This window comes from Cetorhinus maximus, chromosome 21 (assembly GCF_964194155.1).
Source record: "Cetorhinus maximus chromosome 21, sCetMax3.hap1.1, whole genome shotgun sequence".
Taxonomy (NCBI): domain Eukaryota; kingdom Metazoa; phylum Chordata; class Chondrichthyes; order Lamniformes; family Cetorhinidae; genus Cetorhinus; species Cetorhinus maximus.
This window is the reverse complement of record NC_135899.1, coordinates 16474463-16546551: the sequence shown is the minus strand read 5'-3', so window position 1 is coordinate 16546551 and position 72089 is coordinate 16474463. Positions and strand designations below refer to the sequence as shown.

At 44.7% G+C, this 72089-nt stretch overlaps 1 protein-coding gene and 1 long non-coding RNA gene across 2 annotated transcripts in view; both read left to right on the top strand.

The window, feature by feature from the left end:
- LOC144695339 (uncharacterized) overlaps positions 1–1031 on the top strand; it is a 3296-nt gene extending 2265 nt beyond the window's left edge. The window contains exon 3 of the long non-coding RNA XR_013579938.1: positions 125–1031. This is a non-coding gene — a long non-coding RNA (uncharacterized LOC144695339). The remainder of the gene's footprint in view (positions 1–124) is intronic.
- A 35878-nt stretch (positions 1032–36909) lies between these two features.
- Positions 36910–63774, top strand: LOC144695707 (zinc-binding protein A33-like). Its single transcript, XM_078566664.1, has 6 exons — positions 36910–37359; positions 37450–37545; positions 37639–37872; positions 40546–40568; positions 44426–44544; positions 62416–63774. The coding sequence occupies exons 1-6, from the start codon at positions 36949–36951 to the stop codon at positions 62964–62966; spliced, it is 1434 nt and encodes a 477-aa protein (XP_078422790.1). The 5' UTR covers positions 36910–36948; the 3' UTR covers positions 62967–63774.
- The last annotated feature ends 8315 nt before the right edge of the window (positions 63775–72089 follow it).

The following is a 72089-nucleotide window of genomic DNA, read 5'->3' as shown; positions in this document are numbered from 1 at the left end:
GAAGAGAAAACTCAAAAAATATCACCTAGTGTTAAATTGTTTTTAATTATTGTCAAAAAAAATCAAATTTTTCTTCAGCTGTTTGCAAACATTTTGATTCCATTTTGTCTTTTTTTTTCTGCAGGAGCTGAATGTCCCATCCTTTAAATCCAGGAGCACTGTTCCATTGAATGCCTTAAATCTGGGAGTATGACTGCCATTGAGGAGCCATCTTATATTTGACTTTGAATACGGGTGAACAATGAGCTTCCAATACAATTTTCCCTCGTTCTCAATGAGTGCAGAACATGGATCAAAATCAGTTTTTAAGGCTATTTTTGATTTTCAGCAGCCACTTTTTCAACCTCACTAACCTGTTTACTATGTGATTGTGTCACTTAATGTTGTCTTCTGTATTTGTGTAGACTTTTTTTTAGCTTCCTTCTTTAGCTAAATAAGAGCAGAGATATTGCATTTATAGTGTATATTATATTTGTATATTAGGATATTTGTAAATTAAATATTTTAACCTCTTGGGAGTGTTGCGATAGGTCCCCGGGTCAGTGGCCAGGTTTCGGAGGAAGTTAGTTTCGGGGAGTCAGCCTACAAGGGTCAGAGACAGGACAGGAGCAGGTCCCAGTTAAGTTTATAAAAAAAAAGCATGAAAAGGGCTGCCAGTTAGCAGACTTTGAGAGAATCGCAGAAGATCCAAGAAGCAGCACGCAGCCACAGTACTGCTGTTTGCTCTGAGGAGCTGAGTCGGGAACGTGTGAAGCCCTGGGAGCTATTTGGCAGCCCGTGCAGTTGGGGCTAAGAGTAAGCCCTAATGTGGTGAAGGGGTGGTGGTGTTTGCTGGTTCTGTGCCGCTGAGGCAGAATTCGGGTTTGGAAGACAACTCTGCTACCAAGCACACTTACAGTTAAAGGTTAGATGAGGATAGAAGTAAAACGAATGTCTCTTTAAGACAGATTAATGAAGGAGTAGTTCCTTTATGGGTAACTAATAAAGATTTATGTAATCTTGCACGGCACAAGGATTACATATATAGAATGAACGTTTAATGTATAGTAAATATTATGCTAATAGGCATTGTCTTAGTGATACCTGTTATACCTATGTCAACACCCGGCAGGACATTACGTAGAGTAGAAAATATTGGGGTGATACAGGGGGATAATTATATGAGGTACCATGACATTCCACAATTTACAGTAGACATCGTTAGCACCACATTAGAAGAGTGTACGATAGCACACTCAATATATGAGACAGATGAAGCTAAGTGCCGATTTAAAGCAGCAACAACTTGTACAATGGAAACTATTGTATCACCATGTGGCAGCAAAAGATCCAGCATGGGAGCAACCGGATATGCCCCATCCACACACATTCCGTGTGCCTACACCCGCAGGTGCAGGCAAGGGTAGGAAAGGTGGAACTGACCGAAATATACAAGAGACGGAAAGTCTTCGGGAGAACCTGACGCAGTATTTGAACCAGTTCTCCTGTGAAATTCCTTTACTTCCAGAGCACTTGACTGCGAATCGGAGACAGACTCAACAAATGAAAAGGACTTACTATACACTGCAGCAACAGGTTAGAGCCTTAAAAGGTGTTGATTGAATAGATTTTTCCACATGGTGGCACGATCTGTGGAATTGGGGCATAAATGTACACACACCCATGGATTATCTCCCATGCTCTGGTTGTGATTCAGCTGATACTAATTATATATTTTTCTTTTATCTATATATTTAACATACTTGATTCAGCATACCCGAAGGTGGCAAAAGAAGTGGTGCTGGGGGAGTTTTAGAAGGAGGAGAAGAAATTTAGTTGGCTACCTTTGGCTAGGCCAAGGGCCAAAAGGGGGGACTGTTAGGGGGAAGAAAGTAATTACGAATTTATGGTAAGGGAGAATTTATTGAAAGGGAATGAATTACTTAAAATCTCCAGGTAGCCAGTGCTACCTAGCACATTAACAGTTAAAGGTTACCAGATGAACCTTGCACAGCCTTAGGGCCTGCAAACAACAAAGTCATTGGGAGCTGGACTGGAGTCAGAGGATGACGATAACAACTAAGGTTAAGTGTGCTCTTCAACAGATAGGGGAAGAGCAAATGGTCCTCGTTTAGGGAGGAGGGAAGGTCTCTGCCTGGGTGAAAAATAGGGACATACGATGCATGTGCCTGTTACTAGAGATGTCTGTTTAATGTAAACTTATATGTTGATGAGATCGGAAAATGGAAACTTTCTTCTACGTGACCAATAATGGACAAGTATGTTAGTTAGCAGAGTGCTATCTCAAGCTGCATTGAGATGGTTCTCTCCTTGCAATTGCTTGAATAAACGATCGTGACCTGTACCTGAGATTCCCATGGTCCGTTTGTCAAAGTGACCACAACATTTGGTGAGTCATCCTTCTGTCTGGTTAGCTTGCTTTCTGTGGAAGGAGCCAATTGGAAAATATAAAAGTATTGTCTTAGAGTTAGCTCATCAATCCTGTGCACATACAGTGCAGTGGCAGATCAGTGCTGCTTGTATCCTGCTGGATGTGGAGCAAAGGTGGGTAAATTAGAGTTGAGGTCCAGCCAGGAGTCTGATTGCCTCAGCATGCTGCCTTCCATGTAGCTGCAGTGGAGCAGAGACCATTGCCCACTTCCACCTTAATGTGCCTTTACGATGCATATCTGGGAAGAGATGCAGTGGTTTTAGGTTCATCTCAAGCAGCTCTGTAACGCAGGACTCAGTGTTCTAAAAGCAGTTCCTATGGACTCAGATTGAGATAAATATCAGCTGCTGCTGGAGGACCATCAACTTGAGGAAAGACAGACTTTGGTCTTCCCAAAACTGGCTGCGCTTCCAGTACAAAGAGCTACTTGTGACCGAGTGTTGCGACTGGCACATTACAAGATCCTGGACGACATCTTGAGGGATGCACTAAAGCTTGAGGCAGCTGCCACAAAGCCTCAATGGTGGAAAGGCACTGTCTAAGGCTTTCTACCACAGTCTGCTGAGGGTCTGGAACCAATGTAAACCCACTCAGATGTATGCAGAGAATGGCATGAAATGTGAATTTCAGTCAGGTGATGATCCCATTGCACAGAACTGTAGGACTCATCTCACTTAGTTTAACAGCCCCAGCTTCTTTAATCTATCCATGTAACTGAAGTTCCTCAGCCCTGGAACCATTCTCAAGAATCTTTTCTGAATCTTCTCTAACGCATTTGTCATCATTGGCATCCTTCCATCAGTGTAAGATGATGGGCATGCAGCAGATCAGTTGGAGATGGGATAGTGCACTTTTGCTGATGGCTGAACAGACCACTCCGTGAGAGGCAGATTCTGCCACAAGTGTTCCACATGAAGTGCTCATTGTGGGTTATTGTTTTTGGTGTTGGGACTTGTTACCAAGCCACTGTGGCCACTCATCATGGTAGCGCACACTGGTCCATAAATAATGTTGTATAACTAACCTGCAGTATGTAACATGTTAAATGTAGCAAAATGCTGGGAGTCTGGAATTAAAAACAGGAAAATCTTGGACACTTTCATCAGGTTAGCATCTGTGGGGAAACGAGCAGTTCAGGCCAATGACCATTGATGAGAACACAGATGTAACTTTGGTGAGGATAGAAATAAAATATATTTGAACGTGTAAATTGTGAGAGCTGTAAGTGGAGACTATAATTGCTATTACCTCATTGTAAACGAGAGCAGAGAGAAGACGAAAGAGAGTTAGAGCCAGGAAACAGCTAGAAGGGACATGAGTGTGTGCGGTTTCTAAATCAATAAATTTCTCTATCTTCATTAATCTTCCATCTTTTCAACTTCTATTTCTGACTCTTTCCTCATTCTGTTCACACCAGTTCTCAGAAACTCAGAATAATATTTGAGGATTGCTGTGCAGCACATTGTCCAGAGGTGGTGTGACATCTGTGCTGCATGCTTCCACCATACCTTCTGTTCTTGTTTCCCCCTTTCCATGTCGAGGTATGCTTTACATACCTGTGAAGTGGTTTGGTTAGTTATTTTCCTGGGGAAGTTATTCCAGTCTTTTATGGTATTTGAAATGAAGCTGTTCAGATATGATTGTGTGTAACATTGGAGAGGCTGGTGTTGGTGTTTTTACTCTTGCAGTGGATTACTTGTTTAACACATGGTGGAATATCAATAGCAACTTCATGGTGAGCTGCTTTGTTGAACAGTGTAAGCCTACTCAGCTGCCTTCATTGTCATGTAGGCCTCTGTAGAGAGTTCATCATAGACATAACACTGGATGTCCAAGCATAGTAATTGAAGACAAACCGTTCTGTCAAACTATTTCCAGTTTGTTTCCAAGGTGGGTTTGGTAGGAGTCCCAGACTGTTGCTGCATACTCCAATTTGATATTGTACCAAAAGCCTTGACTTATGTTACATTTGGTTAGATTTCTCCTTAAAGATCCTAGGATTTTGTTTGCATCATTTACAGCATGTTTTATGTGGTAACTTGAGGAACAGTACCTCATCTTTCAACTTGGCACTCTTCAGCATCTTGACTCAACATTGACTTCAGCACCTTTAGATCATCATGTTCTGTTTTGCTTTGCTGGGTTGGTCTTGTCTCTTTCTTTATCCCTTCATGTTGCACTCAGATAGTTGCTATGTAGCCATTCATGCCTTATTATATATCTGTTTCATTACTATAAAATTAGAAGTATTATATTTGTTTCTCAATGGTAACACTCTCTGGCTGTTGCTTCATGAAATCTTCTGATATTTAATCTCTCCTGCCCTCCACCCAATCACAGACCTTCCTTTTTGTTCTTCCTACCCCTTCTCAGTTTTCACTAGCTTAAAAATTCCTACATTTCTATCTTTCTAAAGTTCTGATGAAAACTCATCTCTGCCTGAAACATTAACTCAGCCTGACCTGAGTTTTTTCAGCATTTTTGTTTTTGTTTTTGTTTTTCACTTCAGACCTCCAGAATCTGCTGTATTTTGGCTTTTTTTTAATAGTTAACCATATGGTTAAAGAAATGGTTTATGTGGTGATGTCCATCCATTTGTCAGCAAAATACAAGCTCATTTTTCTGGCTGCAAGATCTCATTAGGTTATCTTTAATGTTGCCACCCCTCTTCCTTTTCAATCTTTTCTGAACATTTCGTATCCAGGAATATTTAATCCCCAGGCCTGCCTTTCTTTGAGCCAGGTCTCTGTTATAGTCACAATATCATATTTCCACATGGCAATCTGTGACTATAGCTCACCAATCTTATTTACCACAGGCCGTGCATTTACATACATGCACAGCAACCCTAATTTAGACTTTATTACTTTCTCCCATACTCTGAACCCACTTAATCTTCTACTATTTCCCCTTAGTCCACTCATAGCAAATATCGCCTAGTGTCTAACTTGACGCACCTCGTTCCTTTTTTTCCCCTTATGTGCTGGTGCCTATCCCCTGCGAATTTAGCTTAACCATCACCAGCCACACTAGGGAAGCGATTGTATTTGACATGAAGGATTGACTTGAAGAGTTCACCTGACATGCATCATAAACTCTCCTTTTTTTGTTTCATCATATTCTTTGTCTCCAACCACATCCACTAATTGGCCACTTACGGAGCTCAAAAAGCCTGAAGGTGCCTGGGCCATCCAACGCCTTCCTCACCCGCTCTGTAAAATATCAGACAGTTTGGGTGTGGGCGGGTAAGTGGAGCGAAGCCAGCCCCGCTGGATATTACCCCAGCCTTTAAAATAATTTATGGGGGAGAATAAAATCCAGCCAATGAGGTTCTACAAGAGGTATCCCACAAGAGGCAGCCAATCTGCAACAGTAATTTTACATCCGGGTGGCAAATTGAAAATCAACCCCATAGGCCGGGATTTTGCAGCGCCGTCGTGGTGGGACCGGCCGTGGGAGATTCAGCGGCCCAGCCAAAAACCCATTGACTTTCGGCAGGGATGGACTATCCCAGTGGTGGGTAGGGCCAATAAATCTCACCCATTGTCTTTCATATTTGGCCTAACAAAACTTTTAATCACCTTACAAAGACTCCAAGCTAAGCCAAATTCTGACCATCTACCATCTCGATAAGCTTCTTTTCATTTATTCATTGGATATGGACATCACTGGTTCGGGCAATGCTTATTGCCCGTTCCAAATTGCACTTCAGAAGGTGGTGGTGAGTCAACTTTTTGAACCACTGCAGTCCATGTGGTGTAGGTACACCCACAGTGCTCTTCGGGAGGGAGTTCCAGGAATTTGAACAATCAACGGTTAAGGAACAGCGATATCATTCCAAGACAGGTTGGTGCGTGAGTTGGAAGGGAATTTGCAGGTTCCCATGCATCTGCTGCCCTTGTCATTCTGGGTGGTAGAGGTCGTGGGTTTGGAAAGTGCTTTCGAAGGAGCCTTGGTGAGTTGCTGAAGTGCATCTTGTAGATGGTACACACTACTGCACTAGTGTGTCGGTGGTGGATGGGGTGCCAATCAAATGGGCCGCTTTGTCCTTGATGGTGTTGAGCTTAGTGAGTGTTGTTGGAGCTTATCCAGGCAAATGGAGCGTATTCCATCACACTACTGACTTGTGACTTGTAGATGGTAGACAGGCTTTGCGGAGTCAGGAAATGAGTTACTCGCTGCAGGATACCCAGCCTCTGTCCTGTTCTTGTAGCTGCTAGTCCAGTTCAGTTTCTGGCCAATGCTAATCCACAGGATGTTGACAGTGAGGGATTAAGTAATGGTAATGCCATTGAATGTCAAGAGGAGATGTTTAGATTGTGTCTCGTTGGAGATTGTCATTGTCTGATACTTGTGTGGCATGAGTATTACCTGCCACTTATCAGGCCAAGCCTGAATGTTGTCCAGTCTTGCTGAAAGTGGACATGACCTACTTCAGTATCAGAGAAATCACAAATGGTGCTGAACATTATACAATTATCAGTGAACAACCCCACTTCTGACCTTATGGTGGAAGGAAAGTCATTGATGAAATAGCTGAAGATGGTTGGGCTGAGGACACTACCCTGAATAAATTCTGCAGTGATGTCCTGGAGCTGAGGTGACTGACCACCAACAACCACGACCATCTTCCTTTGTCCTAGGTATGACTCCATTCAGCGGAGAGTTTTCCCCCGATTCTCAATTACCCCAGTTTTTCTCGGGCTCCTTGATGCCACAATCGGTCAAATGATGCCTTGATATCAAGGGCAGCCACTATCACCTCACCTCTTGAGTTCAGCTCTTTTGTCCATGTTTGAACCAAGGCTGTAACAAGGTCAGGATCTAAATGGTCCTGGCAGAACCCAAAGTTGGCATCAGTGAGCAGGCAATTGCTGGGTATGTGCTACTTGATATCATGTGGAATCAAATTGGCTGAAGACTGGCTCCTGAAGGCTGCCCGGCAAACCCTGTCATGTTTGTCAGTGGCCTAACAGGAGGGGGCCCCCGGTGACAGGCACGCGTTGCCTGATCAAGGGACCTGACATCAGGAGGTGAAGGGACACTGAAAGCTACTCCCCTGGCCTTGCTTTCAAACTCCCTGCTCCCCCTCGGTGACAAACCCTTCACCACACCTGACATCCTGCCCTACTCGCCTGTGTCAAGGGATCCAGCATCAGTCCAACTCGAGGGCAGGATTTTCACCCTCCGAGGTCCTTGATTCCATGGGAGGCCCTACGCTTATATTGTCTGAGTGTACTTGAACTGCTACTGTGTATAAACATGCAGATTAGAAGAAGGCCATTCGACCCCTTGAGCCTCCTCTTTCATTCGATAAGATCATGTGACCTCAGCTTCACATTCCAGCTACTCCTGATAACCTTAGATTCTTGAGTAACAAGGGAGTCAATCTACTTCTGCCTTAAAAATATTCAATGCCCCTGTCCCTACTGCTCTCTGGGGAAGGGAATTCCACAGACTCAGGAACCTCTTGAGAGAAAAAAACTTCTCATCTCCATCTTAAATGGGAAACCCCTTTAGTATTAAACTGTGTCCTCGAGTTCTAGTCTCTCTCAAAAGGGGAAAAATCCTCTCAGCATCCACTCTGTGAAGGCCTCTCAGGACCTTATATCAGGTGATCAACAAGATCACATCTCATTCTTCTAAATTCCAGTATAGACCCAACATGTCCAACCTTTCCTCATAAGATAACCCCTTGATCCCATAAATCAGTCGAGTGAACCTTCTCCGAACTGCTAATGCAATTATGCCCTTGCTTAAATAGAGACCAAAACTACACAGTACTCTAGGTGTGGTCTCACTGACACTCAGACAAATGTTTTGCTACAGTTGTACAATTTCCCTTGCAATAAATACCAACATTCCATTTGCCTTCCTATTCATTTGCTGTACCTCCACAACAACCTTTTGTGATTCAAGTACCAGATGCCCCACTTTCTTTGTACATCACAGCTCTGTAATCTCTCTCTATTTCATTAATTTGTTGCTTTTGTATTCTTCCTGCCAAAGTTGTCAAGTTCACATTTTCCCACACTATACTCTATCTGCCATTTTTTTTGCCCACTCACTTAACCTATCTATATCCCTTTTCAGAATCATTATGTTCTCTTCGCAACTTACTTTCCGATCTTTCTTTGTGTCATCAGCAAATTTAGCAACCGTACATTTGGTCCCTCCATTAAAGACATTGATGTAGATTGCAAATGGTTGAGGCCCCAGCACTGATCCCTGTGACATTCCACTAGTTACATCTTGCCAACCCAAAGATGACCAATTTATGCCTGCTCTCTGCATCCTGTAAACTAACCAGTCCTCTATCCATGCTAATGCATTACCCTGTACACCATGACCTCTTGTATAGTAAACTTTTGATGTGGTGTGAGGCTCCCATTGGTTCTCCAACCTGTGGTGGTGGATTCTGTGGCCCTTGAGCTTAATTCTGCCCATGATCTCCACATTCGCAAGCAACCCCAGTTTCCTTAGGGCCTGTTTTTTCAGGTATGGTCACTTTTATACTTTTGCTTTGAAGGATTTTTTAAAATGATCTAGTTTCAGATTTATTGGATGGATAATCCTGGTGCACTCCGGGCAAGGTGACCAACCATGCCACCTATTCCAGGGCTGTCCTGAAAGAGTTGTCTGCCCTGAGAGTTGGTGGGTTAAAGAGTTAAGGGTTAATTTCTAACTAAAGTCTAGTTATTTCATTAATTTAGCAATGAACTAAAAATTACTCTTTAAGTTAAGAGAAGTTAAACTTTATTCCATCCTTAAAACTGTGATATAGAAGCTCTCTGAGAGCAGTTGCAGCTAGTTAATTAGATAGCTGGCCTAAACTGGTTATCAGAAGCTTGAATCAGTAATCAGGGAGCATAAAAAGAGGCCTTCCTCAGTGCTGCCTTATCTGCACTTATTTTGCCCCCGATTTCTTCTTTTGCTGTTCCCGGCATGAACTTCCTTCACTTCCGTGTGTCTGCCCTGCATGTAAGTAGTTTTGATCCTGGAACGCACTCCGGCTGAATTGATGAACTGGAAGCGATAATCCCTCACTCCCCACTCTTTCGGGTCCGCACCCCCGCTCCCCTTTCGGGTCCGCATACGCCCCTCTCCTCTTTTGGGTCCGCATACGCCTCATCTCCTCTTTTGGGTCCGCATACGCCCCATCTCCTCTTTTGGGTCCGCATACGCCCCATCTCCTCTTTTGGGTCCGCATACGCCCCATCTCCTCTTTTGGGTCCGCATACGCCCCTCTCCTCTTTTCGGTCCGCATTCCCGCTCATCCCTCTTTCGGGTTCTCATCCCCCCCCCTCCCCCTCTTACCGTAAAGCTCCGTATCCCCGTGCCAAGGTGTCCTTAAATTTTTTTTCGGTACTTCATCACCGTGACTCTGGGTGGCCGAGATGGAGATTTATACGGGGCAGGTTGGGCGGTGGGAAAGTAATTCGAAGTCTTGACTTTGAGACAAAGGAAAATCGGGTGCGGCGATCAACCGGCAGCTAATTCAATATCGCTCGTTTACACTTAGCCAAAGTTAAAAGTTAAATCTTATTCCACCTCTCTCCTAACTATACTCAGTTCTGCCGAAGGGTCGTGAGGACTCGAAACGTCAACTGATTTCTTCTCCACCGATGCTGCCAGACCTGCTGAGTTTTTCCAGGTAATTCTGTTTTTGTTTTGGATTTCCAGCATCCGCAGTAGCTTTTAGCTTTTTGTTTTTAAAATTACACCTGCTCTGCAAGAAATACAGTTTTTGTTTGTTCTGTTTTAATGTATAAATGTAGTGCAATTGCAGTTGTTTTAATCATCACAAAATATGATATTTCAAAGCGTAAGAGTTAGTTTGTGATGCATGCTGTACCTGACAACTTGCCCTTAAATATGGTTACAATATTTCTTCAGCAACTGCCTCATGAGGAATAACAAGCTGATGTTTATCTCTGCTTGGCGGAGAGAGCCATCAATTTTCCCAAGAGGCGCTTCTGTTGCCTGGAACGCTCAGGGGGTGCATTCCAGTACCCCCCAGATCGGGTCTCTGTGAATGTGGTAGCATGCTGCGCTCTGCACAATCTTGCGCTGGAAAGGGGGGGATGCAATTGACGATGAAGACCTTGACGCAGTGGATGAGGCTGCACATGCTGAATCCAGCAGTGGCTCAGAGGATGAGGGAGCACGGGACAATGAGGGGCAGGACTCCAACACGCTACTACACCAAGGAGGCAGGGACACCCGGGACGCTTTAATCCAACGAACCTTCAGCTAGCGCCACACACGTGGGTCTGCAGGACCAGCATTGCCTGGCGCTTCCACATGTAGCACTTAGGTGCTACATCTACCTCATCAGCTGCAACTAAGGGCATAGTACAGAAACATCAGTGTCCACTCAAACACTCATGATATGTCTGTGAAACATACAAATGCAGCACAAAGGAAACACCCTCAGCCATGCTCAGAAAAGTGGACTTTATTGCCACCAAAATGAATTACAAACGTCGCTCTGATGCAGATAATGACATATTCCCTAATCTAGGGCCAACACAAAATCACCAGTGATAAACCTGTGGAGTGCCTAACATTCCTTATGCTTACATTTGTGGGTTGCCAGGTCTTGGTGCTGCCCCATTGCTCCGAGTGGCTTGTGAGACAGCCTGCTGACTCTGCTGTCCTGTTGGCCTCGATGACCTTGGCGGGCATCCTCTGGCCCATGGAGCTTGTGCTGGCCCTGCCTGGGAGGGAGTGGCCAGTTCCAGAACTCCCCAGTTGTCCCAGCCTCAACGGATGCAACGGTCACTGGCAGAGGGGCGGAGGAGCTGCTGCCCTCATCCGGAGCGCCCTGAGAGGAGCTCGCAGCAATGACAGGCAGCTGCTGCACTGACATGAGGCCACATTGGACCTCCCTGCTCACCCCAAATGAACGGGCACTGAGCTGCGACACTTGGCGCCCAGAACATCTCCCACATTGCCAATGGCCACCTGTGGCCATTAGCGATGTGAGGGCTTGTAGGTCAGAGCGTTACCCAATCAGATCATTCTCAATCTGCTGGAAGCCCCTCTCCATGATAGTCGCCAATCTCTCAATGGAGGAAGCCTGCAGCTCTGTCCTGAGGTTCATGCCATCGCTGACACTCTGCCTGGATTCCTCCACCACACAGACCAAGTGAAGCACACCCCTGTGCAACCCTGCCAGATGCTCCCACGCACCCTGCCGCTTCTCTTGCAGCTGCTGCATGGCTGACATCTCCAGAGGCAAATCATCACTGCCTGACTCAGCATGTGCCTTGTCCCGTGCAGTCCCCCAGCTGCTGGCGCCATAGGCACTCTCTGTCCATTCCATCTCCTCCAGCGATTGTGAAGTGCCCTCTCCACTGTGCCCCGGGACACTAGCCGATGTCATAATCCCCACCGATGTGTTTGTCGCTGCGCTGGTGCCTGGCTCGCTGAAATGATGTGACACAAGTTGCAAGTCTTGGCCCTCAGGTGTGGAGGGGGTGGGGGGTTCTGGACTTGTTGGTGATGATGCTGAAATTAACAACAAGGACAGTGCATCAATTAGCGTTCAGTCAGTAACACCTTTCATCCCTTTCCCCTCCAGCCTCATAATGCACTCAACCTTCAAGAACCTAAGGAGATGAACATTGGTGGGGTGGTAAATAGTCAAGAGGAGGCCCAAACATTACACGCACATACAGACAGGCTGGTCAGATGGCCTAAGGATTGCCACGTGGAACGTTATGTGGATACGTGTGCAGTTAAGCACTTGGGCAAGACAAACAAGGTACAGGAATACATGAGTAATGGTAGGACCGTGGGAAGTCACGACGATTACAGGGATCTTGTTGGGCAGAACCGTTCAGGTAGCAGAAGAAGAACATAAGGCGTTTAACAAGGTCAAAGCCAGACTTGCATTTGTTAGCCGAGGAATAGAATGTAGGAAATTAGAGGTCATGTTGCAGGTGCAGAAAATGCTGTCGAGGCCACATCTACACTTCTGCATTCACTTGTGATCTGCGCTTCATGGGAGGGATGGTAGTTGAGTGGGGAGAGTGCAGAGGTTCCTGACCTGGATGCATGCTGGCCTGGAGAGTTGGAGTTATGAGGAAACATTTCATACACTTGCGACATTTGCTGTGGAGCACAGGAGATTGACAGGTCACATTATTGACCTTCATACTGTTATGAGGGGCATAGACCAGGTGGACAGAAGGCAACATTTCACTTTGGCGCAGGGACGACTAATGTGGTGGCATTTATTTAAGTTGAGTGCCATGAGGTTGACAGGTGAGGTGCTGAGGACCTTTTGGACAGAGTAATGTGGGATGCACTGGCTGAAAGGGTGGTGGAGGTACAAAACCTCCTAAGATGCAATAAGTCTTTGGATGTGCAGCAGCGATGCGATAGTGGTCACAAGTGGGATAAGGCGACATTGGAAGGTGCTAGAGATGCGCATCCTCAAGGGGCCGAGGCACCTTTGTGTATGACCCACATGTCTGACTGTATCAGTCTGTGAATGAACAGTGTTGCTGCATTAACGATTGCAACAAGCATCAGTGCTTTGGATGGTGGGGAGACAGAGTGGATGGGACTGTGGCCCTCAAATACCAGGCCGCTGAACCCCAGCGTCGCCGACACCTGCCGACCTGGCCACCTGCCTCCTCCCCAGCTCCATGGCCTGCTCCTCACAAGTGGTGATGTGCTGCAGCACGGCGTGCCCACCACCAGTCCGCAGACGCTCCCGGCTATTGTTCTCGGTTTTTGCCTGCAGGGCAGAGAAGAGCATTTATTGGGGCTGATCGCTCATGTACTTTGCACGCGCACCATGCACCCCAAACACAGTGGCCCATCTGAGGTCTCCAGCGGCTCCTGTCCATACTACTGGTGATCAGTCACCAGTAGATAGTATGGCTGCTCCCAACCCCCTCCCCTAACGGCCACCTTGGACACATTTGGCGTCCATCATTTTGAATAACACACGGGTCTTAGCGCCCATGGCAAGGAGGCGCAACTAGGTGTGGCACCGAGGCCAACAGACAGATAACCCTGGGAACCGCAAGGGTTGGGAGGGCCTCAAAGGGCTAAGGGTACCTGCTGGGTAAAATGGCCACGGCCGACATGGTACTCACCCTTCCAGAGCACAACAAATCATTGAAGCACTTGCGGCACTGTGTTCCTGTGTGCCACACAGCATCTTGAGAGCTAACAGCCTCTGCCACCTCCTGCCATGCCTGCCTGGTCACGTGGGGGGCTCTCCTCCTCCCATCCTCCAGAAACAAAACCTCCCAACGGTTTGACACATCTTCCAGGAGGGCAGCAAGGCAGGCATCGGAGAACCGAGTGGCACATTGGACCCCTGCTGGCCTACCCTGCAGCCTGCAGCCTGCCCCCCTACTCCTCTGCACTCACCTCTTCTGGTGCCCGGTCGCTGGCCATAGTGAATAGCCTAAAGGAGGCTGCCTGGCCTTTCTTTATACAGACTGTCGATTCCCCATTGGAACCCATGGTCTGAACATGCCACTGCAGATTAGAATTTCCAGCTGGACACGGGAGTCTGAAACGTGTTGGGTGGGCCTTAATTGGCCCGCCCGTGCAAAATGGCAGCGCTGCCCGTTTCCCCGGCGGCGATCGTCTCCGTGCCCGCTGCCGATTGGGTCGGGCCCGCCCGCTCGACAAACAGAAAATTCAGCCCCCAGTGAAGAGAATGAAATGGAATATCAGACTGACGTAGAACAAAGAGTTGATTTAATAACGCCCATTAAATCTGTGTTTCTTCGTCAACTTGTGCAATTCCAGACATTTACACGTATCATCTAAAATTATGAATTCGCTCACACCATATTCGTCCGGGTGGTCCATAATCACCCAAGTAATTCTTCTCTCATTCCCAAAGAGCCCTGGAACAATTTTCATATATAAGGACATTTGGCAAATTGGAGGCAGAGCCTCTGTTAGCTCCTCTCTGACTTCCTTTCATAGTCCAGGTTACGTGACATCAAATCTGGTGACTTAGTCACCTTGAGCTCTGCTATGATTTTCTTATAAAATCTGTATTTTTCCACAGTTGTCACCATTATTTCTTTTTCCATATTCTTCTCGACCATGCCTAAACATTTATTTCCACGCCACTTGTATGAAAAAGGTGCCAAATATTTATGTAGTGGCTCCACCATATTCCATCACCCTCCACAATTAAAGGGCTAGAAAGAGAAAGAGGGGTTCCTTTTCATGGCATATTGGCACCAGATCTGGGACAGGGAAGATTCTCTATTGGACCGAGTAATGGGAATGAACCAGTGCAGATAAGAGAAGGAAAAGAAAGGGAACACACCAAGGCAATAGTGACCATAAGATGATGATAGAGAAGGACATAATCACAGACTCAGAATTCTAACGGCACAGAAGGAGGCCCCCATCATGTCCTCACTGGCTCTCCAAATGAGCATTATGAGCTAGTGCCATTGCTCTGCCTTTTCCCTGTACCCTTGCACATTATTTGAATAGAAACAATCATCGACCGCCCTCTCCAATGCTTCAATTGAACCTGCATCCACCACACTTCCAGGCAGTGCATTCCAAACCCAAACCACTTGCTGTGTGAAAAAGCTTTTCTCAAGTCAGATTTGCTTCTTTTGCAAATCACTTTTAATCTGTGCCCCTTCATTCTTGATCCTTTTACGAGTGAGAACAGCTTCTCCCTATCTACTCTGTCCAGCCCCCTCGTGATTTTGAACATCTCCATCAAATCTCCTCTCAGCCTTCTTTTCTCTAAGGAGAATAGTGCCAACCTCTCAAATCTATCCTCCTAGCTGAAGTTTTCATCCCTGGAAACATTCCTGTGAACCTCTTCTGCAATCTCTCCAATGCGATCACATCGTTCCTATAGTGTGGCACCCAGAACTGTGCACAATATCCCAGATGAGGTTTAATGAGTGTCTCATATAAATTCAGCACAAACTCCTTTCTCGTTTACAATATGCCCCTATTAATAAAACCCAGCATACTATATACTTTATTAACTCTCTCCACCTATCCTGCCTCCTTCAATGATCTCTGCACATATACACCCAGGTCTTTCTGCTCCTGTATGCCCTTCAAAGCTTCACCCCTTATTTTATATTGTCTGTCCATGTGCTTCCTAACAAGGTGCATCACCTCATAATTCTCAACACTGAACTTTATCTGCTACATCCATGGACCATTACTCTCTCTTTACTATTTTTCAGCCAATTTTGTATCACAATTATGACGAGAGCCAGATTAATCAATTTGAAAAAAGCTGATTTTGAGGGTCTGAGAATTGAACTTGGGGATAATAAAATGGGCAACAGAATTGGCAAACAACAATGGAAAACATTTCGAACAGTGTTCAACAGAATACAGGAAAAATACATTCTGCTCGACACGAAAGTACTAAATCAGCACTAGAGAGACTCCATGGATCCATGAAGACATAAGGGGGCAAATGTGCATTAGGAAAGAGGCAAATGTTAAGTACATGGGCAGCAGAGGGTGCATGACGAAGGAAATATAAAGTGATTAGGAGAGAAATCAAAAAAAAATTAGAAAAGCAAAGAGGAGCCCTATAAAAGTAAATTATCAAGGAAGGTAAAAAATAAAATATTTTACAGGCACATAAACAAAAATAGGAAGGCTGGAATGGAAATAGGACCATTAAGGGATAGATAGGATAATGCCACAGATAAAGACAGAGACAGAGCAGAAATATTAAATGATTACTCGACACCCCGGGCTTTATAGCTCATAATGAATGCATGTAGTGAATACTAAATGTATCATTGTTGTATTGAAACACCTCAGAGTGCAACAGGATGTGTGTCGATAACTCCAATACCATTGCACTGTCTGACTGTCTGTAATGACCATATTGAAATGACTGTAATATCCATTGATTGTTTTGAAACACCTCGTGATCCATGTGTAAAATTTGAATCTAATTGCACTTTTTGTGATGGCGATTTAGAAATGTTTTGTAATGTCCTTTCAGATATTTTATGAATAAAGTATATTTTTCTGAAAAAAATTAAATGATTACTTAATTTCAGTGTTTAACAGGGAGCTTGAACAGGTAGATATGATATTGATTGATGATCTAAGTCTTCAGGTAAGTGCAATTAAAATAAGAGAAAAGGGATCTAATCAAACGCAAAGAGGATAAAACCCTGTCCCAGAAGTTTCACACCCACACATTTAAAATAAAGCTAGGGAATAGGTAGCAGAGGTATTACTGCAGATTTAAAATATTTTGTTTAGGAAAAGGTGTAGTGCTAGAGGACTGGTGGATAGCGAATGTAATTCCTATGCTTAAAAAGGCAGGACAGAATGTACCCAGGAAATAGTAGATCAGTCAACTTAATGTTGGTGCTAGAAGAAATAATGCAATCCCTACTAGAGAGAGGAAGAACTTCTAACAAAAAAAATGAATCATTAGCAAGGATTTCAAAAGGGAAAATCTTTCTTGACCAAAGTCATGAATTTTTTGGAGGAGATAACAGAGACAGTAGACAATGGTAATGTAGTAGATGCAATTTACCTGGATTTTTCAAAGGGCATCTGTGTTAGGAGGGGGATGGGGTGAGGAGGAGGAGGTATGAGGGTGGGGAGAGGGGGGAGTGGTGGTGAGGAAGAGTGGGATGAGTTTGAGAAGGTGGGAGATGGGGTTAAGGATGAGGGTGAATGAGGGGTAGGGGAATGGGTGGGTGAGGAGGAGGGGGAATGGGTGTTTGAGGAGGAGGGGGAATGGGCAGGTGAGGAGGATGGGGATGGGTGGGTGAGAAGGAGGCATATGGGGTAAGAAGGAAGGGAATGGGAGATGAAGAGGAAGGGGCATGGTGAGGGTAAGGAGGAGGGTGCGATGGGGAGCTGAGGGGGAGGGGGAATCTGGAGGCTGAGGAGGGGGAGATGGGGAAAAGGGGGATGTGGTGAGGAGGAGGGAGGAGGGGGATGGCTAAAAGGGGGATGGGTTGAAGTGGAGGGAGGATGGGGAAAGGAGGAGGGGCGAATGGTGGCTTAGGAGGAGGGGAATGGGGCTGAGGAGGAGGTGAGTTGGGGTGTTGAGGAGACAAATTCATGAAAATCAGCGTGAAATACAAGGCAAAAACAAAGATAAAAACAAAAAAGGGTCATGAGGACTCGAAACGTCAACTTTTTGTTTTTCTCCGCCAATGCTGCCAGACCTGCTGAGTTTTTCCAGGTAATTCTGTTTTTGTTTTGAGAAATACAAGTCAATTGACAAGAAACTATTTTATATGTAATAAGTTAGACTTGGTTATAAAAATTACAGTTTTAAAATTTGCAGATGATACTAAACTTGGCAGCGAGCTGAATAGTGAAGAGAAGAGTAGCTGACTTCAGGAGCATATGGACTGGTGAAATCGACAGGCTGAAGGCAAATGAGATTTAATGTGGATAAGTGTGAAGTGATGCATATCCATAGTGGAAAGATGTAGAGACATCATAACCTCAATGGACTTATTTAGACAGGGCCGGTCTTAATGTTGGTTGACTGCCTGGGGAGAGCCTGATTATACTGAAAACAACCTCTGCAAAGAATTTGGCGAACTCCAAAATCTGTTTCCAACTAACACTAGTGCTAGTTAAATAGAACAAATTTCTGGTTTCTGAACACATGGATAACACTCAAGACCCTGTTAACTCACATCAGTGGTGAGCAGTCAACAGTTGTAGCTTAGAAAATCACATTAGTGATTGAATATGGGAGAGGACAGACTATCTTCACTTGTGACCCTGTCTATCGAAAATTATGTGATTCAAAATATCTTGGTGAATAAGGTTTATTTAAAATCGGCATTATTATTTATTAGTTCAGTGTTTAATGTGTAGATTATTTGCCACTTAAATGCAATGTTATTCTTATAACTTAAATAATAGACAATCGAAGAAAAACTTCCAAGATTGCAGTTTTCTTTCTGAAACTTTCACTAAATACCACTACATAAAACTCAATGGGCATCAAAATACACATTTGTCCAGGCCATCATTTTCCTAAAGGAACATAGGAACTGCAGAGGGGGTATTTAGCCCCTTGAAGCTGTTCTGTCATTCAGTGAGATCATAGCTGAGCTTCGATCTAACTCCATATACCTGCCTTTTCCCTTATCCCTTGGCTGACAAATATCTATCTATCTCTGACTTGAAATTCAAAATTGATCTAGCATCGATTGCCATTTGGGGAAGAGAGTTGCAGACTTCTACCAGTCTTTTCATCTTGAAGTATTTCCTCGTTTCACTCCTGTAAGGTCTGGCTCTATTTTCCGGAATAACTTCCATCATTTCTTACTTTGTTATTTAGTCCTTCCCGCTCCTCTAGTACCTTTTCCTATTCATCCTCGACGTACACATATCTTTCTCTAGATACTTAACTCATCATCATTCCCACACTCATCACTACTCACAGCCAGAATCTCCCTGCACCTTCCCAACAGCATGTTTGTCCTATCCACGTTCTCTGGCTTCTGATCTACTGGATCTTCTGTATTAGGCATTAGTGTTTGATTGAATGAAATGGTGGGGAGGTTCAAGAGGCTTAAAGGCCTACTCCTGTTCCTGTACCTTCCCATTGTTGTGGCTTTATCAGTGTCTTTACAAGTGTTCTCCCTGTTGTCAGTGCATCCTCTATTATTTTATGTGTTTGGTTTCTCCCCGCACTTATTTCTGTTTCCTGCTGACTCTGTCTGTTGGTAAAAATCCCTGATACAGTTCTCCAGTGATTCCCCCCTCAATATTGAATACCAGCCCATCCACTGACCGTTTAGCCAATTACTCCTATATTATTCACTCTGCTTTTCTAATTAGCTTTTCAATCGCTTCCTTCCATTAGTTCACGTCCACTCCTGTCCAAGACCCAAAGGCTCTCCCTTCAAGTTCTTTGCAGCTGAGATCAGCAATTTGCTCATCATTTTACTATTGACTCTTGTGCTCTTTCATGCTGGAAAATCAAAGCTTTTTGAGTCTATTTTTGGACTTATATCAGTCTACAATGTGTTAACATTTGAATTTTGTATATTCCAAGACAGTACATCTGATGACATGTTCTCGAAAAATTACTGAGTAACATTATGAAGTGTTTGTTTCAGTTTCTGCTATTAAATATATCACATTTGCATAATTAGTTAAAATGTTTATCAGCCAATCAAAGCAGAAAGCCGTCTGTCACTGGGAGCATTTAATGGATGCACCCAGGATGGAGAATGGAGTGATGTAATAGACCTTCTCAAAACTGGTGTGGAGATATTTTGCTGTTTACTTATTTAACCCACAAACTCCTCAAGTGTGCACAACTACCAAATAGCAGGTATAGGTGAGGTGAGGGTGACTGCCCTTGACATCTCAGCTCCAGGGCATCATTGCAGGAGTTCCTTTGGATAGTGTCCTAGGCCAAACCATCTTCAGCTTCATCAATATACTTCCTTCCATCATAAGGTCAGAAGTGGGTTTGTTTGCTGATGATTGCATAATGTTCAGCATCATTCGTGACTTCTCAGACACTGGAGAAGCCCATGTCCAAATGCAGCAAGGCCTGGATAATATCCAGGCTTGGCCTGACAACTGGCTATTAACATTTGCATCACACAAATGTCAGGCAATGACCATCTCTAACAAGAGAGAATCGAATCATCACCCCTTGAAGTTCAATGGCATTACCATCACTGAATTCCCCACTATCAACCCCCAGGGGTTTACCATTAACCTGAAACTTAATTGGACCAGCCATATAAATAATGTGGCTAGAAGAGCAGTTAAGAGACTAGGAATCCTGCGATGAGTAACTCACCTTCTGACTCCCCAAAGCCTTTCCACCATCTTCACGGCACAAGTCAGGAGTTTGATGGAGTGCGACCCACTTGCCTGGATGAGTGCAGCTCTCACAACACTCAAGAAGCTTGACACCATCCAGGACAAAGTGGCCCGCTTGATTGGCCCCGCATCCATAAACATTCACTCTTTCCATCACCGATGCACCTCAGCAGCAGTGAGTACCAACTACTGGATGTACTGCAGGAATTCACCAAGGCTCCTTAGACTGCACCATCCAAACCCATGAACACTACCATCTAGAAGGGCAAGGGCAGCAGATAGTTTGGAACACCACCACCTGGAAATTCCCCTCCAATTCACTCACCATCATGTCTTGGAAATATATCACCATTCTTTAACTCTCGGTGGGTCAAAATCCTAGAGCACCCTCCCTAAAAACACTGTGGCTGTACTTGCGCCACATGGACAGCAGCGGTTCAAGAAAACACCTCACGCACTTACCCCTTCTATGTGTCTTTGCTGGCTTCTTGTGTCATCTTCACAACTCACTTTCCCATCTTTGTGTTATCAGCAAATTTAGCAATCACACTTTCAGTTCTTTCATCCAAGTCATTGATATAAATTGTAAAAAGTGGATGCCCCAGCACTGATCCCTATGACACTCCACTCGCCACATCTTGCCAACTCAAAAATGACCCACTATGCCTGCTCTCTGCTTCCTGTTAGCTATCTAATCTTCTACCCATGCTAATATGTTACGCCCGACACCATGAGAAATTTCTTCGCTCATAGGATTGTGATGATTTGCAATTCTCTACACCAGAAGGTTGTGGAATCAGTGAATGTATTTAATACTAAGGACAGATTTATGATCTCTCCAGGAATCACGGCATATGGGGAGTGGGCAGGAAAGTGGAGATGATGCAGAATATCAGCGATGATCATATTGAATGATGGAGCAGTGTCTGGGCCCGATCGTCTACCCCTGCTCATGGTTCTTGTGTTCTTCTGGTCTAATCAAATCAATTCATTAATAAGAAACACTGATCTCAATCAGTAAGCTTGTCACAGTGGGTTCTTAATTGGTTAAGACTGGAAAATTAAAAGAGACAAATATTCACAACTGATTTGTCAAATAACGTTTGAGTGATAATAGAGAAAAAAACTTATAACATGAAATATTTGCACTTATATTATTAAAGAGTAAGAAACGGATATGAAGGGTGTGGAATTGAGGAAAGTTGAAAACATTTGACAACAAAATGAGGAAAATCAGAAAGTAATGGTTCATGTGTGGAATGTGTTTTTAAAACCTATAGGAGAGAGAGATCAGAGATGTTAAACTATAATTTTCCCATCAATGTGACGTAAGACGTTGACTGATACATTTTCCCAAAAGGAGGGATTACGGTCAAGTGCTCAATGGTGGAGTTTCCCAACGCCTGTCCTTTATCACTGTGGAGCCTTGGATAGGCTTCTGGAATGTAATTAAACATCAAGTCCTCTTTTTAGATCAAGTGCTGCTTCTACTGTATATTTTAATAACAGTGCTTGGCAGCAAAGGTTTTGCACTGATTCATCTCAAACACGCTGATGTCCCACCACCTTCCGCCTGTGGAGCAACATTACAGGCAGGAAGGTCACCGGGTTCCTGCAGTTCACAGCTCATTCTACCCAGTAAGTTCTTCTCTACAATTGAGCTTCTATTTGTTTCTTCTCTCCCCCTCCTTCTTTCCCCCAGCCATACAGAGGTCCTCGCTGATCTTTCAGTTCCCAGTTCCCATACAGGGTTTACAGCCGGAATGTTAACCTGGCTTCTCTCTCCACCTGTGAGTGAGACCGACACCCATCAGTTTACTGCAGGCAGGAGGCAGGGAGACAGTGTGAAATTATGGGATGGATCTGTTAGTGACCTTAAATACCATGGAATGCCAGCGGTGCAGAATTTTCCTGTTGTTATTCCATCCCGGCTTATAGAAGGGAAAGATTCTGTCAGTGAAAGTGTGGGTGGAAGTGTGGAGATGGGACATGTTGTCCGCATTGTAAAACGACACCTGTCCACCCTCATAGCCCAGGAAAATCCCGATCTTCCGGGGATTCACACTCGGGGGGTCGATGAGGGGGTGGTTCTGCCAGAATAACCTGTTCCTGGTTCGAGCCACACTATCCAGTATCCAGTTTCAGGTCTCTGGTTGATCATCTTTTTACTGCTGGCAGACCCTTGGACCATTCCCAGACCCAACAAGTCTTGTTTCCCACCTTCACCTCCCAGCAATGTCTCCCTTATGTAAATTGCCCTAATCGCAGGACGCAGCCCCAGATGTCAAACCTCTCCGGGCTGCCGTTTGTCTCCGAGCCTCACGCTGGTCCGGTTCTCAGACAGGATAAGCCAGGGATTCGCTGTGTTCAGATCCAGAGTCAGAGAGGCTGGATCTGGGGGAAAGTTAAAATAACACAGTCAGTGATTTAATATTCTGCTCTTTTAAATTTGAATGCTTTCCTTTTAAAGATCTCACTCAGGTTGTAGTTTAAATTCTTGGAATTTGCTGTTACCTGAGATTTTACACCCTGGGTGTCTGGAGATAAAGACCCGAAATTCACTGGAAACATTGGGTGGACGGGTGGGCTGCGGAGTGTGGGAGAGTGGAGAGCGAGAGTGCTCAGTGGGGAAGGCAAACTGAATGATGGTGGGGTAAGGGGAAAGTACATTGCGGCAAGGGGAGAGTGAGCAGGGGTAAGGAGGATGGTGCAGGGAAAAGTCCATTGGGGGCAGGATAGAATATGTAAGGTGTGGGTGTAGAGTGCCCAGGGCGTGGGAGGTTGGAGAGATTGCACAGCTGGAGTTGGTGTAAGGTGGTGTTGGAGACTTTGCAGGGGGAGCAGAGTTGAGAATGGTTGAGTGCGGGGGTCGATGTTTGGCAGTGCACAGGGAGTGGTAGAATGCAACGGTGGAGAGGAGAGGGAACAGCTGAGCTAGAGAAGGGTGAAAGAAAGTATGAGCCCGGGAGTGTGCAATGTGAAATGAGCTACGGATTTGCTATCGCACATGTTGCTTTACCACTTCGGCGAATTTAACCTGCAATCTCTGGAGGCTTGACTAGCGTGTCACTCATTAATGCTTTTGAGGTGAGGAGAGGTAGAAATTCACAACATCAGAGCGAAGGGAAGAAAAAAAGGAAAAAGGGAGGTGGTGAACGAATGTAGAAATGAAGAGATCCAACAATCAACCGAGGAAACTAAATTGAAAAAAAACACTCAGCAGAGGAGATTGGAAAGACGGGATACACCATGTACTCCAGAGAATGTCCCAGACACTCTTAGTTGATCACAACCAGCAGCGCGATTCCGGATTGAATAGGACAGCAAGGGTCTGGTTCAGTCAGAGACAGAGTCAGAGTCAGACACCGTGGACAAGGAGGGGATGGAGAATCGGTAACAATTTTGTAAGGTAATAACTTAAATCTTCTCAATACTCATTTGAAAGAAATTCCGGTTCCTACATAACTGGATTCCAAATAAGCTGCTTGAAAACAAACTGGTGGTGGAAGGTCCAAAGGAGGTCGTGGAGAGGTAGAGTTGGTTGTCATTGGTGTACATCTGAAAACTGACCCTGTTTCTGTGGATGAGGTTGACCTGTGCAACATGTGGATCAGTAATAGAGAGAAGAAAAGAATAAATCCTGGGGAGATTCCGGATACAGTGCTGAGGGGGGAAGAGAAACTATTGCTGCAGAAACTCTTCTGTTGATCAAATTGGCAAATGTGGAACCAAATCAATACAGTCACACTGACAATTGAGGAGAGACATTGGAGGAGAATGGTGCTGATGGCCATGTCAATGGTTACAGGATGATCCAAAAGGATGATGAGGGTTAATGCGCTATACTCGCTGTCATAGTACATGTTATTTGTGACAATTATTAGACCCACTGACACTCTGATGGATGAAAATCCTGTTGTTGGTTTAAACATGTAACTGCTGGAAAATGGACATGGATTTCAGAAGTGAGCACACATTCAAGGACTTTGTTAAGGTAAGGTTGGAGATCAAGTGCAAGAACAGCGATTGATGGTCGGTATTTTTGAAATGGGCCTTATGAAAGTGGGGGAATTTGAAAATTAGCTGGACAGGAAGTGAGGAGATGCCCCCATTTACAATGTGAGCTAACATGGGAACAGGACGGGAAGTTGGATAGCTGCAGTTCAGTGGGAATGTGGTTAATGGAGCTCGGAGGAGGGTCCAGAAGAGGATACAATCTCAGTAAAAAGCTACAGCAAATACGGAGATCACAGTACAGCTGGAATTCAGCTCAGATGAAAGCCAATTTCTGACCAGAACCCAGCAAAGTAGCAGAGTGAAGCTCAGAGACCAGCTGTGCAGTGAAGTATTGTTCTGACCAGGAATTTATAACAAATGACATTAAACTGGAAGTGATTGAGTTGAAGAGCAGAGTCACTGCAGCCAGTGAACATTGGGGGTGATATTGGAAATTGGTGAGGACGCAAAACAGTAGAATCACATTTTTTCACTTGTTCATGGGATGTGGGTCTGGAGTCACATGTAGGCCAGACCAGGTAAGGACGGCAGATTTCTGTCCCTGAACGGGCATTAGTGAATCAGGTGAGTTTTTACAACAATCGGCAATGGGGCAATGGATTCATGGTCATCAGACTTTTAATTCAAGATTTTTATTGTATTTAAATTTCACTATCTGTCGTGGTGGGATTCGAAACTGGGTCCCCAGAGCATAAAAGCAAAAAACTGCAGATGCTGAAAATCCAAAAACAAAAACAAAAATAACTGGAAAAACTCAGCAGGTCTGGCAGCATCTGCAGAGAGGAGCACAGTTAACATTTTGTGTCCGCTTGACTCTTCAACAGAACTGAGAAAAAATAGAAAAGGGGTGAAACATAAGCTGGTTGAAGGGGAGTGGGGGGTGGGGGTGTGTGGTGGGACAAGAAGAGCTGGATAGAGGGCCAGTGATAGGTGGAGATAACCAAAAGATGTCACAGACAAAAGAATTGGGGCTATCTGTACCTTGCTTGTCCTGCTTTCTACCCTTGATTAGCACATTTCTTTAGATAATATCACCATCTTCAACACCTCTTTTTCCTTTTGTCTGTGACATCTTTTGGTTATCTCCACCTAACACTGGCCCTCTATCCAGCTCTTCTTGTCCCACCGCTCCCCAACCCCTCTTAATCCAGCTTATATTTCACCCCTTATCTATTTTTACTTAGTTCTGTTGAAGAGTCATACAGACTCAAAACGTTGACTGTGTTCCTCTCCACAGATGCTGCCAGACCTGCTGAGTTTATCCAGGTATTTTTGTTTTTGTCCCCAGAGCATAACCCTGGGTCTCTGGAATACTAGTCCAGTGACAGTACCACGATGCCACCTTTCACTCCCTTCCTAAATGCCTTCACCCTTTCCATTCCCCTTCCACTGACAGGGTGGATATTCTGTTCTATTCAAGTCAATGAAAGTGAATATCGGGCGGAGAGCAGAACAGCTAACCAATTGGGTACGGTCTGTATTGACCACCTGGCTGGAGCAATTCTCAGCAGGGCAGCACAGTCCAAATAGCTCAGGGATTATGGAGTTCATTAAAAAGAGCAGAGGTTCAAACGCAGAACAGACAGAGAAGAGGATGGGCAATGTGTTCTGTACCTAGATTTAACTTGTGGTTTAGGCTTTGTACCCTGAGCTAAACTGTACCAACCATTCTGGGCAGGAATCTTAAACAGTGCAGGAGAGGAGACTGGGGCTCCATTCTGCAGCCCGGATTCTGATTGGATATCAACTGGTGACAATATGCTTTGCAAAGAGAATAGTGGAGTGAGAATAAAATAAAAATATCAAAAGATTGATCCGAATTCTGCCGCTTTTTCCCAATAGGAATATTGGTATAAAATATCAGAACAGAGATAGATGTGTATTTAATTGACGAAATAAGAACTGTAAATAACTGAAACCAGATCAGTGAAAGTGGGTGACAGTCTAGGTTGAAGTGAGTGTCCTGAGTCAATCAATATTTATCTCTCAAACAACATCACAGAAACAGATTATCTGGTCATTATCACATCTGTAGATTATAGATTGCCTGTTGTGTTTCCTATTTTACAACAGTTAACAGACTTTGTAAACAATTCACTGGCTGTAAACTGATCTGGGACGTCATGTGGTCGCGAAAGGCGCTATCGAAATGCAAAGCTATTTCTTTCTGTACTCTTTACTGACAATTTGTGCCCAGGAGGCTGCATGAATTATCCTGCCTGCTGCTGGCTGCTCCTCACCTTTCCACAACCCCGACACACTGCATTCACCACCTCCCCAACCAACCCCACTCCCACCCTACACTCACACTTTAAATACCTCCTACTCGCTTTCACCCAGGGACAATCCCTCATTTCCTTTCTCTCACCTCCCTCATCATGGATCATCGAGCACATTCTCAACACTCCAGATCCACTTCTCTCTTCATGTTTGGGATCTTGAGTAATTCAATAAGATCATTCTCTCTCCCTTGTCCAGTGTAAAGACTCCTGAATTCAACACAAGTCACGGTCATCAGTGATAATATCATCTGGATCCGAGAGCAGGTTTAAACTTTTCTCTAATCGGCATCTTCAGTTCCGTGATTTCCTGATGGAGTCCAGTGCAATACGCAGGGAGTTATTAGTATAAACTAATCTAGTTAAACAATTTGGTTGTCTCACACGGGAACATAAAACCTAGCACAGTATGAAGGGGAAACAGTGTTAGCGCTGGAAGAATAAGTGAACCCAGTCTGGGAGGTGTGAGCTGCAGGAGATGTTGACAGTGGAGGGGGAGAGAGAAAGGGAGGGAGGGGATAAGATTCCATTGCACTTCTCTCCAATCTGAACTCGATGCCGATTACAAGCCCTCTGGTGAAACACAGCGTCAGATTCAGGCCCAAAAAAATGAATTGTGTTAATGTTAGCAGCCGCTTACACTAACACATAAGTACTACAAATGTCAAGGAGAGATTTTAGATGACAGGTACAGAGATCTTTCCAGGGGTTGAACCTGTGAGATTCGATCTTATTTACATGACAGAAACACTGGGCATTTATATAGCGCCTTTCACGACTCTGTGGAATCCCAAAGCGCTTAAAGGGCCACTAAGTAGGTTTGAGGTGTAGTCACTGATTTGGTACAGGGAAATCATCATTCAGAGAAGGTCTTTAGCGGGAAGGGAACTGGAACATTCTATTTTATCTGCTAGAAAGAATGAAAGACTTGCAATTATATTGTTTCTTTCACCACACCATCGCGTCCCCAAAACTAATTTGAGATTAGCAAGATTCCTCCAATATAGGTTGTGTGCTGAAGTATGTGGAGTGGGATTCAATCCCGCGCTCTTCTCACTCAGAGGTAAGGGCGCTACCACTGAACCACAACTGACACCTACCCCTGGAGCCGAGGCCGTTTCCTACCTGTTTCTGGATGTTTCTTTGCCGAGCATGTCTGGGGAGACGGCGCAGGGGGTTTTCTGTTGTGGCCGGTTCCTCCCAGACAACTTCATAACACGAGTAAAATACCGCGGAACCTGGAAATCTGAAATAAAAACAAAAATGTTAGAAATATTCAGCAGGTCAGGCAGCATTTAGGAGAGAAATGGAATGAATGTTTCAGGTTTCAGAACACCGATGAAAAGGTAGGACTGGAACAAGGAATGTTGCGCCTATTGCGCGAAACAAAAAAAGGCATAAATAGGACCCAATGCGGGTATTCAGAGCAAGACCTTTTGTTTGGAAGAAGTGATTTGAGTTCCAGGAGAAGTTGTTCAAAGTGAGAACAAGTTCAGCCAGGTGGAGGAGGGTGGTGGTGGATGGTGTTCTGGTTCCGAACCTGAAACGTTAACTCCGTTTCTCTCTCCACAGACGCTTTCCGGCCCGAGGGAAATTTGCAGCATTTCCTTTTCTTTTTTTAATTTCAGCTTTCCATCATCCGCAATATTTTTCTTTTTTGGGGAATGAAGCTACCCGAAACCCTGCTCATTGGTTAGTCGTGAATCATTGAAAACAGCGGAACCGGCGACTGAGTAACTGAAAGTCAAGAAACTAACAATCATGTTCCGTTATATTCACAAGTGTTAGAGGAATGCTGGATCTCTCACTTTAAACCTTTATTTCTCATTTTTCACTGTGCTTTAATTAATTAATCACTTCAGACAATCGGGTCACCTTAGTTCCGAAGAAGAGTGATATTGGGCTCGAAACTTTAACTCTGTTTCTCTCTCCACAGATGCTGCGAGAGTTGCTGGGTTTTTCCAGCACTTTCTGTTTTTATTACAAGGAGACCTCATCTTAACTTCGGAAATATTCTCTTTCTGTTTTGTTGCAGCTTACAGAACGGCCGATGTATTTTTTGTGTGAGGTTCTAATGAAGACTTCAACCGATCCTCGGATTGAGAAAGACAATCACAGAATGAAAGTGTTTCTTAAAACATGTGGGTGAATCTCTTCAACACAGAAACAGAAATACCTGGAAAAACTCAGCAGGTCTGGCAGCATCGGCGGAGAAGAGTGCAGTTGACGTTTCGAGTCCTCAGGACCCTTCAACAGAACTAAGTAAAACTAGGAGAGGGGTGAAATATAAACTGGTTTAAGGGGGTGGGGGTGGGGGGGGGGCGGGGAGAAGAGAAGGGGTGGTGGGGGGGGTGGTGGTTGTTGGGACAAGCAAACAGTGATAGGAAGAGATAACCAAAAGATGTCACAGGCAAAAGAACAAAGAGGTGTTGAAGGTGGTGATATTATCTAAACGAATGTGCTAATTAAGAGTGGAGAGCAGGACAAGCAAGATACAGATAGCTCTAGTGGGGGTGGGGTGAAATAAGATTAAAAGGGCATAAAAGGTATAGATAAATGATGGGTGGAAATACATTTTAAAATAATGGAAATAGGTGGGAAAAGAAAAATCTATATAAATTATTGGAAAAAACAAAAAGGCGGGGGAAGAAACGGAAAGGGGGTGGGGATGGAGGAGGGAGTTCAAGATCTAAAATTGTTGAACTCAATATTCAGTACAGAAGGCTGTAAAGTGCCTAGTCGGAAGATGAGGTGCTGTTCCTCCAGTTTGCGTTGAGCTTCACTGGAACAATGCTGCAGGCCAAGGACAGACATGTGGGCAAGAGAGCAGGGTGGTGTGTTAAAATGGCAAGCAACAGGGAGGTCTGGGTGATGCTTGCAGACAGACTGAAGGTATTCTGCAAAGCGGTCACCCAGTCAGCGTTTGGTCTCTCCAATCTGGAGGAAACCACATTGGGAGCAATGAATGCAGTAGACTAAGTTGAGGGAAGTGCAAGTGAAATGCTGCTTCACTTGAAAGGAGTATTTGGGCCCTTGGACGGTGAGGAGAGGGGAAGTAAAGGGGCAGGTGTTGCACCTTCTGCAGTTGCATGGGAAGGTGCCGCGGGAGGGGGCTGAGGTGTAGGGAGTGATAGAGGAGTGGACCAGGGTGTCCCGGAGGGAACAATCCCTGCAGAATGCCGCCGGTGGCGGGGGGGGGGGTGGGTGGGGTGGTGAAGGGAAGATGTGTTTGGCGGTGGCATCATGCTGGAGTTGGCGGAAATGGCGGAGGATGATCCTTTGAATGCGGAGGCTGGTGGGGTGATAAGTGAGGACAAGGGGGACCCTATCATGTTTCTGGGAAGGAGGAGAAGGCGTGAGGGAGGATGCACGGGAGATGGGCCGGACACGGTTGAGGGCCCTGTCAACCACTGTGTGTGGAAACCCTCGGTGGGTTCCGGGATGGTCTGATGGCTCTCCGCTTCTTCCTCGAACAGAGGCATGAAAAATCCCCATCCACCAGTACTCTTCTCCGTCTGGCTGAACTTGTTCTCACACTGAACAATTTCTCCTTTAACTCCTCTCACTTCCTCCAAATAAAAGGTGTGGCTATGGGTACCCGCATGGGCCCCAGCTATGCCTGTCTCTTTATGGGGTATGTGGAACATTCCTTGTTCCAGTCCTACTCCGGCCCCCTCCCACAACTCTTTCTCCGGTACATCGATGATTACTTCTGTGCTGCTTCACGCTCTCGTAGGGACCTGGAAAAATTTATTAATTTTGCTTCCAATCTCCACCCCTCCATCATTTTCACATGGTCCATCTCTGACACTTCTCTTCCCTTCCTTGACCTCTCTGTCTCAATTTCTGATGATAGACTGTCCACCAATATCCATTACAAGCCTACCGACTCCCACAGCTACCTCGACTACAGCTCCTCACACCCCGCTTCCTGTAAGGACTCCATCCCATTCTCTCAGTTCCTTTGCCTCCGTCGCATCTGTTCTGATGATGCCACTTTCAAAAGCAGTTCCTTTGACATATCCTCTTTCTTCCTTGACCGAGGTTTTCCACCCATGGTGGTTGACAGGGCCCTCAACCATGTCCAGCCCATCTCCTGTGCATCCGCCCTCACACCTTCTTCTCCCTCCCAGAAACATGAAAGGGTCCCCCTTGTCCTCACTTATCACCCCACCAGCCTCCGCATTGAAAGGATCATCCTCAGCCATTTCCGCCAACCCCAGCATAATGCCACCACCAAAAACATCTCCCCTCCACCCACCACCCCCCCCCCACCCCCCCTGCCCACCACCACTGGCGGCATTCTGCAGGGATCGTTCCCTCCAGGACACCCTGGTCCACTCCTCCATCACTCCCTACACCTCAACCCCCTCCCACGGCACCTTACCATGGAACCGCAGAAGGTGGAACACCTGCCTCTTTACTTTCCCTCTCTTAACCGTCCAAGGGCCCAAACACTCCTTTCAAGTGAAGCAGCATTTCACTTGCACTTTCTTCAACTTAGTCTACTGCATTCGTTGCTCCCAATGCGGTTTCCTCTACATTGGAGAGACCAAATGCAGACTGGGAGAACGCTTTGCAGAACACCTTCGGTCTGTCCGCAAGCATTACCCAGACCTCCCTGTTGCTTGCCATTTCAACACTCCACCCTGCTCTCATGCCCACGTGTCCATGCTTGGCTTGCTGCATTCCAGTGAAGCTCAACGCAAACTGGCAGAACAGCACCTCATCTTCCGGCTAGGCACTTTACAGCCTTCCGGACTGAATATTGAGTTCAATAATTTTAGATCATGAACTCTCTCCTCCATCCCCAGCCCCTTTCAAATTTTCCCCCTCCTTTTTGTTTTTTCCAATAATTTATATAGATTTTTTCTTTTCCCACCTACTTCCATTATTTTTAAGTGTATTTCCATCCTTTGTTTTATCTCTACCTTTTAGCCTATTTCAATCCCTTCCCTTCACCCTACCACACCCCCACTAGGGCTATCTGTACCTTGCTTGTCCTGCTTTCTACCCTTAATTAGCACATTCCTTTAGATATTATCACCACCTTCAACTCCTCTTTGTTCTTTTGTCTGTGACATCTTTTGGTTATCTCCACCTATCACTGGCCCTCTATACAGCTCTTCTTGTCCAACCACCCCCCCCCACCCACCACCCCCAACCCCCTCCTTAAACCAACTTATATTTCACCTCTTTTCTATTTTTACTTAGTTCTGTTGAAGGGTCATTCGGACTCAAAACGTTAACTGTGCTCCTCTCCACAGATGCTGCCAGACCTGCTGAGTTTTTCCAGGTATTTTTGTTTTTGTTTTCCTGAATTCAATGCTGAGGCTGAAAGGCTGTAAAGGGCAGGATGGCAACATTCCTAATTCCTGTCAGGAACAACTAACACTAGATTCCCTGCAGCTGTTTGAAAGGGAAACGTGTAGGTGTCATTTCAGAAACAAAGACAACAGTTAACAGTGGAGTCAGTAAAAGAGGAGTAATAATTACATAAGAACACACTTTAGAAGGAAAATACGAGGTTCATAGTCGATTTTACTGGTTAAGTGACCCTATGGTCCTCTGTGGAGTCTAACAAGTTCCGTAGAGAGAGTTTAATGTCCAACAATTCATCCGCAGAATGAATCCCATTGCGATATTCACCAGTTGAACGGACAAACCAGGAGTGCAGTAGATTGGAATTGATCTGCACAAACCAGAGTCTTGATATCAAGACTGACTCCGATCCTGTTCAGTTCCTGAGATGTCCAGTCACTTGTTTCCTACCATTACTGTTTTTAAATCCGTCTGTTAGCACAGCAATGCTGGGATGACAATTATGTTGGTTTATTTAGCGGATTTCAAAACCAGCTAAATACTGCAGCATATATCACATTAATGCAGAATCTCAATTCATAAATATTTCCCGGATAATTGTGGATATTAATGTGACATTCTCCAGCTAATCTTTCCCACTAACAGCCCTGGGAACATATCACGAAATAATGGGATTGATTGAATCGACTTTGTGAATCTGGATTTGATCAGATCCAAGTCTAAGAATACTTGACAATCGCAGTCTCATATAACACAGAAGGAGACCGCTCAGCATTTCAAAGTTATGAACCTTCAAAAACCTTAGTCAGCACTTCTTGGGCCGCTTTAAATGCTTAAGTAGAAGTTTGGTAACTGAGAGAGAGCGGTGAGCAAGGGAACGAGGTGATCCTTTGAGTACCGTGAGTAGTTCATCGATTGTAAGGGCTATATTGTGTAACAACGAGGAGCAAAGAAGAAGGACCCGAGAGGAATTGATATTATTGGTATTAAGTATAAGGTTCAATTTAATTTAAAGGGGTAAGTCATGGCAGTTGAGCTCAAAGCCGTGGTTGCTCCTCCTGCTCCATGTGGGAAGCCGGGAATATTTCCAGGCCTGGGGCCAGCATGTGTGTGGGAAGTGTCTCCAGCTGCAGCTCCTGGAAGCCCGGGTTTCGGAGCTGGAGCGGCGGCTGGGGACACTTTGGAGTATCCATGAGGTGGAGAGTATTGCGGATAGCATGTATAGAGAGGTGGTCACACCACAGGCTAAGAGTCCACAGGCAGGAAGATGACCACCAGGCAGAGCAAGAGGACTAGGCAGGCAGTGCAGGAATCTCCTGTGGCTATTCTTCTGCAAAACTAATATACTGCTTTGGATACTGTTGGGGGAATGGCCTCTCATGGGAAAGCAGCAACAGCCAAATTCTTTGCACCACAGTTGGCTCTGCTGCACAGGGGAGGAGGAAAAAGTGTGGGCATGCAATAATTTTAGGCGATTCAATTGTAAGGGGAATGGACAGGAGTTTCTGTGGCCGCAAACGAGACTCCCGCACAATATGCTGCCTCCCAGGTGCTAGGGTCAAGGATGACTCAGCACGGCTACAGGCCATTCTGAAAGGGGAGGGTGAACAGCCAGTGGCCGTGATACACATTGGTACTAACGACATAGATAAAAAAAAAAGAATGAGGTCCTAAAAGCAGAATATAGGTAGTTCAGAAGTAAGTTATAAAGTCTGACCTCAAAGGTTGTGATCTCAGGATTACTACCAGTGCCACATGCTAGTCAGAGTAGAAATAGCAGGATGTATCGGATGAATACGTGGCTGAAGAGATGGTGTGAGGGGGAGTGTTTCAGATTCTTGGGACATTGGGTCCAGTTCTGGGGCAGGTGGGACCAGTACAAACTGGACAGGTAACACCTGGGCAGGACCGGGACTGATGCCCTGGGGGGAATATTTGCTAGAGTGGTTGGGGAGGGTTTAAACTAAAATAGCAGGGGGATGGGAACCTATGCAAGGAGTCAGAGGAGGGGGGATCATGGACAAGAACAAAAGACAGAAAGGGGAATAAGAAAAGAGATAGGCAAAGAAATCAAGGGCAAGAATCAAGCAGGGCCTCAGTGAAAAATAGTTGGAACGGGACAAGTAATGTTAAAAAACAAGCCTTAAGGTTTTGTGCCTTAACGCAAGAAGCATTTGCAATAAAGTGGATGAATTAATTAATTGATGTAAACAGATATGATTTAGTCAGGATTACGGAGACATGGCTGCAGGGTGACCAAGGATAGGAACTGAACATCCAGGGGTATTCAGTATTTAGGAAGGACAGACAAAAAGGAAAAGGTGGTGGAGTTGCATTGCTGGTTAAAGAGGAAATTAACTAGTGATGAAAGACATTAGCTCCAACGTTGTGGAATCTGTATGGGCAGAGCTGAGAAACACTAAGGGGCAAAAAACATTAGTAGGGCTTGTATATAGATCCCCAAACTGTAGCGTTGATGTTGGGAATAGCATTAAACAGGAAATTAGAGTGGCATGCAATAAAGGAACATCTGTAATTATGGGTGACTCTAATCTGTATATAGATTGGGCAAACCAAATTAGTAACAATAACGTAGAGGAGGAATTCCTGGAGTGTATACGGGATTGTTTTCTGGATCAATACGTTGAGGAACCAACTAGAGAACAGACCATCCAAGACAGGGTATTGTGTAATGAGAAAGGAATGATTGGCAATCTAATTGTGCGCGGTCCCTTGGGGATGAGTGACCATAATATGATAGAATTCCTCATCAAGATGGAGAGTGACCTATTTGATTCTGAGACTAGGGTCCTGAATCTCAATAAAGGAAACTACAATGGTATGAGACGTGAGTTGGCTATGATGGATTGGGAAAACTTACTTAAAAGGATGACGGCGGATAGGTAATGGCAAACGTTCAAAGAGCGCATGGGTGAACTGCAACTATTGTTTATTCAAAAACAAGAATACCTGGAAAAACTCAGCAGGCCTGAGCATCTGCGGAGGGGAATACAGTTAACGTTTCAAGTTCGTTTGACTCTTCACCAGAACTAAGGAAAAATGGAAAAGAGGTGAAATGTAAGCTAGTTGAAGGAGGAGGTGCAACAGGGAGAACTGGATAGGGGGCCAGTGATAGGTGGAGATTGCCAAAAAATGTCATAGGACAAATCGAGTAGAATTCCGGCCGGCGGGGAGGAATGTCTCCAATGACAGGAACGTCCCAGATTTTCCCTCCGTTGAAATGAATGTCAGTAAATTCCGCTGGGCTGTGTAAGGGGTGTTCATGTCCCCCAGGCCAGATTGTCCTTTCTGTGCCCCACACAGGAGCTGTTTAACACCCAGACAGCGACATTAAAATCCAATGTTCAATACTGTCAAATAAATGGAACATATTGCACTAGAATATCAGACAATATCTCAGCAATAAAAAATACATTTTTTTCCAATCGACATTGATCTCTCCACTTCCCCCCCTGCCGCCTTAAACCTTTGGCCATAATTTTTCCGTCGGCAAGTTGGGGGCGGGTCCCGCTCGCCCATCGAGGGCTAAATTCTGACCTATATTTTTCCAACTTTACTGACTTGTCTGTTTATAATCCTGATGTATCTCAAAACTTCAATAGCCTGTGGTTTTCCTTTCTGCCGGAGCACGAGTGTCGGGGGAAGCTCTTCAAGTTTAACCCCAATAGGATGCCGTTTGATCCCCTCCCATTTTCCATTGGCCTGTCCCACAGCCCTGCCCCCCACACCCTGTGATGTTCTTCCTCTTTATCAGGGACTGGGAGGGCAGCACTGCCTGAGATATGAATGCACAGATCTCAAAATCCCCGAGGCGGAGTTTGAATATCTATGGATTATTTTTTCTATTTCTGAAACTAAATCTTATTTTCTCAAGCACTTACAAAGAAACTCCAAATACATTCTGCATAAAAACATCTTGGATTTCAAGCCTCCTTTTCAATGCATTAATGCTCTCGACCTCAGCCACATCATGTGGCAGCGAGTTCCACATTGTGACCAATCGCCAGATGGACAAATTCTTCCTAATATTGGGGGAAATATGTCACCCCAAAGCTTTCCTGCATCAGTTGAGGTGTCCCAGGGAAGGATCCATGAAGCACAGGGGTCTGTGCTTCAGTTACCTGGGAGGAGACGCCCTCGCCAGTAAATCCAGGGCCTCATCTCTCCACATTCCAGAAACTTTCCAGAAACAGGTGAACAAATGTCTCGTTTTAGTGTCATCTGTCAGCTGTGGCTCGTTGGTATTTTTTTTACCTCTGAGTCAGAAAGTGGTGGGATCGAGTCTCACTCCAGATGCTTCGGTACAGAACTCAGACTTGTTCTCATGTTGACTTTCCAACGTGACACCAGTGACTCCGCTTCTAAAGTACTTCCTCTGCTTCAAAGCGCGTTGGGATGTCCAGCGGCTGCGAAAGGCGCTATTAAAACGCAAGATTTTATTTTAGAAAATATAAAGGAACCTGACAGGTCGAACTCTCTAAATTCTCGGTATCTAACACTCGAAATGCTTTCATGAAGTTATGGTACTTCTTGTCTTAGTGTGAGCGACTGCAACCAATAACGCATTTTAAGGATCTGGATCTCACACCTTGTTTCACCAGAGGGTTTGTAATCGGCAGCGAGTTCAGACTGGAGAAAAGTGCAATGGAATCTCGATCCCGCCGATCTCTCCCTCCCGCTCCCTCCCTCTCCCTCTCTCTCTCTCTCCCCCCCCCCCCCCCCCCCCCACCCCCTCTCTCTCTCTCCCCCAAGCCACCCCCCCCCCCCCCCCCACGCCTCTCTCTCTCTCTCCACTGTCAACTATCCATTGGAGCCCAACCCGCCCTCGATATGGGTCGATTCTTCCCCTCAGTGCTTTAACTCTGCTTTTCCCCCTTTAGACTGGGCGTGTTATTTTTACTGTCCTGTGTGAAAGTCGCGAGGACATAGACCACGAAGGAATAATAATTCCCTGAGGATCGGAGTGAACTTTATAGGGAAAAAGCTGAACTGAGGGTGTGCGGCAGCAACATCGAAACTGAAAGTGATTTGAATCAGGAAGTGCTGAGTGTGAACATGGCTTTCAGAGAACAGGTCCAGAGTTTGACCGAGGAGACAATTTGTCCCATTTGTCTTGAGTTCTTTACTGATCCCGTAATACTGGGTTGTGGACATAACTTCTGCCGCTCCTGTATCACCCAGTGTTGGGAAAAGAAGGAGATAAACTCCTGCCCGGAATGTAGAGAGGAGTTTCCGGAAAGAAACCTCAGGGTAAATCGGGCCTTAGCGAATCTGGCCGAGAAAACTCGAAAATTAAAGCTGGATCTGAAAGAGAAGGAAAGTAAACTTCACTGTGAGGAACATCAGGAAGAACTGAAGCTGTTTTGTGAAACTGACAAGAAATTGATCTGTTTCACTTGTGTAGTTTCGCGGGAACACAGAGAGCACCGCTTCCTGCCGATTAAAGAAGCTGTTGAAATCTACAAGGTAAAAGGGGAAATATTTTCTAAGCTGATAGTTTTATCACATTTTCATGGTCTAAAACTTCAATTCTGTGATTTTGTCTCCCAATCCCAGGATCAGCTGAAATCTTCCTTAGATTCTCTCACACAGAAGAAATCGGCGGTTCGAGAAACGGAACAGAAACAGAAGCGGAAGATTTCCGAAGTCAGGGTAAGGTCTCCCTGTTCTGGTTTTCTGGGATCTCGGTCAGTTTTGTTTTCTTTATCGCGGGACATTAATTATGTTTCACATTTCATTTGGTAGGAACAGTCGAGCAGTCTGCAGACCCACATCACATCCGAGTTCACTAAAATGCACCAGATTCTCACTGAGAAAGAGCAGCGACTACTCAGAGATCTCAGGGAAGAAGAGGAGAGGATTCTAGAAAGAATGGAGAAAAACCTTCGAGAGATTGAGGAGAATTTAAATTCTATTGAGGAGAAGCTCTCAACGTTGCAGAAACAGATGGAGCAAAAGGACGAGTTGATATTTTTAAAGGTGAGGGAATATATTGCCGGCCAGTTCCATGAAACTTCACACAGTGACAAAATAACTGCTAACTGTGGAATAAATATTGAATTTACCGAATAAATAACAACTGAGTTAAGCACATTTCTGTTTGTTTCGTGGCAGTTCTGCGGTCTCCCCGAAATAAATGACTTCCACATTGTCTGCAGATTCCCGAGAATACCTGTTACCTCCAGAGAATGAGTTATCTTGATCTTCACACTTGCTTTGTGATTATTTCCGTGTTGCCATGTTTAATTTACTCCTGGAACGCCCATTGTAATCCAGTTCCAGTTCATGTTGTGAGTGTGTGGGTGTGTCTGGTACGGTGTGTGAGAGTCACTGTGTCTGTGAGCGGGACTGATGTTGAGTTCCAGTTTACTTGACTCTCCACAACCTTCCTGCCAAAATGCATCACTTTACAATTCCGTGTTAAATCTAATATGCTTTGAGTCTGCTCATTTCACTAGCTGCCCTGTTTATGTCCTCCTGAAATGTGTGTAGTTCTGGTTACCTCATTACAGAAAGGGTGTAATTGAATTAGAGAGGGTACAGATGAGATGTACAAGGATGTTACCAGGACTTGAAAATTGCAGCTGTGAGGAAGGATTGGAAAGGCTGGGGCTGTTCTGCCTGTGACAGAGGAGGCTGAGGGGAGATTTGAGATACACAGAATTGTGAGGGGCCTGATAGAGTGGGTGGGGAAGGGCCTATTTACTTACCAGAGAGGTGAGTGATGAGGGGGCACAGATTTACAGTGCCTTGAAAGGTGAGAGGGAAGATGATGAAAAACTGAAAGGTCTGAAGGTGAATAAATCACCTGGACCAGATGGATTAAACCCCAGGATTCTGAATGAGATAGCTGCAGAGATAGTGGAGGCATTAGTGGTGATCTTTCAGGAATCTCTTGAGTCAGGGAGGGTCCCAGAGGACTGGAAAATCGCTAATGTAACCCCCCTGTTTAAGAAGGGAATGAGGCAAAAGACGGGAAATTACAGGCCGATTAGCCTGACCTCGGTCGTTGGTAAGATTTTAGAGTCCATTATTAAGGATGAGATTTCAGAATACTTGGAAGTGCGTGGTAAAATAGGGCAAAGTCAGCATATTTTCATCAATGGAGGTCATGCCTGACAAAACTGTTAGAATCCTTTGAGGAGGTAACGAGTAGGTTAGACAAAGGAGAGCCAATGGATGTTATCTACTTGGACTTCCAGAAGGCCTTTGACAAAGTGCCGCACAGGAGGCTGTTCAGTAAGATAAGAGCCCATGGTGTTAGAGGCAAGGTACCAGCATGGATTGAAGATTGGCTGTCTGGCAGGAGGCAGAGAGTGGGGATAAGGGGGTCCTTCTCAGGATGGCGGCCGGTGACTAGTGGAGTTCCGCAGGGGTCAGTGTTGGGACCACAACTTTTCACTTTATGCGTTAATGAGCTAGATGAAGGAATTGACGGCATTCTGGCTACGTTTGCAGATGATACAAAGATAGGTGGAGGGACAGGTAGTATTGTGGAGGCGGGGAGGCTGCAGAAGGATTTGGACAGGTTAGGAAAATGGGCGAAGAAGTGCAGATGGAATACAACGTGGGGAAGTGTGAGGTCATGCACTTTGGTGGGAAAAATAGAGGCATAGACTATTTTCCAAATAGGGAGAGAATTCAGAAATCTGGAGTGCAAAGGGACTTGGGAGTCCTAGTCCAGGATTCTCTTAAGGTTAACTAGCAGGTTGAGTTGGTAGTTAGGAAGGCAAATGCAATGTTGGCATTTATTTCGAGAGAACTAGAATACAAAAGCAGCAATGTGCTGCTGAGGCTTTATAAGGCTCTGGTCAGAACACATTTAGAATATTGTGAGCAATTTTTGGCCCCGTATCTCAGGAAGGATGTGCTGGCCCTGGAGAGGTTCCAGAGGAGGTTCACAAGAACGATCCCAGGAATGAAAGGCTTAACATATGAGGAACGCTTGAAGACTCTGGGTCTATACTCGATAGAGTTTAGAAGGATGAGGGGGGATTTGATTGGAACTTACAGAATTCTGAAACGCCTGGAGAGAGTGGACGTGGGGAAGATGTTTCCATTAGTAGGAGAGACCAGGATCCGAGGGCACAGCCTTAGAGTAAAGGGAAGACCTTTTAGAACAGAGATGAGCTTCTTTAGCCAGAGAGTGGTGAATCTATGGAATTCATTGCCACAGAAGGCTGTGGAGGCCAGGTCATTGAGTATATTTAAGATGGAGATAGGTTATTGATTGGTAAGGGGATCAAAGGTTACGGGGAGAAGGCGGGAGAATGGAGTTGAGAAACTTATCAGCCATGATTGAATGGCGGAGCAGACTCGATGGGCCGAATGGCCTAATTTCTGCTCCTATGTCTTATGGACTTATGGAAAAACGTTTACACCCAGATGGTTGTGGGATCTGGAACTCGCTGCCTGTCAGGGTAGGAGAGGCAGAAACCCTCAACTCATTTAAAAGCTGTCTGGATAGTAACATCAAGTGCTGTAACCTGCAGGCCTGTGGACCAAATGATGCAAAGTGCGATGAGGCTGGATGGCTTGTTTTTCATCTGGCGCAGACACGATGGGCAGAGTGGCCTCTTTCTGTGCCGTAAACTTTCTATGTTTCTAAATCTGTTACTATGCTCCTCACTGTTCGTGATTCATTTATTTCAGGAGGAAGCTTGTCGGAAGAGAAGGTAGGACATGTTTTCTGCTGAAACTCTGCACAATTTGGTAAAATAAGTCAGAAAGGTTTTGTTATGAATTTCTTTACTAGTTACCATCGCAACATTAAAGGGTCGTTCATCGGGTGACAATAACTCTGCTTATGGTTTAAGTACTAGTCTTTTGTTATGATGACATGCTTTATTGCAGATATTAAATTAGATTTCATATAACTGGTCTACATGATTGTATTAAATTACAAGATGCCATGCAATCCTGAAGTGCTCAGTTGCAGGCTGCAGACTGCTGTTAGTGCGGCTGTGGCCTTCTGACTGACCCTGAGAGAGCCACACCGTCCATGCTTTCATGGTGTAGAACAACCATGTCAATGCAAGGCTCCTGACTAAACCGAGACAGTCACATGTTAAAGTGGGAACGGGTTTTGTTTTGATTCCAGTATAGAATCTTGACCTGTATCCTTAAGACCGACAAGACAGACCCAGCAGAGGTGGCGGCACTGTGGTATAAGGTTTAGAGGGAGTTGCCCTGGGAGTACTTAACATTGACTCGGGACCCGATAGAGTTGCATGACATCGGGTAAAATATGGGCAAGTAAACATACTGGTGATGACCACGTACCCACTCATTTGCCAACCACACCCACCCCACCTCTCACCCACTCCTCAGCTGATGAATCAGTATTCCTCCATGTTGAACGCCACTTGGAGGAAGCACTGAGAGTTGCAAGGGTGCAGAATATAGACTGGGTGGGGCACTTCAATGACCATCACCAAGAGTGACTCGTTAATGCAACTCCCTTCCTAACAGCACTGTGGGTGTACCTACACCACATGGGCTGCAGCAGTTCAAGAAGGCAGCTCACCACCAACTTTTCAAGGGCAATTAGGGATGGACAGTAAATGCTGGCCTAGCCAGCGATGCCCACATCTCATGAATGAATTTTTTAAAAAGCACCACTACTGGCCGAGCTGGTTATGTCCCAAAGGACATAGCTGCTAGACTGGGTATGTGGCAGGTGGTGAGGGAACCAACAAGAGGGTAAAAACATACTTTATCTCATCCTCACCAATCTGCCTACCGCACATGCATCTGTTCATGACTGTAGCAATAGGAGTGACCACCGCACAGTTGTAATGGAGATGAACTCCTGCCTTCACATTGAGGATACCCTCATTCAAAACTGGGCGTCCATGAGGCGCTGTTGGCCATTAGCAGCAGCAGATTTGTACTCAGCCACACTCTGTGACCTCATGGTTTGGCATACCCTGCACTCAATTATTAACACCAAGCCAGGGAATCAACCCTGGTTCAATGAAGAGTGCAGGAGGGCATGCCAGGAGCAGCACCATGCATGCCTAAAAAGGAGGTGTCAACCTGGTGAAGCTACAAATCAGGGCTACTTGCATGTCAAACAGCGTAAGCAGCAATGAATAGACAGAGATAAGCGATCCCACAACCAACGGATCAAATCAAAGCTCTGCAGTACTGCCACATCCAGCGTTGCATGGCGGTGGACAATTAATTGACTAATGTAAGGAGAAGGGTTCACAAATACCCCCACCCTCAATGATGGGGAGCCCAGCACATCAGTGCAAAAGATTAAAGCTGAAGTATTTCAGCCAGATGTGCCCAGTGGATGACCCATCTCGCCCTTCTCCAGAAGTCCGCAGCATCACAGATGCCTGTCTTCATCCAGTTTGATTCACTCCTCGTGATATCAAGAAATGACTGAAGGCACTGGATACTGCAAAGGCTATGGGGCTTGACAATATGCTGGCAATAGTACTAAAGACTTGTGTTCCAGGACTTATCACACCCCTAGCCAAGCTGTTCCAGTACAACTACAACACTGGCATCTGCCTGGCAATGTGGAAAATTGCCCAGATATATCATATAAACAAAAAGAAGGACAAATCTAACCTGGCCAAGTACTGCCCCGTCAGTCTACTCTCGATCATCAGTGAAGTGACAAAGGGTTTTCAAAAGTGCTAACAAGCGGTACTTACTTAGCAATAACCTTCTCACTGACGCTCAGTTTGGGTTCTGCCAGGGTTGCTCAGCTCCTGACCTCATTACAATCTTGGTTCAAGCATGGGCTGTAGAGCTGAACTCCAGAGGTGAGGTGAGAGTGACTGAACATTACATCATTTGACCGAGCGTGGCATCAAGAAACCCTAGCAAAACTGGAGTCAATAGTAATCGGAGGAAAACTGTCCACTGGTTGGAGTCATACCTGTCACAAAAGAAGATGGTTGTGGTTGTTGGAGGTCAATTATCTCAGTTACAGGACATCACTGCAGGAATTCTTCAGGGCATTGTCTTATGCCCAATTATCTTCAACTGCTTCATCATTGACCTTCCTTCCATTATAAGGTCAGAAGCGGGGATGTTCTCTGATGATTGCACCATGTTCAGCACCATTTGTGACTCCTCAGATACTGAAGCACTCCATGTCCAAATGCAGCAAGTCCTAAACAATATCCAGGCTTGGGCTGACAACTGGCAAGTAACATTTTCCCCACACAAGAATGGCCATCGCCAACATGAGAGAATCTAGCCATCACCCCTTGATATTTCATCACTTGCTATTACTATTACTAAATCCCCCACTATCAACATCCTGAGGGTTACCATTGAGCACAAACTGAACTGGACTTGCCATATAAATACAATGGCTACAAGTGTAGGTCAGAGGCTAGGAATCCTGCGATGACTAACTCTTCCTGCCCATCACCTTCAAGCCACATGTGAGAAGCATGATGAATACTTTCCACTTGCCTGGATGAGTGCGGCTCCGATAATATTCAAAACGTTTGACATCATCCAGGACAATGCAGACCACTTGACTGAAACCCCATGCACAATCATTAACTCTCTCCACCACCAACGCACAGTGGCAGCAGTGTGTACAATCTACAAGATGCACTGCAGGAACTCACCTTTCCTCCTTAGAAAACAGCTTCCAAATCCTTGACTGCTACCACCTAGAAGGACACGGGCAGAAGATGTGTGGGAGCACCACTAATTGGAAGCTCCCCTCCAAGCCACTCACCATCCTGACTTGGAACTATATCATCGTTCCTTCACTGTCGCTGGGTCAAATTCCTGGAACGTCCTCCCTTACAGCGCTGTGGGTGTACCTGGACCACTTGGACTGCAGGGGTTCAAGAATGCAATTCACGACGACCTTCTGAAGGGGCAGTTGGGGATGGCCAATAAATGCTGGGCTAGCCAGTGAAGCACACACCTCGTGAATGATTGAAAAAAATTCAACACAACAGCAGAAACGTGTTTTAAGATATAAAGCAATATTGGCACCCAACCACAAGGAGATATTAATACCAAAGATGAGGTAGGTTTTAAAATGTCTTAAAGGAAGAAAGAGAAATAGAGAGGCAGAAAGGAAAAGAATTTCAGAGCTCAGGGCCTCGGCAGATGAAGGTCCAGCTGCCAATGGTGAAGTGATTAAAATCAGGGATATTCAATTGGCCAGAAGTAGAGGAGCGCAGGTGTCTCGGAGAGTTGGGTTGATGTTTTCAGCATTTGCTTTCATTCGACAAGCTTTGTTTGGAATACAGCAAGTGAACAGGCTAAATGTTTATCTTCTCCTGTGATCTGTGATATACTGGCAACTAATTTGTTATCAGGCTGTGGGCCTTTTGCAGGATATGAGTGTTTCCATCCTCTGCCCTTGCATTTCCAAGTTATCTTTTGCTCAGTCATAGAGAGAAATTTCACTTTCTATCACATTTGTTCTAAAATGAAAAATGCTGAAATATATGAATGTTGGGGTAGCTTCACCATTTAAATCATGTCTAAAATGTTCAATTAGGATGAATTTACACCATCAATTCTTTAATATTTACAGGATTAGTGATGACAATAAGCAACTCTCAGTAGCAGATGCTGCGGCCCTGTCTATCGGAAAGTTCAAAGGACCTTTACAGTACACAGCTTGGAGGGAAATGATCAATTCCATTAACCCTGGTAAAAACGTTTTTATTAATTTTCCTAACTATAATTCCAGTTGTGAAGGAACTAAATGGGCTCCAAAGTTCCAGGGATGTGGGGGAAACAGGAAATTCAACGTCCCTCCAGTGAGGGGTTGTGGTAGTATGATCATCATAAGATCATAAGAAATAGGAGCAGCAGGAGGCCATTTGGCCCATTAAACCTGTTCCGCCATTCGATAAGATCATGGCTCATCTAACTGTGGCTTTAACTGCCCTTTTTTCCTGTTCCATATAGCCCTTAACTCCACTGTCGATCAAAAATCTGCCGAATTCAGCCCTGAGTCTATACAACAGCCTCGTCTCCATTGCAGTCTGTGGAACAGAATTCCAAAGGCTAAAATCCCTCAAAGAGAAGAAATTCCTTCTCATCTCTGTCTTAAAAGGGAGACAGATCCCTGATTTATAAACTATGTCCACTGCTTCTAGATACCCCCACAAGAGGAATCATCCTCCCACTATCTACCCTATCAATCTCCTCAGAACCACATATGTTTCAATAAGATCACCTCTAATTTTTCTGAACTTCAAGAGTATAGGCCTAAACTGTTCAACCTTTCTTCATTAGACAACTCCTTCATCCCAGCAATCAGCCTAGCGAACATTCCCTGAACTGCTTCTCAGACATAAAAGAACTCCCTTTAGTAAGGAAATGAAAACTGTGAAGTTAAAGCCACCATAGTCCCAGAGGATCATCGGTTGCACTCTCATTAGAGAGCGACGACTGGTGGTGAGTTTAACCTGAGGGTCACCACACCTCAGGTGTGGGTTGAGGTTGAGAAGGCAGGGCCTTCATGGATGACCTCAGGCAGTACAGGAATTGTACTGGTGCATCACTCTGCATCACAAACCAGTCGTCCAGCCAGCTGAGGTAACCGACACCCAAACTATACTGTTACTCTCAGCAATGACCTGTACAGCTATATCAAGAGTTCCCCACTATTATACTCCATCTCCCTTTCAATTAAGGCCAACATTCCATCTGCTTCCTAATTACTTTCTGTACCTGCATGGGGAGGTAGAAGGAAGTGGAGATGATGCCACAATCAGATCAACCACAATCTTATTGAATGGTGGAGCAGGCTCGCGGGCACAAATGGCCTACTCCTGCTCCTAATACTTCTGTTCTTGTGCTCACCTTTGTAATTAATATATAAGATACCCCTATACTCCAGCATTCTGCAACTTATCTCCATTGAAATAATACTCTTTTTTGATTCTTACAAAGTGGACTACCTAATATTTTCCCACATTATACTCCAGCTGCCAATTTTTCCCACTTACTTCATCTTTTCATATTCCTTTGCAGACAATTTTAATCCCTCCTCACAACTAGCATTCCTACCTATTGCATCATCAGCAAATTTGGCTGCAATATAGTCAGTCCTTTTAATTTGTCCTGTCTATAAACTGTAATTAGTTGAGGCCCAAGCACTGATCCTAGGTGCACTCCACCAGTTACAGTTTGCCAAACTGAAAATGACCCATTTATCCTGAATCTCTGTTCCTGCTCATTATCCAATCCTCTATCAATGCCATTCTATCACCCCTAACACTTATCTTCAGTAGTAAACTTTTATTGACACTTTATCTAATGCCATTTGGAAATCAAAATACATGACATCTACTGGTTCACCATTATCCATCCTGCTTGTAACATCATCAAAGAGCTCTAATAAATTTGTCAAACATGATTTCCCTTTCACAAAACGATGTTGACTCTGCCTGATAATGTAATGATTTCTAAATGTCCTGCTACTACCTTTAAAATAATGGTTTCCTGCATTTTCCCAATGACAGATATTAGATTAACTAGCCTATAGTTCACTGATTTTTGTCTCCCTCCTTTCTTGAACAGTGGTGTTACATTCATGGCTTGCCAGCCCATTGTGACCTTCCCAGAGACTAGAGAATTTTGGAAGTTTGCAAACAGTGAATCCATTATCTCTGCAGTCACTGCCTCACAAACCCAACTATGCAAGTCATCAGGACCAAATTTCTTGTCAGCCTTTAGTCGCATTATTTTCCTCCTACTTTTTCTCTAGTGATCTTGATTGTTTCAAATTCCTCTCTCCTTTTTGCCTTTGTTCCTCTACTATTCTTGGTATGCTTCTTGTGCCTGCTACTATGAAGAATACTTGTTCAATGCCTCTGCCATTTCCTGGTTTCCCATTATCGATTCCCCAGTCTCACCCTCTCAGGGGCCCACACTCACTATCACTACTCTTCTTTTATATGTATGTGTAGAAGCTTTTACTGTCTGTCTTTAGGTTTCTTGTGAGTTTCCTCTCATACTCCAATTTCGCCCTCGTTTTTTTAGTCAATTTTTGGTTTCTAAAATTTTCCAAATTTTCTGGCCTACCACTAATCATTGCAGCATTATACATCTTTTATCTCAATTTGATGCCACCATTACCTTGCTAAGTCAGCCACAGATGGCACACTCTGTTCATTGAGCCTTTCTTTCTCAATGGAATGTTGAGAGTTATGAAATATCCCCTTAAATGTCTGCCACTGCTTCTCTACCAACTTGCTTTTAACCTATTTTCCCTGTCCATTTTAGCCAACACTGTCTTCAAACCCTTGTAATTGCCTGCATTTAAGTTTAAGGCATGAGTTTCAGACAGAAATTGCCCATTCTCAAACTGAATGTGAAATTCTACCTTATTTTGATCTCTCTTAACTAGAGGATCTTTCACCATGAGGTCATTTATTAATCCTGTCTCAGTAGATATTACCAGGTATGAAATAGCCTGTTCTCTGGTTGGTTCAGGAGCATATTGTTCAAAGAATCTGTCCCAAATACAATCTACGAACTCATCCTCAGTCTACCTTTTCCAATCTGATTCAGCCAAACTGTATGAAGATTACAACCGCCTACAGTTATTGCAGTATCCTTCTTACAAGCTCCCATTATTTTTTGCTTTACACTCTGTCCAACAGCTTAGCTACTTTCAGGAGGCATGTAAACCACTCCCATTAATGATTTCTTTCCCTTGGTGTTTCTTATCTCCACCCAAATTGTTACAACCTTTTGATCCTCGGAAACAAAATAATAACTGATCACGTTCCTGATTAACAGAGCTACCCGATCTCTTTTTCCTTTCCTCCTGCCCTTCCAAAATGTCACATACCCTTGAATATTCAGGTCCCAGCTGTGGACACTCTGCAAACATATCTCTGTAAAGGCCATCATATAATAATTTATTTCTATTTGTGCTATCAATTCATCCATCTTGATATGAATTCTGTGTGCATTCTGATAAGGAGCTGTTATTTTGGTCATTGGGCAATTTTTCCCTACCCTGGCCTTATTGGCTGGTATACTCTTATGTTTGTAAGCTCTATCGCTTCCTGTTGCACTCTGGTTATCATCACCTGCAATGCTACCCTGCACTATTGCCTTGTCCTTGTTCTTCCATGTTCAAAATCTCACCGCACATGAACACTTCCTTCCCTTCCCCCACTCTTTAGGTTAAAGTCCTCTCCACAGCCCTAGTTATACAATTTGCCAGGACACTGGTTCCAGCGTAATTCAAGTGAAGGCCATTCTAATAGTATCGTTCCCTTTTTCCCCAGCGTTAGTGCCAGTGCCCCATGAATTGAAACACATTTTTCCAACACCAATCTTTGAGCCACACATTCAATTCTCTGATCATATTCACTCCATGCCAATCAGCTGATGCCTCAGGCAGAGATTATTATCTTTGAATTTAGTGCCTAACTGCACATACTCTCTCAGTAGAACCTCTTTCCAAGTTCCTCGCCAGCCCTGAGAGGATTACTTTGACTCTGGCACAGGACATGCAACACAGCCTTTGGAATGCATGCACTTGCCTGAAGTGAAGAGTTTCTATCCCCCTAACTAACCTGCCCCCTACTACAATTACATTCCTTTTAGCTTTTGGATAGCTTCCTGCACCACTGTGCCATAGTCAGTTTGCTCATCCTCCCTGCATTCATGCTTTCGTCCACATAAGGTGCAAGGGCTTTGAATCTGTTGGACAATTGCAAGGGCTGGGTTTTCTTACCTGACTTCCTTCCCTTTCCCTGACCACTGAACAAATTGGAAATACCTAAGAGTGTCACTGCCTCCTGGAACAAAATGTGTTGGTAACTTTACCCCTCTCCAATGCATTGCACTGTCCAAATCACCAATTCCAGTGGATCAGCTCAGAGCTGTGGTTCCTCAAGCTGCAGACACTTACTGCAGATGTGGTTGCCGTGAATCAGACGGGTAGTGTCCGGTCCCCACCTGCTGCAACTGCAACACATCACCTGCCCATCTTTATTTCATTTTTATCGAACTGATTCGATTTCAGCTGTCTCTGGTAGAACACAAACAGAGGATTATAAGCATTTTATTGCTGTGTAAGTGCCACTTGATGTCATTGTCAACATCACATTCTACCACTTGCCTGAAGATTGAGAGTAGACTGTTGGATCTGTGATTGTCCGCATTGTATTTCTCCTGCATTTTGTGGACAGGATATACTTGGGCAATTTCCCACATTGTCAGTCAGATGCCTGTATTGTAACTTGACTGGAACAACTTGGCTATGGGTGTCACTAATTTTGGAGTTAAAATCTTCAGTACTACAGCTGGGATGTTGTTAGTGCCCATTGCCTTTGCTGTTTCCAGTGAGTTCATCCCTTACTTGTGATCATGTGAAGTCAGTTACATCAGCTGAAGACTGGCATCTGTGACATTGGTGACGTTGGAAGGAGACCAAGATGGATCATCTAGGTCATTGTTTCTCCTGCAGCTGTTGTCCTGATGTGAGATGTGGTGGTTGCCACGAGTACTTAATCAGAGTTAAATCTGCTATGTGAGTGGCACGGATGCAGTTTCAAGGCTAAGACACTGAACCTCTACGCTGTCTTCTTAACAGTAGAAAACCAGAGGCTGCACATTATTCTTAACTGCAAGAGGGATTTGGGTCTAAGAATAAAGAGATGTTTGTGCATTTGCCTAAATCCTTTGTCAGATCGCACATGGAGATTTTGGTGGCCTGCTCGTCTACTTTATCTCCATTATCAAGGGTGGCAGTAGGCCTCACATAAAAGGTTTGCAACCATAGAATGATTGTAGAGTCACGGCACAGTAAGAGGCCATTCAGCCCATTGTGCCTGCGCCAGCCAAAGAAAAAAGAATCTAGCCGCTCATTTTAATCCCAATTTCCAGCTCCTGATACGTAGCTGTGCAGTATACAACAGTTCAGGTGCAGATGCAGGTACCTTTCAAATAAGTTGAGTATTTCAGCCTAAATCACCAACCAGGCCAAGACTTCCAGATGCCCATCACCCTCTGGGTGAAAAATATTTTCCTCATTTCCCCTCTAATCCTTTTACCAATCACCTTACTTCTGTGCCCTGTGGTAACCAGCGTCTGATACAGTTCCATCACTACGTCCCTGCCTTGGACTTCATTACCTCGTCCAATAAAGAAAAGCATTCCATATGCTTTCTTGACCACTGTACCCACCTGTACTGCCACCTTCTCAGACATGCGCATGCACGCCAACGGCTCTCACTTCCTCAACCCCACCCCAAATGCATTACACACACTTATCCGGATTGAATTCAATTTTCCCTCTCAACAAAACCATTGATATAATTCTGGAGATAACAGCTACCCTCTACACTTCCAACTGCACGGAAAATGTTCGTGTCATCGGCAAATTTCTTAATCATACCTCCCACATTTACATCCAAATCATTAATATATGGAACAAGTAGCAAGGGCTCCAACACTGAGCCCTGTCAAACACCACTGGAAACCATTATCCACTTGCAAAAATATCTATCGACCATGACATTTTGTTTCCTGTTGCTGAGCCAATTTTGGATCCAACTCGCCACCTTCCCTGTGACCCATGTGATCTCACTTTCCTGACCAGTCTGTCATGTGGGACCTTGTCAAATGCCTCACTAAAATCCATGTAGACAACATTTGCTGCACTATCCTCATCCATCCTCCTTGTTGGTTCCTCAAAAATTTCGATTAAGTAAGTAAGACATGATCTTCCCCTCCAAAACCATGCTGGCTATTCCTGATCAATCAATGCCTTTCTAAGTGACACTTTATCCTGCCTCTCAGAATTGATTCTCATAATTTGCCCACAACTGTGCCCGTAGAACCTTGCTTTTGAATAATTCCCACTGATTTGACAACATTTTCCCCTCTAATAACTCTGTCCAGTCCACTTTCGCCAATTAACCTCTCAACATTGTAAAATTTGTCTCCCCAAATTTAGAACTTTAATTCCTGCTTTCTATTTGTCCGTTTCCATAATAGTGTTAAATCTAACTGTCTTATGGTCAGTATCTCCAAAATGGTCACCCACTGCTACTTCATCCACTTGCCCAGGTTCTTTTCCGAAGACTAAATCTAGAATTGCGCCCGCTCTCGTTGGGCTAGTTATGTGCTGGCTAAGAAAGTTCTCTTGACTGCAGTTCAAGAATTTTGTGCCCTCTGTGCCCTTCACACTGTTCACACCCCAATTCATATTAGGGTAGCTAAAGTCTCCAAATATTGCCGTCCTATTGTTTTTGCACTCAGAAATTTGCCTACATATTTGCCCCCTTCCACTATTTGGGGGCCTGAGTACACTCCTAGTATTGTGCCTGCCCCATTTTTATTTCTGAACTCCACCCATCCGGCCTCATTTGATGCTTCATTTTGGATGTGATCCCTCCTTTCAGCTGTCATTGATTCTTTAACCGATAATGCTGCACCCCCACCTTTTTTATTCCCCTCTCTACCGTGCCTGAAAACACTATATCCAGGGATGGTAATCTGCAATTTTTGCCCCTCCATAAGCCAAGTTTCTGTTATAGCGATGATATCATGCTGCCATGTGTCTAACCAAAGTGCAATGGACATCATTGAAGGATCGTTGCTTGTTTAGAGCATGAGGAGAGGGAATGTAGATTGGACCTGTGCTGAGGGCAGTGAGGAGATCCATGAGAAGGATCAGCAGCTCTAACTGTCTTGTGCAGGGTCCATGCAGGAAAGAAGTTTACCTTGGCTTTGGGTGCCACAATGACTGATCACGGTCTTCCACTAAAGCTAAGGCCCATCTGAGACTGAGACTTGTAGGTGTCTCTGTGACTGGAGGGTCAGGGGCCTTGCACCTCAGCAAAGCATAGTGCAGGTGAGGCACTCAGTGAGTGGACTACAGAGTAACCTCTAATCTTATTCACGTGATAAAGATGTCAAGGGATATGCGATTATGATGTGTGAGTGGTGACCAGGGGGTGCAGGAACATGATGATCTCTCATCAATATGCATGGAGCAGCGATTTATAGGGGCCAAATGTTCTCATGTTGCTCCTCCATAGCTGGTATAGCTTGAAAGAGCTCTCTGCTAGGTCGGCTCCCCTTTGAGAGCAAGTGTCAGGGTTAGCAAGAGCCGGCCTCAGGGAAGTCAAGATGGCGGCCATTGGCCTGGCCACAGGTGTATCACAGGCGGTGCTCTTATCTACAAATGGGTGAAAGGCAATGCCGGAGGCGGCTTTGTAGATCCCAGGATCTATCTGCCAGCTTCTCCGCAATGAGCTGCGGCCACAAGGGCTTGGAGGGAATCCAATGCTGGTGGCGTTGAAGGTCACCCCCGCCTTGAACTTCTTTAATAATGGACCCATCTAGGGCTTCACTTGGGATCAATGCGTCAGCTTTCAGTCAGTGACACACAAGTGTATTCAGAATGCCCAATCAGGATAGTGCATCTCTGGAAAGTTTAGATTTGACATTCCTTCCAATCTGTCATGTTCAGGACTTTGTCAGTGCATTGCTGAAATCAAAATTCTACTTACAGGTGCCTGAGGTTGCAGGAGACGGTGCAGATCCTAATAAGCGCATTTGGCGCCAGGGTTCAGCATTTTATTATAGTTCGGCACATGCAAGGCTCAAACCTACAGCAGGGAAGATGTCACTACTGCAATTTAATTCTGCTCTCATAAATAAAGGTTCATTTGAGAAACCTATGGTCAGTAAACAAGAAGGTGCTGGGGCCTTCCGGTCTGCAAAGGATAGAAAACCAAAAAGTTCAACAAATGTCCCGGCAGCTTACTCTGCCTGGAATCTGGTAACTATCAGATTAGTATGGGCCTGTCTACCACATCATATTCCAGCTATAGCCTCTGCATGTGGTTCGGCCACATCCTGGCCATCCCATCCCCTTCATTGTCCTTCTCATTGGAGCAGACATCTTGCTTCCCCATGTCTCGCTCAGGCAACACATCCCCCTTTTGTAACACGAGGCTGTGCAGGGTGCAGCAGACAATGATGATCTGAGACATTCTCAGTATGGGAAAGCACTGCCTGAGCCATCCAAACATCTGAACCTCATCTTTAGGAGCTCAATCACCTGCTCAGTCAGGGACCTGGTGTGGGTATAGCCATCATTGTAACTCCTCAGCAGTACTCTGCGGGTGGTAAACTGGCATCATCAGCCATTTTTGCTGGGGGTATCCCTTGTCCCTGAGGATCCTGCCTGGCAATCGCCAAGATAGTTCCTTTAATACCCTCCACTACCCTCGAGTCCCTACAGAGAGACCATTGCCTTGGTAACATAGAAAGACTAAACACATGAGCCCTTGTCAGGCATGACCATTCAGCAGGGGGGATGGAGTTTTAGAGTCATGAGTTGGCCACCACCCGTGCTCCTTGGAGGCTTCCACCTCTCTCACTCCATTCATCCCTACCTCTGACTGCAGCTGATGGCGAATGGCACAGAATGAGAGGAAGCTCCAGACCTTGCTGGGATCTCGATGTGATGAGACCCATGAGTCGGGCATAAACCTGCTGCTGTGTGGGCTTCACCAGAGAGAGGAGAACACGACTGAGCATGGATGACATCCAGTTACCTCATAATTATTAGGGTGTCCCTTTAGTCGGCCATTTGTGCTGACCTTGAGCACCACCCCCCCAAAAATACCTTGCTCCCACTTCGAGGCATCTCACTTACTGACTAACTGCGTGGTCAATGTCAGATTTGAAAAATGGTGTGCGTCACCTTCGAAACTTCATCCACCAACTTCTACCCTACCCCCTGCCACCCACCAACTACCCCCTTCACATTGACTCACCCAAGATCAACTTTCCACTCCCCTCTGTCACCCTTGAACCTCCCTTCGTTCCACTGGGCATTATTCTGATCCACCTCCACATGCCCTCCCAACCCTGAGATCTGATGAGTACAGGCCCAACCTAAACAACCCCTCAAAACCTTTATTAACCAACCATGCAATAATATACACTTCCAACACCAGTTGTTCAGTGAGATCCGCTTGTCGGAGCCCATTCCCACGTGGTCAGTCTGCTGAATGACTTCCTGTGACTGACCACGTCACGCTTTCCTGGCTGCAGCAACACTGTCCTTGTGGCTGTGACTTTATATCCCTTTCTGACCCTGGTCCCTTGATATATAAGTTAACTGATTTCTTCTCCACCGATGCTGCCAGACCTGCTGAGTTTTTCCAGGTAATTCTGTTTTTGTATAAGTTAATACCTTGATTCGGGTCATCCAATTGTGTTTCATGCCTTAACAATCCCTCCACCTGCATGTGGCCATTTCCTGCTCTCAGCAGGGGATATCTCCAGGTGTATGCCAGCTATGGATGTAATATCTGTATCTTGATAAGGCAGGAAGAAAGCTATTCACACATATCCAGAGAGGCAATTGTCTATGAAAGTTGCTGTAGACGGAGTGTCTGTTGGTGAGCCACCACCTCAATGACATGTCCTGAAATGTCTGTGTGTTTAGTTAAAACTGTCTTTATTTTTAAACAGTTGAAAAAGAGTTTCAGAAAGAGTAACCCTTGTTTGGATGGTAACGCAATATGTGAAAATCAGACAGTAAATCAGTAACCCAGGTTACATCGTGCTCAATATCAATCTCCATCGGTGTTAATGGAAACAGATATTGAGAGGAATGTGTTCCGAGCTGCTACTTCAGTGTTGTCCGTGTCACACAAGCGTCCATGACAAATTTCAACCCCTCCCTCTGTGTCTCCATGTCACCTTGGGGCATCTGCTGTTGACTCTTGATCGCCTTCTGGATTAGGAAATCAGGATAGTGAACTTGTCCCTCGTGTGCAAGTGCACGGGTATAGAAAGGAGCAGTTTCAGGTGCAGTGTTTGCACCAATGAGCACTTCAAATAGGCCTCTGGAGGAGTAATTTCTGCATTTCTGGGCACCACACTTTGAGAAGGATGTCAAGTCATTGGAGAGGGTACAGGGGGGACTTACCAGCACAATAGCACTGACGAGGGACTTCAGTTTACAGGGTAGTTGGATAAGCTGGCAATGCTCTCCCTAGAACAGAGAAGTTTAAAGGGAGATTCAATGCAGGAATTTGAATTATGAGGGCTTAATTGAGCAGATCAGGAGAATCTGTTTACTCTGGTAAGTGTGTCTGTAACTAAAGGCTAAGATTTAAAATAATCACCAAAAGAATTAGAAGGGTAATGAGCAAAAATGAAATCTCACAGACTATGTTCATGATCTGCAATTCATTGTCTGAAAATGTGGATTTCATAGGAACTTTCAAAAATGAATTGAACATGTTCTCAAATGGACTAATATGCAGGGATCCGGGCAAAAAGCTGGACTAGAAGATTAATTTGGACAGCCTGCACAAGTACCATGGGCTGAATGGCCTCCTTCTGCCCGAGAAGATTCTGTTATCTCGTCCAACTCATAATTGGGCTGGGATATATTTAAGGGACTAGGGCAGTCCCGAAAACAGGCGTTAGGCGCCATCCATCTGCTAATGTTGGTGCTGTTTTGGACTCTATCCAAAAATTGGGATGTCCTGAGACTCAAGCCCTGAGCCTTGGGCTTCCTGGACATGGATGTGGGCGACAGTGAAAAGCTGAGCACATTTATTTTCCTGTTTACAATATGGAGATGGGGGAGGCAGCAGTGTTTTTCTCAGCTCCTCAATGCTCCTGTCCACGCTGGATGACACAATGCCCACCCCACTCCTACTGCTTCCTGGCCCCTTCACACTCTATGCTCACCTACCCACTGTCTCCCCAATATTACCCACCCAAATCTGCACTTGCTCCTCCCGCGTCTCTGCTCTCTCCCCTCCCCCACTCTCTATACTCACCACCCACTCCCTCTACCCACCCCCCCAGTCCTCCCTTCCTCGATTTCTTGCTCCCATGCTCCCTCTGCCCCCACCCCCCACCCCCCACCGCGCTCCCCCCCCCCACCCCCCACCCCCTCCACTGCAGATTTTCCTCACAACCCTCCTTCCTGCTTTCTCTCTCATCTCACTTTCCTGGTCCACTGCTCCCCGCCACCTCCCTTCCCGTGGCCTTTGTTCTCTCCCTCCGCCCATTCCTACACATACTCCACTCCCCATCCTTCCCCTCTCTCACTCACTTCCCTCCAGTCAGTCTTTCCTCCCCATTCCGCACTTCTTCCCTCATCTTGGTCCCATACTCTCCCTGTCCTCCCTGTCCCGCACACTGTCCCTCGCAATCCCCCCTCCTTTCCCTCCAGCTTTCTTTCTCCTCTCCCCATCCCATGCTTTCTCTCCGCTCCACCTCCCAAACTCTCTCCCCTCCCCCTTCCACCATCTCAGCCCTCCCCTTCCACCATTGTCACTGTCCCCTCCAGCTAACTCTGGCTCCACTCTGTCCACTCACTGACCACACCCCCACCCCTCCCAATCTCTCACTCCTTCATCACCCTTTCTCCCTCCCCTCCCCCTCCCTCTCCCCTCTCTATATTCACACGTTTTTTCTCTCTCTCTCTCCCAATCCGGCTCCTGTGTTTGGGTTGCTGAGCTGTAACTAGTGGATTGGCACAGGGATGAGCGCTGGGAACTCAACTATTTACAATCTATATCAATGACTTGGATGAAGGAACCGAATGTATGGTAGTTAAATTTGTTCATGACACAAAGATATTAGGAATTTAACTTGTTAAGAGCACATGAAGAGTCTACAAAAGGATTTAGATAGATTAATTGATAGTTAACTTAGCGGGTGGATTATAATGTCCAAATTCATCAGCTTGTCCACTTGGCAGGAAGAATATCAAGGCAATGTATTATTTTAATAGAGAGGATGATTAAAACTATATTGTTGGAGTTCTGACTGTGTATTTTCGGTGTGGAGCAATTGTAAGTTCACACCTGTGGGAATAACCTTTGTGTTGACTGGAGATTGTAACATTTAAGGTTCAGAATGTCCCAAGGGTTGATACATTCAGATCCTGTCTCAGGGCAAGGGGGCTGAACCCTGCTGGGAGATCACAGGTTAACAGGTGAATTCAAAGGTCAGTTAACAACCATTTGTGTTCATTTGTATTTAGTTTAAAGAGTTGGGAGCAGCAGTTGGTGCAGCAGCTCAGCTGAGGAGCTGGAACCGTGCCTGTATTGAGATACTGGAGTGGAACTGCTGTCAGCAGGTTATAATTTGCCCTACAAACTACCAGGAGACTCAGGTACAGGCCACGATCTTTCATTAGTGATTCAAGTGTATGCAGGGAGAGACAGCGTTGGGCAGTCCTAGACCGAGCTGTGCAGATTACAGCTAAATCTTCTTTTTATACACAATTAGTCACAGACTCGTAATCTAATCTTGTCAATTCACAATCAGATGCTTAAAGAGGCCTTAGGCTTTTGTCACTTATTTCCCATATGTACAGACACTCGACATTGTTCTCATCCTCGCAAGACCACCATCTCTTGCTGATTGTCCAGGAGTCTGTGCCTCCTGACTTCAATGCCCACTCACTCCCTGAACTTGTTCTTTGTTCTACTGCCTTGCCCGTCTCCTTTCTTATTCTGTCTGAAACACATCTGCTATTCTCCCGTTCTGCTTTTCTGCTTATATTTTATTGTTACTAACAGGCAATTCTAACTAAAATTGTTTAACCCTTTCAAGATACTGGAGTAGAACTGCTCTTGGCAGGAATAGATCGTGCAGCCCTTCCAGCCCACTCTGGCATTCAATGAAATCATGGCTGATTCTCTACTTCAACATCATTTTCCTGCACTATCCCCGTATCCATTGATGTTTTTAATATGTAGAAAACTATCCATCTCAGTCTTGCGCATACCCAATGACTGAGCCTCCACAACCGTCTGGGACAGAAACTTACAAAGATTCATCACCCTCTGAGTGAAGAAATTCCTCCACATCTTGGCCTAAAACGACCTGCCCCTTAATCTGAAACTGTGTCCCCTGGTTCTCGACCGCCCCACCACCGCAACCAGCGAAACATCCTTTCTGGATTTATCCTGTCAAGTCCCGTTAGAATTTTGTATGTTTGAATGAGATCACCTTTCCTTTTTCTAAACTCCAGAGAGCAAAGGACCCGTCTATTTAATCTTTGCTCACAGGACTAAAAGGTCCGAGGAATACTCTGGTACAAAATTTCAACACTCGGAGTCCAGATGCAATATTCAAGTGGTTCCTTTGTTACACATGTGGGCAGCTAACGCTGGGCAATCCAGGCGCTTCTCCACCGAGGTTCAAATGAGCACAGTTAATATATTTTTTACTACCAGTTACAACTTAATGGTGCTAGTTAGACAAAGGCCACAACACAATAATCTGATCATTGTGTTCTTGTACAGTAATTGCAGTGCAGAGACTGGGCATTATCCTTTTGGGAGACAACAAAGAATGTGCGTTTGTTCTAGACAAAAGGTTTACGGGGGCTGACTGGGTGTGGTTCGAGGCTATCAGACGGTGTTAAATGGCCTTCCCCATGTCTTGATCGAGTCATCCTGAGTCCCTGCCCATGTGTGTCTCCCATTTCCTAATTGCAAATTTACAGCTGAGCCCTTTGTACAAGTTTTTAGCTTTCATGTAAGGCTGTGATTGTCTGTGTATTCTTTGGCAACCTAGATGCTGGTCCTAGCTGGCACTTTAAAATAAATCCAAATTTTCTGCATCTTCAGGACAATCCCTCCATTCCAGGAATTTATTTGTGAACTTTCATTACACTCAGTCTATGGCAAATATACCTTTCCTCATGTTCGGAGACCAAAGCTGCACATATTAGTCCAGATGCAGTCTCACCAAGGCTATATATAATTGTACTAAGACACCTTTACTCCTGTAACCAAATCATCTTGCAATAAAGGCCAACATAGCATTTGCCTTCTAAATTCCTTGCTGTACCGGCTTTCAGTGACTCATGAACATGGACATATAAGTCGCTTTTATGCTTAACATTTCCCAGCCTCTCTCCATTTAAGAAATACCCTACATTTCAGTTTTTCCCACAAAAGTGGATATCCTCACATTTCTCCACCTTGAATTCCATCTGCCACAGTTTTGCCCACTCACTGAGCCTCTCCAAATCTCCTTCAATCATCTCTGCATCCTGCTCACAACTGACACTTCCATCTGCAAACTTGGAAATATTACATTTAATCCCAACATCCAAATCATTGATATGGATTGTGAATATCTGGATCCCAAGCACTGACCCTTGCGATACCCCACTAGTCACAGCCTGTTCACCGAGAAATGACCAATTTATTTCTACTCTGTGTTTTCTGTTCATAAACCAGTTCTCAATCCATGCCAGTAAATTCCACCAAATTGCATTTGCTCTGATTTTGTTTGCAAACCTCTGGTGTGGGACCTTATCTAAAGCTTTCTGAAAACCTGAATAAATGACATCCTCTAGTTACCCCTTCCCTATTCTCGTAGTTACATCTTCCATAAACTCCAACAGGGGTTTGTTAAACGTGATTTCCCTTTCATCAAGTCCACGTTGATTCTGCCCAAGCTTCCCATTATTTCTAAGTGTCCTGTTATCACATCCTTTATTTTATGCTCTAGCATTGCCCCTACGACTGATGTTAGGCTAACAGGTCTGTAATTCCCTGTTTTCTCTCTTCCTCCTTTCTTAAATAGTGGGGTTACATTTGCCACCTTCCAATCTGCAGGAACAATTCCAGAGTGTCTCATATTTTGAAAGTTGACCACCAATGCACCGACTTTCTCTACAGCCACCTCATTCAACATTCTGGGATGTAGATCATCAGGTCCAGGGGATTTATCTCCTTTAAGTCCCATTAATTTCTCTTGTACTTTTTTTTTAACTAAAAATATTGTGTTGCAGTTCCTTGTTGATATTTGTCCTTTGATCCTCCATTAATCTGGGGGTTTTTTAATGGTGATAATTGACATTCGGGCAGATTATGAGCAGATTCCTGTGATTTGCCTTGCTCGTGTCTGTCATTAAACATGTGGTTTGTGGTGTGTTCGACCGCAGTTTTCCTGTTAATTAATGTTTACCTCATGTTAATTCTTTATATTAGAATATAAGAGATAATATTATCTGTTTGCATTGTTGACTCTTGTTTAGTAAAATTCTTCTGTTTGTTTCAAAACATGGAATCTTATGGATTTATCCTGTTAGTAAGCAACTGGGATTTCAAATTTGGTCGACTAACATAAAAAAGTTAATGGTCACTAAGCAGATCATAACCAAATTTGAGGGTCTTGCCTGGGACTGTAACAAATTTTGGGGTCTGGCCTCGCAATGTACCAAGGGAGACTGCAGAACTCTACAGTAGAGAGGGATCTGGACAATCTGGTACATGAATCACAAAAATTAATTGCAGGTACAGCAAGTGATTAGGAAGGTAAATGGAATGTTCATGTTTATTGCAAGAGGAATCGAGTATTAAACTATGCAGTTGTTGCTACAGCTGTACAGGGTCTTAGTGAGACTGCATCTGAAGTCTGTGTACCATTTTGATCTCCTTACTTAAGAAATGAGATAGTTACATAAGACGCAGTTCAGAGAAGATTTGCTCGACTGATTCTTGGGATGAATGGATTATCTTATGATAAAAGGTTGAACAGGTTTGGCCTTTACTCATTGGAGTTTAGAAGGATAAGAGGTGATCTTACTGAAATGTGTAAGACGCTGAGGGGATTTGACAAGGTGGATGCCAAGAGGACATTTACCTTGGAGAGGCATCTGGAACTAGGGGGCAGTTTTAAAATTTGGAGTCTCCCGTTTAAGACTGAGATGAGGAGAATTTGTTTTCTGTCAGAGGGTGGTTAGTGTTTGGAATTCTCTTCCCCGGCGAGCAGTGGAGGCTGGGTCATTGAATATATTCAATCAGATCAGCCATTATCTCGTCGAATGGTCGAGCAGGCTTGAGGGACCGAATGGCCTACCCCTGCTCCTAACCATAGCGTTCTTGTAATTTAATTTTCTTTGCTACCTTACAGGATCAGATTGTATACAATCTGTGTGGTGACATTTTCATACCTGTTTCGCAGAAGTATCACTCCCCACCTACTCTCTCCAGCTCTCTTTCTCTCCAGCCTGCTGTTTCCTCCCACCTTTCTCCCAAACTTTATCTTTCCCCTTCCTGCTCTCCTTCTCACAATCTCTCTTCCCTCTCTCATACTCTCTCTCTCCCTGCGTCACTATCTCTTTCCACACCCTGTCACTCATGCTCTCCCGTCCTTACGCTCTCCCTCTTCTCCCCATCTTTCTCTCCACCCACACTTTCTCACTCCCCTTGTCCCCACACTCTCTCACTCACCTCCCACTCTCCCTTTCTCTTTGCCTCTTTAACTTCTGCTCTCATTATTACCTCTGCCCTTCCCACAATCTTTCTCTTTCCCCTTCCACACACACTCTCCCTCTTCCTGCCATGCACTCACCCTCTCAACAATGCTCCTGCTCGATCTAATATCAGTCCCTCCCGCCCTCTACCTCCATTCCCCACCCATTGTCCCTGTCAGGCCCATTTCGCCCTCTCTTCCACCGATCCAGACACTCTCTCTCCTTCCCCCTTTCCTCATCATTCCGCTATACCTCTCCCACGCCCTCCCCTCCTCCCACGCTCTCCCTTTCCTCTTCTGCACTTTCGCCCCTCCCCTTTCTGCTTTCGTTCACATTCTCAGCAGTCTCCCACTCTCTCTGAGACCTTCACATTCTCTCTCCCACCCTTGTAAGCCCTCCCCTTCTCTCTTTTTCACTCTGCCCGATTTGCGTTCACCCTCCAGTTCTTGCTCACTCTCTCTCATGCCTTGAAACTCTCCCTGCCCCCCTGCACTCTCTACCTCTCCATCTTGTTCTGCCTCTCACACCATCACACTCTCCCTGCCCCCTGCACTCTCTACCCCTCCAACTCGTTCTCTCTCTCACACCATCTCACTCTCCCTGCCCCCTGCACTCTCTACCCCTCCATCTCTCTCTCACATCTACCCTCTCTCCCAGCCACCCTGTACTCTAGACCCCTCCATCTCACTTTCACCCTCGCACTCTCCCTGCCCCCCTGCACTCTCTACCCCTTCATCTCACTCTCACATCCCCACACATTTCCTACCATCCCCCTGCTCTCTTTACTCCACCCTCTTTCTTACCCACTCTCCCAATCTCTGTCATGCTGGTCTCTCTCTCTCCTGCTCCCATGTTCTCAAACCCTCCTGCTCTCACTCTCTCCCACCTCTTCCTCTCCATCAGTCCACCCACACTCTCCCTCTCCACGTTCCTGCTCCCTCCTCTGCTGCCATTTTCTCTCCTCAACTTCACCTCCCCCCCTCCATCTCTTTCCAGCTCCCTCTCCCCCTCTCTCTCTCTCTCCCCACCTCCTTCTCTCCCTCTCTCCCGCTTCCTCTCCCCGCCTCCCTCTCTCTCTCCCTCCCTCTCTCCCTCCCTCTCCCTCTCTCTCTCCCTCTCCCCGCCTCCCTCCCTCTCTCTCTCCCTCCCCCTGTCTCTCTCTCTCTCCCACTTCCTCTCCCCCTCTCCCCCTCCGGGCTCCTTCCTCACACTCTCTCCCCCTCCCCAGCCCCTCTCTCTAAATCACTGACTGTGTTATTTTAACTTTCCCCCAGCTCCAGCCTCTCTGACTCTGGATCTGAACACAGCGAATCCCCGGCTCATCCTGTCTGAGGACCGGACCAGTGTGAGACTCGGAGACAAACGGCAGCCGCTCCCTGACACCCCGGAGAGGTTTGATCCCTGGGTCTGTGTCCTGGGATCAGAGGGATTCACATCAGGGAGACATTACTGGGAGGTGGGGGTGTGGGAGAAGACTCGGTGGGGTCTCGGAGTGGCCCGAGAGTCTGTGAAGAGGAAAGGGGGAATCTCCCTGATCCCCGAGTCCGGATTGTGGGTTGTGGGGCTGGTTCCCGGATTTGGTTATTTTGCCGCCACCTCCCCCTCTGAAACCCCCCTCACCCCGAGTGTGAATCCCCGGAAGATCGGGGTTTTCCTGGACTATGAGGGTGGACAGGTGTCATTTTACAATGCGGACAACATGTCCCATCTCCACACTTTCACCCACACTTTCACTGGGAGAATCTTTCCCTTCTTCAGTCCGGGACCGAATGACGACGGGAAAAACTCGGCCCCGCTGAGAATCTGCGGGATTGAAGGTCACTAACAGATCCATCCCATAATTTCACACCGGCTCCCTGCCTCCTGCCAGCTGTAAACTGATGGGTGTGGGTCTCAGTCACAGGTGGAGAGAGAAGCCAGGTTAACATTCCGGGTATAAACCCTGTATGGGAACTGGGAACTGAAAGATCAGCGAGGACCTCTGTAGGGCTGGGGGAAAGAAGGAGGGGGAGAGAAGAAACAAATAGAATCTCAATTGTAGAGAGGAACTTACTGGGTAGAATGAGCTGTGAACTGCAGGAACCCGGTTACCTTCCTGCCTGTAATGTTGCTCCACAGGCGGAAGGTGGTGGGACATCAGCTTGTTTGAGATGAATCAGTTCAGTGATTCTCAAACTGGGGTCCGGGGAGTCTTTCCCGGGGGTCCAGGAAATAATTTCTCCAGAGGGTGGGAGAGAGATAGAAAAGCACAAGAGGGTGAGGAAGTGAAGTGGGGGAAATAACAAGCTCCCCGCTTTGTATAAATTCCCAGGAGTGAGTGTTATTCCTGCATGAGCAGCTGTCAAGATTTCCAACCACTGTTTGAGCATGTAAATGATGTGACACTGTTGTGAATACTGATTTGATAATCTGTCTGTATTGAACGTGATGTGTGAACTGATCGGGTATGTATGCCACTAACAGGCAGTGTTAACCACGTGAAAAGTAGTTCAGTTGCTGCATTAGAATGTTTGTCATGGGCTTTCTCTTGTACTGAAGCTCCTCCGAGTGCAACATGATCATTTGAATATCATTGCAATTTCTGTGATGGTCATTTTGAAATGTTCTTTTAGATATTTTAAGAATAAAGTATATTTTGCAAAAAAAAAGTGGAGTCACAGTTATCATTTATCTCTGGTTTGTCTGCTCTGTCTCATCACTTTCCCTGTCAGTGAAATAGTCCTTAAATAACTAGTATGTAGTTACCTATTTTATTGAAAACATTATTAAAGCTCTCTGTACATGTAACCTGTTCATATTATCATTTTTATATTGAATTATAATTTACATTGGGAGTCCATGATTACATTTGTAAATTGGTTCTTCAACCAAAAGAATCTGAAAACGAGTGGAATAGAAGCACTTTTCTCAAAAAGGACACAGTTCATCATTAAATCTAAGAAACAGAAACAAAATATGCTGTTTGTTTTATTTACAAATTGCTCCAGAGCCTGGGGCCTTACAGCGCCCATTCAAAATTTACCTGGATGATCTTAAGAGCTTCCGGCTGGAGTAAATGGAGTCACAGTTGCCTGTAAATGGTCCTGAAGTTTAGTCTGGTACTTCAGCCATCACTACCGTGGATAGGGACCTGAGATGGGCAGTGGGAATGCCAGCCTGCTTCAGGTGGGAAGCAATGCAAAATCATGAAATCAAAACGCACAGACTGTGGTCAATCAGCCCCCTCTGTCTGGAGAGACACCTTGATAGAGCTATTCAACTGGTCCCAGTCCAGTTCTTTTTCCCCCACAGCCAATCCCTTTTTGAGAGTTACTTTAGGATATTGTTTCCACCACACTGGCAGGCCTTGCATTCCAGATAATATCTGGATGCGGGAAAATCTGTCATCTCACGCTGGAATTTTTTGAAACAATACCTTACATCTGTATCCTTTGGTTGCTGAACCCTCTGCCACTGGAAACAGTTTCTCCATATTTACTAAAAACCTTTCATGATTTTGAACTTCTCTATTAAATTTTCTATTAAACTTCCCTGCAGAGGCACTGGCCATAATCTTCCAATCCCCTTAGGTACAGGAAAGGAGCCAGAGGACTGGAGTTATGTAAATGTTTCATCCTTGTTCAGAAGTGGTGTAAGAATAAATCCAGCAGCTCCAGGTAAGACAGTTTAACCCCTGTGCTGGGAAAGTTTTTAGAAGTGATAACCTTGGACACAGTTAAAAAACAGGTAGACAATTGTGTGGAGTACTTAAGGAAAGCCATTTCAAAAGAAATGTGTCCAACCAACTTGATTAAGTTTTCTAATGTGGTAACAGGTAGGATTGATAGGGTAATATTGCTAATGTGGTATTTCTAGAATTCCAAAAAGGCATTTGACAAAAGTCACATCATAGGCTAACACGAAAATTTGAAGCCCATGGGATAAAAGGGACAGTGACAGTATGAATATGAATTTGCCTCAGCAGCAGAAACAGGTATGGTGAATGGTTATTTTTCAGACTGGAGTAGTTTTACAGTGTTGTTCCCAAGAGGTCGGTGTTATGACAAGGCAGATGATGTGTGCTGGGCGGACCACATCCACACGGGAAATTTGGTCGATCTATCACAATGGTTTTACAATTTGTATTTATTACGAGAAGTTGTGTGCACTAAATTCAGAAATAATGTGTCCACTAAGACTTTAGAAATCTTAACAACTAAATTAGAGTATTTATTAACAAAATAAAAGATTTCAAACACATAAATCAGACTACAAATTACTTACTCCTATACCAACTCCTAACATTCCTAATATTAACCTGATTCCCAGCTACAGAAAACCCTTTAAGGCAACAGAACAAAATAGATTTTAGAATTTTTAAAAAAGCAGCAAGTTAACACAGTACCCATTTGACTGTGAAATTCTAAATAGCCTACCCAACTTCAGTCACTTTACTTAGCAGACTTATGCACAAATGGCTGGGGGCTTCTTGAAGACAGGAATGTGAGTGGTGAGTAGGATGTTAGGAGTCCTCAAGGCAATTTAGACGAGTTGAGTGAGTAGGAAAATACATGTCAGATGTAGTATAATGTGGATAAGTGTGAAGTTATCCTCTTCCCTACGAAAAACAGAATGACAGAATATTATTTAAATGGTGTCAGATTGGGAAATGTTGATGTACGAAGGGACCTCGGTGTCCTTGCATACCAATCACTGAAAGCAAACATGTACGTGCAACAAGCAGTTGCAGGAGGAATTGAGTACAGGGGTAAGTATGTCTTCCTGCATTGATACAGGGCCTTGGTGAGACCACACCTGGTGTATTGTGTGCAGATTTGATCTCCTGAGCGGAGAAAGAAAACTTGCCATACAGGCAGTGCAGTGAAGGTTCACCAGACTGATTCCTGGGAATACCGTATGAAAAGACATTGGGTCGATTAGGCCTGTATTCACACGAGTTTAGAAGAATGAGAGGGGATCTCATTGAAACATGTAAAATTCTGACAGGGCTGGACAGACTGGATACAGGGATGATGTTTCGTCTGGCTGTGGGGTCTAGAACAAGGGGTCTCAATCTTGGTATACAGGGTAGGCCATCCAGTAATGAAATGAGGAGAATCCTCTTCACTCATAGGGTGGTGAATTCTCTATCACAGAAGGCTGTGAACATTTATAAAACACTGGTTTAACTGATATTAGAGTCGTTTATCCAATTCTGGGGACGGCACTTTAGGAATCATGTGAAGGCTTTGAAGAGATTGGTTCCGGGAATGAGGGATTTCAGTTACAAGGATAGTTTGGAGAAGGTAGGGCTATTCTCCTTTGGAAAGAGAAAGTGGAGAGTTGCTTTGTTGGAGGTCTTCAAAATCATGAAAAAGCACAGAGAGTGAAAAACTGTCCATAACCAGAGGTGACAGACAAAAGGGACATGAGGAAAAACTTATTTAACAGTGAGTGTTTCTGATCTGAAATGAACTGTCTGAGAGTTTGGTGGAGACAGGTTCAATCAGGACTTTCAAAATGGAATTGGATCATTGTCTGAAGAGGAATAATTTTCAGGACTATGGGGTGAAGGCAGGGTTGTGACGCTCGGTGAATTGATTTTGGAGAGAGCCAGCACGGACACGACGGGCCGAATGCCCTCTTTCTCAGCTGTAACCAGTTGATAATTCTGTGATTTTCCTGATTTTGTTTCAGTCATGTACCTGAACTCCATTAACTCACCTTAGCTCCAGTTCACTGAATCCTACCTCAATCCAATCTAGAATCCAGAAGGAATACCAATAGCTTTCACCTGTTCCTGTCAGGATAAACCGGACCTGGCATTGTGTCCATTATCACATTGATACTTACACCACAGCACCTATGGTTACTGCTCCAAGGGCTTCTGCTGCATTCATTCCTGGCCTCATAAACCACTTACCATCATCAGGTCAAAATGTGCATTGCCTTCCGTGACTTCCCTCATGCATTGAGTCATGAAGCAGCCATGCATTAGATTTATCAAACTAGATTTGGAACCGTTTTGGTATCCACTTGTTTGCTTGAATGAGACATTAACATAACCCTTCCTGCTTTCCCATTCCCTCCTCATCTCTACATGGAGTAAAGCCCACCTTCATATTCTGATCTGACTGTGCGCATTTAATGGTGTAACTTTGCATTGCCTTCAGGATGACCATCTTTAATCTCCTATGTGTCTTTGAGATCCTGGGGCATATCACACCATCCTCCTGTCTATTCAATTATCTCTGAATTCGTTTTTGTATATTTTATGCTTTTGCAGAAAGGGCACTGGAAATATGGAACTTGTCCCTTCAAAATACTAGGTGCTGGAATCACAAATTTCCAAATGTTAAAGACTGGAATGGATGGGTTTATGTTGATTGAGGGCAACATGGGATACGGAGCAAAGGCAGGTAAATGCAGTTCAGGTATACATCAGCCATGATCTAACCGAATGGTGGAACTGGCTCGAAGGGCTGAATGTCCATGGCTGCATTCAATCATGTTTATAATATCCTTACAATGCTCGAGTTCCCTAGACAGTGGTCTTGTGTTTGAGAATTGTTAATTCTGAATGTATTTAGCATTCATGTTTATACAGCTGAGTGTAGCTAATACCATATCTTGGTCCGTAGTTTACCCTTGTTAATGTTACCTGGTCCTTGTAAATCACTCAGCTGCTCTGTGGATTTCATTCTTTAGTCAGTGTCATATGGGATCACATTTTCTCCTGGCCTTCTCTCTTCTTTCCAGCGTAAATTCTTCTTGTAGCTACTTCAACATCCCTGACCAATTCCATTGCTTTTATTTGGTCATCTCTCCTTTTGTCACAAGAACAACATCAGAATGGTTATGTTGCTGGACTAGTAATCCAGAGACCTGAAATAATGATCGGGAGACATGAGTTCAAATCTTCATGACGGCAGCTGCAGAATTTAAATTCAATTAACTGAAAACAAATCTGAAATAAAAAGCTAGGATCAAAAGCAGTGACCAGGAAACAACGGGATTGTCGTAAAACACATCAGGGTCACCAATTTTTCTGATGGAAGGAAATCTGCTGTCTTTACCTGCTCTACCATATTTGTGACTTCAGACCCACAGAATTGTGATTGACTCTTGGCTGCCCTCTCAAATCTATTAGCATGCCACTGAGTTATATTCAAGAAGGTGGTTCACCATCACCTCCTCAAGGGCAATAAGGGATGAGCAATAAAAACTGGCCTTGTCAGCACCACTCGCATCCCATGAATAAATGAATTATAAGAGCAGATATATTTTTCAAAGTGCCGTTATTTTCACAAATGGTATTCCATATAATCAATTTTCTTTACGGAAATTCCACTTTGAACAGAACACGATATATTACAAAAGAAATTGTCATGCTTCTCTAAGTCATCATTGTATGTAGGGGAATGGTTTCCTTGCTCGAGAATCAGCTTGGATATTACCGGTAAAAATGGCCTCTTTTGTGCTGTACCGATTGTATGGTTGTGGAAAATATAGAAACAAATAAAATCGGACCCCTGTCCAGCCCTGTCAGAATGTTATATGCTTCAATGAGATCCCCTCTCATTCTTCTAAACTCCAGTGGGTCAACTATGTCTGTATTCAATCTCTCCTCGTCCCACAATCCTGCCATCCCAGGAATCAGTCTGGTGAACTTTCACGACACTCCCTCTGTGGCAAGTAAATCTTTTCTTCGGTAAGGAGACCAAAACTGCACACACTACTCAAGGTGTGGTCTCACCAATGCCATGTACAGCTGCAGTAAGACATCCTTGCTCCTGTACTCAAATCCTCTTGCAATGAAGGCCAACATACCATTTGCCTTCCTAACTGCTTTACGCACTTGCATGCTTGCTTTCAATGATTGGCATACCAGGACACCTAGGTCCCTTTCTACATCAAAGTTTCCCAATCTATCACTATTTAAATAATACTCTGTCATTCTATTTTTCCTACCGAAGTGAAACCTTCACATTTATCCACAGTATACTTCACCTGTCATGTATTTTCCCATTCACTCAACTTGCCTAAATCATCTTGAAGTCTCTTTACATCCTCCTCACTACACACATAAAACTTGCAAAAAACAAAATCATTCTTGCAGAGGAGGTTTCAGAGGGTTTAGGTGAAATGATGTCCCTGACAACTTGTAGTGATTTTATAGTAAACATTTATTTATAAAAAACAAAAGAAACACAATTACACTTAAAGACAAGAATAGCCTCATACAGTGATTAGTAATTTACTACAATTCAAAAAGATTTTAACGAGCCTCAGCGCTAACTGTCCCCTTTCCTGTTCAGCATCTATCCTTATATATTTTAAATTCCATAGAATTTTTCAGTAATTTCTTTACCACACAGTGCCTTTTTATCTTGGGTTGTCTTCTGAGGTAACTGGGTCTCCAGGCCTGGCCTTGTTCATTCTGTCTCTGGGAGATCGGACCAGCTATCCTGCTGTCTTCTGGGAGACCTAAACAGCTACCGCCTCACATAGGATTCAGTATTTTCTTAAATATGTTTCTTTCATTTGAGCTCTCTCTCGTCTCAACCAGCCTGTTTAGAAATACCTTTTTTACAGACTTGATTAGACTCTTCTTTGCTCTAGCATTTTTAAACAAATAAACTTAGCCTATCTTTAACTAATTTTCTTACAGCCTTTTTCAGCCTGCATACATCCTCCTTTAATGGAAAACAACTCAATTCAAAACTACTCCTGTTATTGCTTTATGTAAAATTCTGATTAGCGTTCCTCTTGATTCCGTAACATATCAAAACCACTTCTTACTGTTTGTTTCAGACTCTTGAGGTCAGTCTGACTCTTACTCCAATTACCATATTTACAGCCCCCAACAGCCTGTCTTCCAGTACATAAGAAATATGACAGTGATGTTGCCAGGTGAAATATATTATAGTTTCTTGTTTTCTTGACAAATGGAATCATAGGACAGGCTCAAGGGGTTGAATGGACTACGTGTGTTTTTATGTCTGAGCGTTGTTGCAGTTTTTTTCTGTCTCCTTATTCATGTTTTCCCTGTTGTAAGTTCATCCTCTATTATCTTAAATATTTGGTTTCCACCAGAACTTGCTTCTGTTCCCTACTGAACCTGAAGCTGTTGGTAAAAATCCCTGCCACAACTCCACAGTGATCCACGCTCAATATTGAGTACCAACCCATCCACTTCACTAAACTTTGAATTAATCCAGTATTATTCACTTGTCTTTTGTAATTTTCTTTACACGCATTTCCTTCCATAAGTTCATGACTGCTCCTCTCCAAGGCCCAAACCTTTTTGTTCATATTTTTGCAGCTGAGATCAACGATTTGCTCAGCGTTTTATTATTAACTCCCGTGCTCTTTCATGCTGTAGTTTGTGCCTTGTTTAGTCTGTGTGTGCTGTCGTCAGGCTGTGGTGTGTCAACGCTTGTGTTTTCTCTTTAGGAGAGTATGTCTGAGGAGCAAAGATGTAATACGGCCTCCAAAAATAACTGAGCAACATTATAAAATGGGAAACAAAAACAAAAATACTTGGAAAAACTCGGCAGGTCTGGCAACATCTGCGGATAGGAGCACAGTTAACGTTTCAAGTCCGAATGACCCTTCAACAGAACTAAGTAAAAATAGAAGAGAGGTGAAATATAATCTGGTTTGGGGCGGGGGGGGGGGGGGAATATAATCTGGTTTGGGGTGGGGGGCGGGGGTGGGGGGGGTGGGGGAGGGGGTTGCAAGAAGAGCTGGATAGAGGGCCAGTGAAAGGTGGAGATAACCAAAAGATGTCACAGACAAAAGGAAAGAGGTGTTGAAGGTTGTGATATTATCTAAAGGAATGTGCTAATTAAGGGTAGAAAGCAGGACGAGCAAGGTACAGATAGCCCTAGTGGGGTGGGGTGGGGGAAAGGGATCAAAATAGGCTAAAAGGTAGAGATAAAACTATGGATGGAAATACATTTAAAAATAATGGAAATAGGTGGGAAAAGAAAAACCTATATAAATTATTGGAAAAATAGGGGATCGGAAAGGGGGTGGGGATGGAGGAGAGAGTTCTGAACTTCCTTAAACTCCTCTCACTTCCTCCAAATAAAAGGTGTGGCATACATACAGACTTGAAACGTTAACTGTGTTCCTCTCTGCAGATGCTGTCAGACCTGCTGAGTTTTTCCAGGTATTTTTATTTTTGTTTTGGATTTCTAGCATCCACAGTTTTTTGCTTTTATTTCAGCCATTAGTTGGCCAACACATCCACCCTTGTAACGCACTGCCTTCCCACGCCAACTGGAAAGCAAAAAGGCTCATAACGCCAATTGGAAAAATTACCCAATCAGCTGATGCTTCACTGTCACCCAAACAGACCTTTTCTCCCAATTTTCAATTTTTTATATCTGGTAAAGAGAAATGTTCAAAGAAAATAGGAATTTTTTTTAAGGCCCCAATGATTTTGCTCCAGGTCACACACAGCAGTGTCCTGGAGATTGATTGTCAATTTTGGCGATGGCGTAGTGGTATATTCGCTTGACTAGTAATCCAGAGACCCAGAGTTAATGCTCTGGGGACCCAGGTTCAAATCCCAGGATGGCAGATAGTGGAATAGCTTGAATTCAATAAAAATCTGGAATTAAAAAGTCTAATGATGACCACGAAACCATTGTTGTAAAAACCCATCTGGTTCATTAATTCCCTTCAGGGAAGGAAAGCTGGTCTGGCCAACATGTGACTCCACACCCACAGAAATGTGTTTGACTCCTTTAAAATGCATGGGCAGTAATGCTGGCCTAGCCAGCGGCTCCCAAATCCCATGAAGGAATTAAAAGAAAAAACAATTTCCTGGAGACTCCAGGTCAATCCTGTAGGGCTGGCAAAACTATTCCTGAACTGTGAGCACGATCCTTCTTAATGTGTCTAAATCGATGCAACAGACAGTGTTAAAACAGTGAGCAGTGATACATTGTGATGGTCT

What these genes read in the sequence shown, in the direction of transcription:
- LOC144695707 (XM_078566664.1), top strand. Translation starts at nt 36,949, where the DNA reads ATGGCTTTCAGAGAACAGGTCCAGAGTTTGACCGAGGAGACAATTTGT. An exon ending in GGAAGATTTCCGAAGTCAGG is followed by an intron (nt 37,546 to 37,638) that starts GTAAGGTCTCCC and finishes TTCATTTGGTAG; the next exon opens with GAACAGTCGAGCAGTCTGCA. An exon ending in GATCAATTCCATTAACCCTG is followed by an intron (nt 44,545 to 62,415) that starts GTAAAAACGTTT and finishes ACTTTCCCCCAG; the next exon opens with CTCCAGCCTCTCTGACTCTG.